At 39.8% G+C, this 72,089-nt stretch overlaps 1 protein-coding gene across 1 annotated transcript; it reads right to left on the bottom strand.

Annotated features, from left to right (window-relative positions):
• Nucleotides 1-20,486: 20,486 nt before the first annotated feature.
• On the bottom strand, nucleotides 20,487-24,991 carry LOC145619500 (indole-3-acetic acid-amido synthetase GH3.10-like). Its single transcript, XM_081674201.1, has 4 exons — nucleotides 24,274-24,991; nucleotides 23,963-24,064; nucleotides 21,961-22,790; nucleotides 20,487-21,111 (listed from the first exon to the last, which is right to left on the bottom strand). The coding sequence occupies exons 1-4, from the start codon at nucleotides 24,579-24,581 to the stop codon at nucleotides 20,564-20,566; spliced, it is 1,788 nt and encodes a 595-aa protein (XP_081530327.1). The 5' UTR covers nucleotides 24,582-24,991; the 3' UTR covers nucleotides 20,487-20,563.
• Between the last annotated feature and the right edge of the window lie 47,098 nt (nucleotides 24,992-72,089).

Genomic DNA, 72,089 nt, shown 5'->3' on the forward strand with positions numbered 1-72,089 from the left:
TTAAACTCCCCAGTGCCTGAGAATGCACAAGCCTGAAGGGGCGGGCAGTCATCACCGACATCTTCTTGTGGGTCTTGTATTATTGGGCCTTATCAGCTGTGACTCTCTTTTATTTGTCTTTTGTATGTGTTAAACACTTATTTTGACAATGCTGTTTTATCGGCATATACCCCCTTTTTTGTGGTGATGCCTGTCGATTGTCAACTTTACCTGTTGTGTAAACTTATTTTTATTTTCGTTGTTTGCTAACTGTCTGCATATTTTTGCACCCATTATCGTAACTGTGTTTTCTTTGCTTATCACTTTCTAATTTGCTTGTTTTAACAATGTTATGATAACTATATTGCCTTGCAAATTTCAACATATAAAAGATAATTTGCAAAAAATAAAGATTTACCTGATGATTTGTCTGATATCCGACAACTTTCAACAATCGTCAACTTTTGAAGATATCAGATCATTACCTGATGACTTAAAAAATTACATTTAAAAATTACCAATGTACTATGGATATCACAAATCAATGTACTATGGATATCACAAATATTAAAAATTACCAATGTACTATGGATATCACAAATCAATGTACTATGGATATCACAAATATCATATCATTCCTTACTCCCCCCAGTGTACATAGTTCGTGTTAGAGCTATGTATACTGAGCAATAATCTTTTGTTGCTGGTTCAGATTATAACATCAGTCACCTACTGCTTTGTTGTTTTAGCCAGTTAGGTACCCTCTCGGCGATCACTTTATGAGCTACGCCTCATATCGGCGTATACTCGAATTGATTTGGCCGGTATTATATTTTGAACCAGCGATAACGTATACAACTGATCAGGTTGTATATCTATTAACTTCACGGAAGCAATTTTGAGCTGTCCGTCCCATTTAACGATGTTCTGTTAAATGGAGGATGCCTATTCCAACACACGTTTTCTGAATACTTCTTCATTCATCACTGATATCCTTCTTAATATCAGCTTCACATAAAAATTGTACATTACACATAGTATTTCTTCAATACAGCTGAGTTCCATACATTTTTTAGGGGTGTTCCATCCAAAGTTTCCAGATAAAACGATCCTTGGATGACGACATCTCTAATCCGATAAGGCCCTTCCCAACTTGCAGTCAGCTTTCCATCTTCATTTCCCTTACCGGCTGCCGCTGTTCTTCGTAGTACCAAATCTCCCACACTTAACGGACGATGAGATACTCTTCTGTTGTAGGCCCTTGACATTCTTTCTTTAAAAGCAGCTGACTTAACTGCTGCTTTTTCTCTTAGCTCTGGCAAGAAATCTAACTGTTGTCGTAGGAGTAAATCGTTTTGATCTTCACAGTAGTGCTGAATCCTAAATGTCGGCAACCCAACTTCTGCTGGTATAACTGCTTCTGTTCCAAAAACTAGAGTATAATGCGACTCTCCTGTGGCTTCTCTAATTGTTGTCCTGTTTGCCCACAATATTTCTGGTATAAAATCTGCCCACAAACCCTTTGCATCTTCGATCTTCTTTTTAATTGCTGTTACTATTTGCTTATTCACTGCTTCTGCCTGGCCGTTAGACTGTGGATGGCATATTGCTGCATAAGCAAATTTCACCCTGTACATCGTTAAGAGATCTTTGACCGGCTTACAGTCAAATTGGGTTCCATGATCAAAAACCATCGCCATCGGCAGCCCAAACCTTGTGAAGATGTTTTTCCATATAAACTTCTTAACTTCCGATGCCGTTATCTTCGCTACCGATTCTGCCTCAATCCACTTTGTGAAGTAGTCAATCCCCACTATCAGAAATTTTCTTCCACCCGTGGCCGATGGGAACGGGCCTACTATATCCATTCCCCATTGGGCAAAAGGGATTGGATTTAATATCGGAGTCAGGTAATTAGGGGGCAAGTTGATAACTGGGGCAAACTTTTGACACTTCTCGTATTTTTTAACGTAAGCCATTGCATCTGCATTCATCGTTGGCCAGTAGTATCCCCTTCTCATTGCTTCTATGGACAGGGCTCTTGCTCCGAGATGGTTGCCACAGCTTCCCTCATGCAATTCTTCTATCAATCTTGCTGACTCAAAGTCCGTGATACATCTTTGCAATGGTAGTGAGAACCCCCTTTTGTATAACTGGCCTTGGTACATGACAAACCATACACTATCCTTCCGCAATCTTTTCAACTCCCCCTTATCTGTTGGCCCTACACCATGAACGATGTATGCCAGTATTTTATCATACCACTGATTCCCAACATCAACACACAATACCTCTGCCGACATCTCATCTATGCTTCTCTGATTTAAAACCTCCACCATGACTGTCCTTTCCAAGTCATTAAAACTTGAACTTGCTAATCTCGCCAGCGCATCTGCCTGAGCATTTTTCAATCTCGGAACTAATTTGATCTCAAAGTATTGCAACTGAGCTGCAAACTGCTTCATCTTCTCTAAATATTTCACCATTGCCGGCTCTCGGGTTTCATACTCCCCACTGAATTGACTTGATACCAGCTGAGAGTCAGTTGTTAAAACTAGCCGTTTTGCCTCTGCTGCTATTGACAACTGCATCCCGGCTACTGCTGCTTCGTATTCGGCTTCATTATTTGTTGCCTTGAACTTAAACTTCATGGCATATTCAAACATTTTCCCATCTAGAGCCGTTATCACAATTCCAGCCCCTGCCCCCGTTGCTGTAGCTGATCCATCAACTGATACCTGCCATGTTCCCAATTCTTCCTCTTCATCGGTGTATGTGGTTTCAACAATGAAATCCGATAATGCTTGAGCCTTAATTGATGTTCTAGGCTTGTAACTTATTTCATACTCCGACAACTCAACTGCCCATGCCAGTAATCTACCAGATGTATCCATTTTATGCAGTGATTTCTCTAAGGGGTGGTTTGTCAGCATCTCTATTGGATGAGCATCGAAGTAAGGCCTCAACTTCCTTGCTGCCACTACTACTGCTAACGCCATTTTCTCTATCACTGGATATCTGCGTTCTGCCGCATTCAATACATGACTGACAAAGTATATCGGCTGCTGTCGCTTCTTCCTCTTTACTAACAAAACGGCTGCCACCGTTTTAGGCAATGCCGAGATATATAATTGCAACACTTCTCCCTTCTCGGGCCTTGCAATTGTGGGAAGAGATCTAAGGTGATTCCGTACTACTTCCAGGGCATCACTTTGCTCCTTTCCCCACTCGAATGCATTATTCTTTCTTAGTACCATAAAAAACGGAAGTGCTTTATCAGCTGACTTGCTAATAAACCTGGTTAATCTTGCCATCCTGCTAGTCAGTCTCTGTATATCACAAATGGTTTTTGGTTGTTTCATTTGAAGTACCGCATTCACCTTATCTGGATTCACATCTATTCCCCGTTCACTGACCATGAAGCCTAAAAACTTCCCTGATCTGACCCCAAACACACACTTCTCCGGATTCAGCTTCATCTGATATCTCCTTAAAGTTTCAAATGTTTCTCTCAGATCCGCTATATGGTCCCCTTTTTCCTTACTCTTCACTATCGTATCATCCACATACACCTCAACATTCCGACCTTTCTGCTTCTCAAATATCTTGTCCACCAACTTCTGATAGGTTGCCCCTTCATTTTTCAACCCAAACGGCATTGCCTTATAACAATATACACCGACATCTGTTATAAAAGCCGTTTTATTCCTGTCAGCTTTATGCATGCTGACTTGATGATATCCTGAAAACGCATCCAGAAAACTAAGCATAGCATGACCAGAGGTTGAGTCTACCAACCTGTCTATCCGGGGTAATGGGTAGCAATCCTTAGGGCAAGCCTTATTTAGATCTTTAAAATCCACACACATTCTCCACTTCCCTGTCAGCTTTCTCACCATTACTACATTCGCCAACCACTCTGGATATGTGCAAGGCTCAATGAACCCTGCCGCTAAGAGCTTATTTACCTCAGCCTGAATTGCTTCTATTTTCTCAGTTGAGAAATTGCGTTTCTTTTGCCTTATCGGTCTGAATTTTCTGTCAACATTCAACTTATGCTCCATCACCTCTGGATGTATTCCCGGCATCTCACTTGCTGAGAACGCAAAGACGTCTGCGTTCTCACGCAACAAGCTTATTAGATTACACCTCGTATCCACATCCATATCAGCCCCAACCTTCACAGTTCTACTCGGGTCGCCTGGTTGCAATTCAATTTGGACAGTTTCTCCCCCTGGTAACGACCTTGACGTTTCCTCAGGCCTTGCATCAAAGTTTGTCATGGTTAAATCCTGAACTGTCGGCTCACCTTCCCTTATCGGATTACATGGTATCGTAGTACTACCAACTGGATTCTTCAAAGCTGTCACATAGCAGGCTTTTGACATAACCTGACCCCTATACACCTTCTCTACAGCTCCCAAATTCGACACATAGGCTATTTCCAGATGGTAAGTTGATACAACGGCCTGCATATCATGTATTATCGGTCTGCCGATAATTGCGTTGTAAGCTGACTTAACATCAACCACCAGAAACTCTGCCATCACATCTCTTGCCTGTGGCCCATCACCCAGCCTTACTGGTAACACAATACTCCCTTCCGGCCTTACAGTCGACCCATTAAACCCGATTACATGATACGATACCAGCTTCAGGTATTGCCTTCCTATATTCATCTCATTGAAAGCTTGCATAAACAACACATTTGCTGAACTACCTCCATCCACCAGCACTCTTTTGATGTCAGCCCCATTTATCTTGGTTATCAGGCTAACGGATCATCGTGCGGGAACACTACACCCCGTGCATCTTCTTCCGTGAACACTACTTGGGGTATTGACGCCGGCCGAGGACGGTTGTCTACGTCCAGAGCACAAGCTAGATGACGGTGCTCCGCCAAATGCTTCTTTGCCCCATTAATTGTCCCTCCATGAATTGGTCCTCCCGTTATCACATCTACCCTTCCAGTAGATAACGGTGGTATTCCTGCATCCCCTTGTTGGATTATTCCTCCTTGCGCCCTTTTAGGCCTTGCTTCTATCCGTTGCCTCTCAATTGCTTGTGCCGGTTGCTGATTCCTGCCTGCATTCAACCGGTACTATGTTAAGTGCCCTTTTCTGATCAATTCCTCACTGTTGTCCTTCAATTGTGTACACTCCTCTGTATAATGTCCCACATCCCTATGGAACATACAATACTTCTTCACGTCCCTTGGTCTTGCCTTCATGGGAATCGGCCTTGACCAATCTTCTCTGTTCTGATTTACTGAGTAAATTGCTGCTCTTGGTGTATTCAGGGGAGTGTAGGTGCTATATCTCATTGGCAGCCTTGTCGGTCTGGTATCTTGCCGGCTTCCTCCTCCCCTTCCCGGGGCAGGAGCTCTCGGCCTATTTCCTCCAGACGATGTCCCTTCATTCTGACCTTGCCCCTTTCCGGCAACGACATGCCTACTACTCGTCTGTTAATTGAGACGAACTCTACAAGAGGGGGGGTGAATTGTAGATGAGTTCCTATTAACTATTTTTCGAATTATAAAACATAACAAAACAGAATAAAACAGGAACTTGTAAAGCACACAGTATTTTACGAGGAAACCTTCTAGTGCCCAACTAGAAGTAAAACCTCGACCCTACCTCAGGGATTTCAAACACAAACCACTTCACTATAATAGGGCAAACACCAAGTTACAACCTACTATAATAAAGACTATACTCTCAAGTTCCTAAAGGAACTCTCAACAGAACAGCACCCTGTTCTCCCCTGTCTAAGTCCCACACTTAGACTCACTCGTACTCCCCAAGTACAAATCTTCCCCTTCTCACCAGAAGCTAACACAATAAACAAGATTAACAAAATACTCTCTACCCAATTAACCCAAACCAAATACAAATAATAAACACCTAGTATATGATAGGCAAGCTATGCATGAAACCCGAAACTAATATGACAAGTTTATAAGCTTGGCAAACTTAAACAATTTAAGCTCTGTAATTCTTCACGCATAAAACTCACAAAAACCTAAACTCAATTCGACCTCTACTATTTATACAAGTAAGACTCGTATAGAAAGTAGGTTTTCAAAAAAGATAAATAAGTTAAACTTAACTTATCTTAAACACGGTTTTAAGTAAATCTATGTGAAGAAAATCTTTTCAGAAAATAAGATAGAAATATTTAGTTAAAAAGCATAATATCTTTTTAACATCAGATTTTAGGAAATAAGCTTTTAAATTAAAAATCTTTTTCGAATTCTATCTTTTATATTTTCCGGAAATAATTAATTTGCCAAGCTATCTTGTCACGCTTCTAATAAACTCCATGCATATCCTACTTAACATATTTAACAATAAATCTAGAAGATAAAATCTTAACTAAACTATTGCTGCACTGTGCTCTTGATCTGGTAGGATTACTTGGGCTTCACGTTTTACTAAGTTCCTCCAAAGAACTTAGTCCTTCATCTTCAGGTTCCTGTTAGTAGGGCTGTGCAAAAATCGGTCCAGACCGTAATTTGGACCTGAACCGGACTGGACCTGGATAAGCCCGGACCGGACCTGCTGATTCCGGGCCGGTCTTCGGTCCAAGAAAATTGTGGATTCCGGGTTTCAGGTCCGGTCCGGTCTAGACCCGGAAAAATCTGGTCTGGACCTGAAACCCGGATTTTAATAATAATTGGGGGAATTTTTTATTAGTCACTGACTCACTGACTTACCCAGTTACACATTTCCCTACCTTAACATTTTCAAACTCAAAAAACTTCTCTTATAGTCTCCACTCTTCAGCGCAGTCACACATACTCCATTTTTTCCGACGAGTTTGAGCATCATCGATTCACCTTCTGCGTCGCTTCTTCTTCATCGGGACTCTCAAAGTCGAGTTAAAGCTATGTCTCGAAGTTTTGCTTTTCGAACCTACTTGTTCGACTTCTACTATGTTCAATTACTTACTATAAATGGATAATTTCATTATTAAGGTTTAAGATATCTTCGCTTGCTGCCAAGAATTCAGTTGGTAAAGTATCAAATAGTTATCATCTTTGTAATAAATTATAGTAGATCTGAATATAATTATATAAGTAATAAGCTTGCTTTTCTACAAAATGCATAAAGATTAGCCCCAGGATTTATTTATTTGGGTTTTTTTTTTTTTTTTTTTTTTTTCCTGACAGGTTTAATTTATATGATTAGGCACTAATAGTTGGTTTATTTTATATTGTACTGATTTTTGACTTAATAAGTGTGTAATTGGCGTTGTAGTTTTTAGCTTAATAGGCTTTTGTGTAATTATATGTTTTTATTTTTCAAGAGTAAAAACAATAAAATTGCTGAAACAGGTCTAACAGGTCTAAAACCGGACCGGACTTGAAAATTCCGGTCCGGACAGGTCCAGACCTGATTTTTTCAGGTCCGGTCCTCGGTCCCCAAAATGTCAAAATGTCGGTCTTCAGGTCCAAGGGGTCCCGGTCCGGTCCGGTCCGGTTCTAGACCTGTGCACAGCCCTACCTGTTAGGGAACGTTCCTGTTAGGGAACGTTCCTGTTAGGGAACTTAGTTCCTTTAAGGGAACTCTTCTTCTTATTGAATAACTTTCTGAATAAAGAGCTTCTTCAAGGCTTCCTAGCATCAGCTACTTCTTCCATCTCCAAGATCAATTTCACCTAAGCTAAACAAACACTTGAGAAACCTTTATTAGATGAGTTTGCTTCAGTTTAAGTTCCTCATCATCAAAACCTTTATACATCAACAATTTCCCCCTTTTTGATGATGACAAACTTAAGCAAACTCTTTGAGAAAGTTAAAACAAATAGAAGGACGTATTTTTGGATTTTTGAATAAAAGACAGAAAATAAACACAAACAGAAAATAAACACACAACTTAAAAAAAACTAAGGCAGAAAGTAAACTAAACTATAAACTAAACTATAGCATCATATCAGAAGAAAGTTTCTGATACTTTCTCAATTGGAACCCAGAACAACTTCAGCCTCCATGTTTGCTTCTTCTTTTCCCCCTTTTGGCATTATCAAAAAGTCCTGCTTTTTCAAGTTTATTAAGCATCTACCTACAGCCCCACAAGCAATTCATCGAGTGTGGGAAACTGAAGGCAGCGCTGCTAACTTCCCTTAGGCAAATTCCACTCTCCTGTTTAAGCATTCATAACACACAAATGCACATATGTATAGGCAGTTCCAAAAGCATTCATTAAAACCAAAAATAACATCCTGCTAAAATTATTACAATTCAAAATAATTAAAGTTTAAAAACAAAAGAAATTGTTCATGACTGCTAAGAAGTTAGGATAGGCTATTTTGAGAAAGCTAATAGGGAATTAAGGTAGGCTAGGTCTGTAGTAGGTCTAGGATTTGTTTGCTGTCTTCCTTCACCTGTGCCACCAGAGCTTCCAACCGTTGCTCAAGACTTCCCAGCTTCTGTTGGAACTCCTTCTCTTGTTCCTTCAGAGCCTTGTCCTGTGCCTGCACTGATTTCTTCAGTTCTTTTAGTGCCTTCCCCTGCTCCTGCACTTGTTTCTCCAGCTTTTGCAGCTGAGACTTTCCAGCAACCAATTCAGCCACTTGACCTTGAAGTACCTTGTCCTCAGCATCTAACTCTAAGGGCTCCTCCATGCTGGTCTTAGGCAGAGAACTTGCAGACGCAGATAGCCTCCTGCTCTTCCTGACAGGTTTGTCACTCAATTCTTTTTGCTTTGTCTTTCCTGTTGATTTCTCAGCCTTCTCTTCTTCCTTCTCTAACTTCTGAATCTTTCCCTGGACTACTTCCAGACTCAAACCAACCAGATTTTTTCCATCAATCACATTCTCTGGCTTCTCCTCCAACCCAACATATTTTCCCTTCAGCTTCACCCCTAAACTTTCAAAGACCGTAGACAAAATAGCACCATAACCTACTTTTGTTCCACTTGGAACACAATGTGCTAAGTGTTGAAACATAAGTGAGGGAAAATTTATTTTAATTCTCCTAGACAGAAAAAATATGACAGCCATATCCATCAAACAAGCTTCACCCTTCTTGGCAACTCTTGGTAAGATCGTTTTCTTAACCAAATTGAATAGAAGTTTATTTAAGGGACTCAGATCATTATGACTCATAATATTCTTCCCCCTTTTTCCTCCTAGGGCTTCAACAATATCACCACTTAAGTAATTTCCAACCTTGACACTTGACTTACCCTTAATGTAAGTCTCATACCCCTCCATGGATGTTCTTAGAATTTTACTTAAGGTTTCAACATCAAATTCAATTTTGATTTTTCCAACTTGACTCGTTATTATACCCAATTTAGCTTCAAAATTATCACAAAATTCAGTCATAGCACTCGGATACATCAAATTATTCGACACTTTGACTAACAGATACTCCCACCCTTGAAATTTGATTAAATCAATAAATTCAAGAAATCTAGCTTTTCTACACCAATCCAAATCAATTCGATGTCCAAAAACATACCTATCTGATTGCACTTCAAGCTCCGCTTGATCAATTTCTTCTTCAGTCTCTGACTTCTCATTCTCAGAACCCTCCTCTTCCAAGTTTCGAGCAAACTCCTCAACCTCCTCAATGTGATCCTCCTGGGACTTCTCTTGTCCTTTCTTCGCCTTCCATTCCTTTAATTTTTCGAGGACTGACTTGGTGATGTTTTCCATTTGTTTGGGGTTAGGGTTTTGCATGGTGGAGGATGGTGGGTTGATGATTTTTGTTTCGGAATTCGAGACAATCGGAAGTGATGAAACTTCTTCTTGCTCAGAGGTTTGGTTGTGGTGTGAGTTTTCAGATGAGCTTAGGGAGGTGATTATGGCCATGATTTGTTGTTCAAGAGTGTTTGGAATAGTGTGGAAGGTTTTTTTTCACAGTGGAGTAAATGATTTTGACAGCGTGATGATGTAAGGTGGTTGAGAGTGCCTTTTATATTTAATGAAGCGGTGTGAGGGAGTTAATGGGTTTACTGAGCAGTCATTAATTGAACAAATTCAATTAATTTTTTAAAATCAAAACACGCAAGATGTATTTACCAAAAATAATTTGTTTCCAAATTCATTTAACTTTCAAAGCAAAATCACTGTTCACAAATACGCAATTGGAACACGCTTTCTACACATATACACTGTACATTACTACTAGCAAAATTAATTGAGTGTTTCGATGAACTTACCTTCAATAATTAACAACGGTGACACTTCAGCTATGTTTATCACACCAAAGTTGTGATAAATGCTCTTTTTCCTTTATTTACATTATTTTTGACTCTGCCATATCTTGGAACTTCAGAGGCTAGTACTTCAGCTTGATCATCCCAAGTTCCAGTCTCAATTTCTCAAACCTTTCTCTGTTCAAGGGCTTGGTTAGAATATCTGCAATTTGATTTTCAGTTTGACAAAATTCTAACTTAATATTCCCTTGCTCCACATTATCTTTTAAAAAGTGATGCCTAATGTGGATATGTTTTACCTTAGAGTGTTGAACTGGATCTTTAGAAATACATATAGCACTTGTGTTATCACAGTAAATAGGTGCACATTTAAAAATAATACCAAAATCTCTAACCTGTTGTTTTATCCATAGAACTTGTGAACAGCAAGCAGCTGCTGCCACATACTCAGCTTCAGCTGTTGATAAAGCAACTGTGTTTTGCTTCTTGGAACCCCAAGAAACTAAACAAGGTCCTAAAAATTGTACCATACCTGAAGTGCTTTTCCTATTTACCAAATCACCTGCATAGTCAGCATCAGTAAAGCTATTTAAATTAAAAGAATCACTTCTAGGATAGAAGAGACTCAAATCATCAGTTCCTTTTAAGTATCTAAGGATTCTTTTTACTGCTGTAAGGTGAGACTCCTTTGGATTTTCTTGGAACCTGGCACATAAACCTACACTAAAAGATATGTCAGGTCTACTAGCTGTTAAGTAAAGTAGTGAGCCTATCATACCTCGATACATAGATTGGTCTATACAGGTTCCAAATGGATCTTCATCCAATCTAGTAGCAGTTCCCATTGGAGTATTGTTGATTTTGGCATTTTCCAACTTGTATTTCTTGATCAGTTCCTTAATATATTTTTGCTGATGAATCATAATTCCCTCTTCAGTTTGCTTAATTTGCAAACTAAGAAAGAAATTTAATTCTCCAGTCATGCTCATTTCAAATTCTCAACTCATAAGGTCAGCAAAGTACTTGCACAAAGATTCATCAGTTGCACCAAATAAAATATCATCAACATAAATTTGTACAACTAGGATATCAATTCCATTTAACTTTAAAAACAAAGTTTTATCAATTTTACCACGTTTAAATCCATTAGCCAAGAGGAACTTTGATAACCTTTCATACCATGCTCTAGGAGCTTGCTTAAGCCCATATAGAGCCTTGTCAAGCTTATAAACATGGTTTGGGAACTCTGGATTTTCAAATCCAGGAGGCTGTTCCACATAGACTTCTTCATTTAGATATCCATTTAAGAATGCACATTTTACATCCATCTGGTACAACCTAAATCCCATATAAGCAGCAAAAGCAATAAGTAAACAAATAGCTTCTAACCTGGCTACTGGAGCAAATGTTTCTTCATAGTCTATTCCTTCTTGCTGATTGAAACCCTGTACAACTAGTCTTGCTTTGTTCCTGACAATAATACCATGTTCATCTAGTTTGTTTCTGAACACCCATTTTAGTCCAATTGACTTTTTGTCTTTTGGTCTAGGTTCCAGATGCCAAACTTTATTTCTTTCAAATTCATTCAATTCAGCCTGCATAGCATTAATCCAGTCAGCGTCAGTTAAAGCCTCAACATAGTTTTTAGGTTCCATAGAAGAGAGGAATGCATTGAATGCACAGAAGTTTCTAAGCTGAGATCTGGTTTGAGTTCCTTTGGTTATATCACTCATGATTGCATCTACTGGATGAGATTTCTGATGTTTCCAGGGCCTTAGAGTGAAATCTTTGATTGAATACAATCTTTCTTCATTATTGTTGACTGGTTCTTCTGTAGGAACTTCATTCTGGATCTCAGGTTGAACTTCCTCAGGAGTTTCCACTTGATGTTCTTCATTATGATTTTCGTTTGGTTCTTGATGTGGAGTTCCAGGTGCATTCTCCAATTCTGGTTCTACATTTGCTTCAGGGTTCGTTACTTCAGCTGTTTCCACTTGCTGCTTCTTCAGTGATGCTGGTTCCTCATCTGGATTATGCTTGCGCACAAGTCCAATCTCAAAATCATCATCATAATCCTGTACATCAATCAATTGTTCAGTTTCATCAAATATAATGTGTACAGACTCCTCAACACACATAGTCCTTTTATTATAGACTCTGTAGGCTTTACTATTTGAAGCATATCCTAGGAATACAGCCTCATCACTTCGTTCATCAAACTTTCCCAAGTTCCTCTTACCATTATTATGGACAAAACATTTACAACAAAAAGATCTAAAGTAAGAAATATTAGGTTTTCTCCCTTTCATCAGTTCATAAGGAGTTTTGTTAGTGATGGCTCTAACAGATACTCTATTGAGTATATAGCATGCTGTGTTTACTGCTTCAGCCCAGAAGTTCCTAGGTAATCTGCTTGATATCAGGATTGTTCTTGCCATGTCTTCAAGACTCCTATTCTTGCGTTCCACCACTCCATTTTGTTGTGGAGTTCTTGGGGCAGAGAAGTTGTGGTCCATACCATACTCATTACAGAATTCATCAAATTTGGAGTTTTCAAATTCTGTTCCATGATCTGATCTTAGATGTATCAAGTTATTTCCTGTCCTTCTCTGTTCTTTCTTTACAAAAGCAACAAACTCATCAAACGTTTCATCCTTGCTTACAAGAAAGAAAACCCAAGTGAACCTAGAAAAATCATTAACAATAACCATTACATATTTCTTACCACTTCTGATTTGTATTCTCATTGGACCACAGAGATCCATATGAATGAGTTCCAAAGGCCTTTTGGTACTTACCATCTTTTTGTTCTTGAAGGAAATTCGAGTCTGTTTCCCTTTAGCACAAGCTTCACACACTTTGTCATATAAAAACTTAATACAAGGAAGTCCTTCTACTAAGTTCTTAGATCTTAATTTATCAAGTAAAGAAAAGCTTGCATGGCCAAATCTTTTGTGCCATAGAAGAGGATCGTCCTCAATAACACTAAGACATGTTAAACTGCTATGAGGAACCTCGTTGAGATCCACAACATATGTGTTCCCTTTTCGAGTTCCTTCTAAAATAATGTTCCCAGTGTCATTGTGGATGATTCTACATTTATTAGAAGTAAAGCTAACAGAGTTACCTTTGTCACAAAATTGTGAAATACTTAGCAAGTTGTGTTTGAGACCCTCGACTAAGAATACATTCTCAATAGCATGGGAACGTGACCTTCCTATTTTACCAATAGCAATTATATCTCCTTTCATGTTGTCACCAAAAGTCACGGTTCCTCCATAGTAGCCATCCAGTGAGAGAAATCTAGTTTTATCTCCAGTCATGTGCTTAGAACAACCACTGTCGAGGTACCAAGTGTTGTTCCCCCTCACTGGAATTGAACCTGCAAGAAGAATTAAACGTTAGAGTCAGGAACCCAGGTTTCCTTGGGTTCCTGTGCAACATGAGTTGATTCATTTTTTTTAACCCAGACTTGTTCTACATGTTTGACATTCTTCTGAGTGCATTTTTCTTTCTTAGGACATTTAACCTGCTTGTGTCCAGTATTACCACAGAAATAACAGACAATGCTACTGGGCAAGTTAACATACTTCTTTTCTTTCTGGAACTTCTTCTTATAGCCTAAACCTTCAGTTTTCTTGGTCTGAGCTTTAGTGATCCAGTCAGGAACTCTGTACTCTACTAGCTGTTTACCTTTCCTAACTCTCTCAAGTTCCCCCTCAAGACGTGCTTTATCCATTTTTAGATCTTCCAAATCATATTTTAATTTTTCAAAATTTGGATATTCCGTAAGTGGAGGAACTTCAGAGTTAGGAGTATCTACACTGAGCTTTAGTAAAGACAGTTCCACATTTAGAAGTATATTATCATGTTTCAGGTTTTCTACAGTCTCTTTTAAAATTTTATTATCATCAAACAGACTAAAAAACCTATATTGAATATCAAACTTCATGTTATCAACCCACTCACTGTTCTCTTTGTAAGTTTCTAAAGCTTTATCACTTTGCTGTTTGGATCTATATAATTCCTTTATGTCTTCCTGAATCTCCAAAACAGCATTTATTAGATTCTCTTTAGACAGTTGTTTCAAATTATTGTAAGAGTACTATACCTCAGATTCTAGTTCCTTCAGTTTGGCAGCTTCATCAGTTTTTGCCATCAAACACAGATGAGTCGTTTCTTCTAAAGGTTGGTCCTCCTCTTCCTCTGAATCTATATCTCCCCAGGCAGCTAACATGGCTTTCTTGACACTGTCCTTGGTGAAGTAAGGCTTGTAGACTCTTGACTGTTTGGATTGCTCCTTGCCTTTAGTCTTTCCTTTCTCTCCATCCTGAACAGGACAATCTTTGATAAAGTGATCCTTTGATCCACATTTAAAGCACGTTGTGTTTCTGGAACTTGTAAACTTTTTGTTCCTATCAAACTTCCTATTGTTCATCATTTTCTTAAATTTCCTGACTAGCATAGCCATCTCTTCCTCATCAACTTCCGATTCTTCAGAGTCTTGAGCCTTGAGTGCCAGACTCTTATTTCTTGAATTTTCAGTGTTGGAACTCAGATGAAGTTCATGAGTCATTAATGATCCAGCTAGTTGTTCCATGTTGAACTTCGTGAAATCCTTAGCTTCCTGCATGGCAGTCACCTTGGATCTCCATCGTTCATCTTGTGGAAGGCTTCTTAGAATTTTCCTAGCCTGTTCATCAATAGGAATATGTCTGCCAAGAGAGTTCAGTTCATTAATTATATCATTGAATCTAGTAAACATCTCCTCTATGGTTTCCTTAGATTTCATTTCAAACCTTTCATATCTAGACATTAATAAATCAATTTTAGAACGTTTTACCTCATTGGTACCTTCATGAGTTACCTGTAACAAATCCCATATCTGTTTAGCAGACTTGCACCCCATAATACGATTATGTTCATGAGGTCCAAGTCCACAGTGTAAATACTTTATTGCTAAAGCATTCAATTCAAGTTTTTGATAATCTTCCTTATCATAATCAGAAATGGATTTAGACACTACCTCATGTTTGTCACTGGTTTGAGTTATTTCAAAATCACCAGTTTCAATAACACGCCAAACCTGGTAATTTTCAGCCTTGATGAAGATCTCCATCCTGTTCTTCCAGTATGCATAGAACTTACCATTGAACATTGGTGGACGTTGGGTTGAGTACCCTTCTTCTAGTTTCTCCTTGTAATTCATCTCTCCAGGAACTTACTCAGCAAAGTTATCTGCAAACACTTGAGAACCTTGCTTTGATACCAATTGTTAGTTGAGACGAACTCTACAAGAGGGGGGGTGGGTGAATTGTAGATGAGTTCCTATTAACAATTTTTCGAATTATAAAACATAACAAAACAGAATAAAACAGGAACTTGTAAAGCACACATTATTTTACGAGGAAACCTTCTAGTGCCCAACTAGAAGTAAAACCTCGACCCTACCTTAGGGATTTCAAACACAAACCACTTCACTATAATAGGGAAAACACCAAGTTTCAACCTACTATAATAAAGACTATACTCTCAAGTTCCTAAAGGAACTCTCAACAGAACAGCACCCTGTTCTCCCCTGTCTAAGTCCCACACTTAGACTCACTCGTACTCCGCAAGTACAAATCTTCCCCTTCTCACCAGAAGCTAACACAATAAACAAGATTAACAAAATACTCTCTACCCAATTAACCCAAACCAAATACAAATAATAAACACCTAGTATATGATAGGCAAGCTATGCATGAAACCCGAAACTAATATGACAAGTTTATAAGCTTGGCAAACTTACACAATTTAAGCTCTGTAATTCTTCACGCATAAAACTCACAAAAACCTAAACTCAATTCGACCTCTACTATTTATACAAGTAAGACTCGTATAGAAAGTAGGTTTTCAAAAAAGATAAATAAGTTAAACTTAACTTATCTTAAAACACGGTTTTAAGTAAATCTATGTGAAGAAAATCTTTTCAGAAAATAAGATAGAAATATTTAGTTAAAAAGCATAATATCTTTTTAACATCAGATTTTAGGAAATAAGCTTTTAAGTTAAAAATCTTTTTCGAATTCTATCTTTTATATTTTCCGGAAATAATTAATTTGCCAAGCTATCTTGTCACGCTTCTAATAAACTCCATGCATATCCTACTTAAAATAATTAACAATAAATCTAGAAGATAAAATCTTAACTAAACTATTGCTGCGCTGTGCTCTTGATCTGGTAGGATTACTTTGGCTTCACGTTTTACTAAGTTCCTCCAAAGAACTTAGTCCTTCATCTTCAGGTTCCTGTTAGGGAACGTTCTTGTTAGGGAACTTAGTTCCTGTAAGGGAACTCTTCTTCTTATTGAATAACTTTCTGAATAAAGAGCTTCTTCAAGGCTTCCTAGCATCAGCTACTTCTTCCATCTCCAAGATCAATTTCACCTAAGCTAAACAAACACTTCAGAAACCTTTATTAGATGAGTTTGCTTCAGTTTAAGTTCCTCATCATCAAAACCTTTATACATCAACATCGTCTTCATTAATTCTTCACTTTTTATGTAATCATGAGCTTTGCTAAACGCTGCTGCTAATGTCGGCAAGTTTTTCCTTATAAGGTACCGTTTAAAGTCAGAATCAACCAATCCATTTATTAAAGCCATCACAGCTATTTCTTGTTGCAGTTTTGGGATGGTGTTTGCCTCATTGTTAAATCGCCTGATATAATCCCTCAAAGATTCATCCGGTTTCTGCTCCACGGCCATCAATTCTCCAGAGGTTCTCTCCTCACACTGTTACTGACATACTGACCCACAAACATCTCGGTCAATCTTTCAAAACTATCTAATGACCCAACTTCAAGGTTGTTAAACCAATCGGCTGCAGCCCCAGTCAAAGTAGTCGGAAAGACCTCACCCCAGACTGCGTCCAAGTTGGTGTACATCATCATGTGCCCCTCATAGGACGTTATGAATCTTGCCGGATCCCCTCTTCCATCATACCTACAAGTCGACATTTTCACCTTTTCCATTGGCTGATCCAAAATATGCTGGGCAAACGGGGACGCCCTTAACTGTACCACTGTTCGCACTGCCTGCCCCTCTACCTGCGAACTTCTCTGCTGCTGAGTTCTGGTACTCACGGTGCGACTTGAGGATTGTTCATCCCGCCGCGACGTTGTGTGCGATCTTATCGGCGACTCATGTCGGGGTCTCCTCGGCGAGTTCATCAACTGATTGTGTTGCTCCTCCTAGTTACGGTGCGGTGCTCCTCTATCGGCCTGAGCGGCCCCCCTTTCAGCCTGTGCCGCCTCAGCCTCCTTTCTCTTCCTACTCATTGCACTCATCACCCTTGCGGCCGTTTCCAATTCATCTGGAGTGAATGCCGCCATAGGATCCTCTGCCTCTCCTCCTCCTACGGGGGGGGGGGGGGGTTATCGGCATATGAAAATGGTTACCCTCTAAGGTATGGGTTTCATCCACTATTTCCACCTGCGGTTGTTCTACTGGTATTTCATTGTTTCCGGCCATGGTTATCGTTGTTGTATGTATGTTTTGTGTGATGTTCTTAGGCGATAGAAGTGATCAATGTACCCTCCTTCTAGCGCCAAATTGTTTCTGTCTGAACCTGACTTCCTCAAGAATTCGGACCTGAGATTCTGATTCTCCTATCGGCAAGCTGAGAACCTACACAATGAGAAGAAGTTAGCTAACCCCGGGGTGGTCCGGGGATAACTACTCCGATGACAAAGTCAGAAAGTGTTTAAGAGAAGTAGATAAGTAAGAGAGAGAAAGTAGAGAGAGAGAGAAAGAGAGAGTAATTAATGCCCTCATTATTGAGGTCTTACCTACTATTTATAATGATCCACCTTGACAGGTGGCTCTCATCCATGCAAAGCCTCCTGTGCCAAGTGTCGAGCTTCTGTTGCCACGTGCTGAATTCCGACAAGTCGATATGTCTTCTTTCTAGAACTTATCAGCGCCCTCTCACAACTGTTTAGAATTTGATCACGTGCTTTTACATGATATCGGTCATACCCAGATATCATCCCATACAATAATTATGTTCAATTGTTTACATAGCTAGTTCATAATCTGGGCGTTGCCTTGGATGTTACATTTTTTCTTACCTCATATGTATTTATTTTCTAAATCTTGTGAAGAATAAATAAATTAAATAACCTCTAATTTGAAAGGAATATATAATATCAATTATGTGAAATTTAAAACATTAATAAAAGTTGGTTGAGATATTAAGTGTATAACCTTTGTTTGTTGGTTGTGGGCTCGAATCTAGATCAAACCATAATTTATTTATTTTGTTAAATGAAGTTGCAAGCTCGCGTGTCGCATGTAGTGTAAATGTGACGTGGTACTGTGACATGGTTTCATATACGTTGAGGAGTGTTACGAGGCACCGTCCCTTTAAAAGGAACACCTTTTAATGTATAGAGTATATAGATATACTACGTATTTATTAGGCATTGAACTTTGGTCAAGTTGTAGATTGGAGATTAAACTCACAAGTGTTGCAGATTAAGGATTGTAATCTAATTTTTGATACAATTATCTCCAAAAACCGGTTACAGTAGAAAGATAAGTTACGTTATTCATGTAAATCAACACGGAATAATCAAATTTGGTTCATGTAGCCGACACTAATTATGGGATTAAGGCTTTGATTGATTAATGTAAAACGGAAAAATCACATACGATTTAATGCAAATATGAAATATATATTTGAAAAAGCTAAAAATGTATAAAAATACAAAATATAACTATTACAACTTTTTTTTAAAAAAAAAAATATATATTTAGGTTTGCTCGGCTTCGTTTACACTGTATATATAGTTCGGTATCAAATTAAATTATATATTGGAAAATTTGTCAAAAATAAGCCAACAAATGCGTGGTTAGCTTAAAATAAGTCAACTTTTTGATTAACTTAAAACAAGTCGACTTTTAAGGGATATTTTCTTTTAATAAGCCAAATGACCTACAACCTAATTTAATAAACAAGTCATTATAATAATTTAAAATAGTTTAATAAATTTAATTTAATTTTTAATAATATTAAATTTAATGGAGTAACAAATTATAAAAATTAAAAAAAAAAACCCAGCCACCCCCTTCCCCTTACCCCCTGCTAGTGCCGGTGCCGGCGACCACCTCCCTACCCCGGCGCCGGCGAGCCACCTTCCTACCTTTCCCCTAACCCACAAATTATCTCTCCTCCTCTCCCTCCTAACCACCATCACTTCCTTCACTCTTAACCCAACTCTTGCGTAACGATCCACCACCATCCACTTTCCGCCACCCTTGAATACATCGCCGCCGCTGATCGAGCCTTCTCAAACGCCCAACACCCGCCTCTACTCATTGACCCACACCCAAACCTCATTCGAGCTTTCTCAAACGCCCAACACCATCCTCCACTCTCGCCGCAAATTGCTCCGATGCCGGCGTCTGCATTTACACCCACGTCGCCCATTCCATCCTCGCGCCAACATCTCCGCCATTTTCGTCGGGCTCTGACATCCTCTCTTCCTCCGACAACCTTGCCGGCGCTCTTCTTGCCGACATTCGCAACATCCATGTTTTACTTTACAAGCTGGGTCGGTATTCCTTTAATCTCTGGGTTTAGGGTTTGGGGGTTGGGTTAAGGGAAGGGAATGGGGAAAAGGAGGGGATGGGTCGCCGGCGACAAAGGAGGGAGGTGGTCACCGGCCGTGGAAGGGGAGGGGCTGGCAGTGGTTAGTGGGCATGGTGGCTGGGATTTTCTTTTTTATTTTAGTTTTTTTATTTTATTTTTTATTTTATTTTATTTAAATTAAGTTTCATATAATTATTAAATTGTAATTTGAATTTTCTTAAATAATTAATCAAAAAATAATCTTAATTATTATTTTCAAAAAAAAAAAATAATCTTAATTATTTTTTTAAAATGCCAACAAAATAATGACACGTGTCTTACTTTACCTAAACAATAGGTCATTTTCTTTTCTAACAGGTTTTGACTCATTTTAAGAAGATATCTAATAAAAGTTGGCTTATTTTAAGTTAATTGAAAACTTGACTTATTTTGAGCTAACCAAGCAAAGGTTGGCTTATTTTTGACAAATCTTCCTTATATATTTTCCAACGATTCTATATGGCCGTCGGAAGCTATCTATTGAAAGTTGCGTGTTTTCTTGTAGTGATTGTATAAGTAGAAACTTTTTAAATCTTTATTTTTATTTTCTCAGTAACATGATTTTTTTAGTATGTTGTAAATGAAATACATTTGACATTCAAAGCTAAATTACATTAAGATACGTAAAACATTAACTCAATAAATTTTCAACAAGAATCTTAATTAATTACAGATGAAAACTACACTAAATTATAATTAAAACATACACCAAGTTATTATGTTTATTATCAAGAATAATCTACTTCAATTTTGGCTAATTGAGTCATATGCTGTACTAAAAAACCGTTTAACGGTACAATTATTCAAAATCTTAAGCAATTTCTGGTTACTAGTACACCTAGGTGTCTTAAACTGACTCAAAGCAGCCCCATTTCCTATGTAATACTCCAAAATTTTCCTGAAAGTTCCTCTTTCAACAATGCAAAGCTCTAATGGTCCTATAGAGTTGCTCTTCCTAGACACCACGTAACCGTGATCGACAAAGGACTCATCCATCTTTTTGCAACACTCATGTAGCACTCGCTCCTCTGCTTCCCCCTTGATCTCCCAAAATATTACGTAATGTCCCGGCGTGCTGGCCACATTGGCATGGCTCGTGAAGTCGACTAGCTCAGCCTGTTGACTCAGAATCTGAGACCCTGTCTCGACAACTATCTGCAGGTCTTTCTCTGTGTTCTTGTCTATGTTGACTGTCAGAATCAGCTTCCTCCTGCATATGAAGCTCAGTTTTGGGGTACCCTTGTGGAACCCAGATACCTGCACCACATCTCCTAACCTATACCTGTATAATCCTACAAAAGAAATTTGAAATCGAAAATATTAATTTCATATATCGTAATCATACTAATGTTTAATTAAATGATATTTAATATAATGATAATGGAACAATCAAATACTACGATAAGACATAAATGATGGGAAAAAAAAAAAGAAGAGAAAATACAAGTTAATCTTGAAGATAAACAAATTTTGTTTATCTGATGGCATTTTCGTAAATAAATCAATAAAAAATCCCAGTCAGCATGGCATTTTCGTAAATAAGTCAACATTTGTGGGACCCGCATATTAATAAAAGTTGTTCACTTATTTACAAACATGCCATGCTGACTGGGATGATTTGTTGATATATTTACGAAAATGCCTTTAGATAAATAAATTTTGTTTATCATCAAGATGTGGGGGCTCCCTCCAAAAAAATGACTCATCTATGAGTCAACAAAAAATCATGATTAATTAGCAGTAATCTCGACATATCCAATCCAATATGTCATAATTATTCCATCTACAATGACACCCAAATAACAAACGTGATAAATTCAAAATTGTGGTTCCTAAAAGAAGAACGTAGATAAATGGAACACCATGCACGCATCAGCTGTTAGCCGCATTATAGCTAACCACATGACTTTGTAGAACAACGTACACGGCCATGTACATCACACATTCACACGACTGTGTAGCATTCCAATATATTCACGGCCGTACATCATATTGTTGTACACCAAGTCATCAACTAATACTCAAACGGAGAGCTAACTTCTCCGATTACATTACTAATTCCAACAATAGGAATATCATATGAATACTAAATTAATGAACCGAATGAAAATAATTAGCTTAGTAACATATAGTTAATGTACCTGTAAATGTAGTTAGGACTATCTCATAGTCTTGACCAACCTTGACCTTAGAAAGTGGAACAGGTTCATCTTCAAAGAAGTCATCAAAAACAGATGACTTCCCATCTTCATACCTTCGATTTCTTTGAAGAGGTATGAACTCAAAATAGGAGAACGTAGGCACGACTGCATAAGTAACATTCTCAGGAGGGGAAGAAGGATTAATATTCACCCCAATCCAACTTTCAGTTGACCCATAATCTGCACTTATTAAGGGCAAATTTCCTGCATAATGCCTTAATTTCTTCAGGTAAGGCTGCATTGATCCTGTCATTATAGAATAAACATACTTCGCATTTGGCCATAACTTTGGTATTAAGCCAGACCAACCCTGCTTCTCTAGTTCCTCGCAAGATGCTCTAATTGTCAAGGCCAAACACGGGTTTGGATACAAAATCTGTAAGACAGATTCACGGACAGAAGGAATCGTAATTCTTGAGCTAAGTTCACCTTCTCTGATGTCTTTGCATAGCTCATTCCATAATTCTTCAAATGTTTCGAGTGCTTGAACTATACTGAAGACAAATGTTGACGTGATAAACTCAATTTTACTGCTTAAGATGAGGCCGAGGAGGAGGTGACAGTACGTCGTTTGTGCATAGTCTCCACAAGTAATCACTTCCAGAGGACTGCAAGTGAAGCACTTGGTCTTCTCCTGCTTCAGCTTGAATTCTTTGCTGTTAAAGTAGTGTGTTGTAGCAGTTCCTGCAGTAAGGCCTCCCTTCGTCTTGAATTGCTTGCTGCCGTAAATAAACTCTAGGATCCTTCCTCCAGCTTTTGTTGGATAAACCCTGAAATTGTAAGGAAAAAAATATCGTAAGAAATTATAATTCATTATGAGGGACGCCCACTTAATCTTTATGATTGCTTTAATATGTCAATCTATTTCGCCAACTCAGCAATTGGAGTTATATTGTGATGAGTCAGCTACATGGATGGAAATGTAGGCAAGCGATTTGTAAACGCCACTACTTATATCCTCCATTGAAGCTACCACCGACACCACCATCTTCATCATAACCGACACCACTAGTCCACTATCTACCTCCATTAAACTGTTTATCAACACCACCACCTCCGGCAACTTCGCTGCCGAATTAAACGAAAACCCTAGAACTCAAAGGTAAAATTAAGGGCTTGGTTAATCCCAAAGGGTAGGATTGACCAAGAACATGGTGTTGGTGAACTGTGGGTGGAGATTTGGTGGAGAGAGAAAGGTGGAGGTGGTCATTTTATGCAGCCGCCATTGATGAAGGAAGGTAAGAAGCTTTGAGGAGAGAGGATGACGAAGGAAATAAGTTAACAGAAGGAAATGGGTTCACTCCGTCTAATGACGTGTACCACAAACGTGGACATTTTAACATGTCACACAACTAAGATCCCATTTTTAATGACGAAAATACGGAAAAGTACCCCTAGATTAACGTTTTAAAACAATCATAGAGATTAACAGAAACTTTCCCATTCATTATAGAGATCAATATACTCTCTCCGTTATTGAAAGTTTAATTCACTTTAATTTGCATGGTCTTCAATGAACATCTTGATCATAAAGAGAATCTAATAAGATTAAACTTGTTAATTTATTTTGATTGTATAAAGTATAAAATGAGGTCAAAGTTATATTATTTTGATCACATGAATAGTAAGTGAGTCGAACTTTCAGGAGCTGATGTAGTATTAAAGTGAAAAAAAACAATGATTGATCGTACTAGTATTACAGTCCAAGTAATATTTCATTCGTCTTGAAATTAAAGTAATAAAGTACAATAATGTGAATTGATAGATTAGTCAAAACCAGTAATGTGACGATCAAATCCAAATGAAAGATATATCATATCAATACGCTAACAAAGAAGTTTTGGACAAGATATAATTTTTGCACAAATTATAAGGCGGCTTTTTTCCTATTTAAGTTTTCTTGGTTGGAATAGTTGATGATACTAAGAAAAAGAACTCAAACCTTGATCTATAAGCCGCTGCCAATCTAAATGTCTGAAGAGTTGTGTGAGTACTGTGTTGAGTAAAAGGTACGTACTTTTGCCTTCCTTCGGTGGTACCAGAGCTACAATTGTTCATAATATTTATCATACAACATTATATATATGAAATCACGTACAAAACAAAAATAAAATCCGAATTGTTAGAACCATTCAACGTTACAAAAGGTTGATATTGTTGTGAAAGTATATATCGAGATGAATCAATAACAGTAGTGTAAAAAGTACAAACAAGTACATACCATAGTGTAGAGAGGAAGGACGGAGGTTTTACCTTAAAGAGAGGTGAGTTATAGGGTGTTGAGTAAGAAGTGGAGAGGTATCTCCATCAGCAATCCTGTAAATATAAGGCTCAATATCTACATGACTCGAAAGCGGGACTAACTTAGTAAACATCTTTTCCAAAGTAGATGCATCCATCTCTCGAATATTCGAATTAGTGACGCCCCCTAACCACTTGCTTAGATACTCAACACCACAGTTAACCTCAAGAATCTTTCGAAGTGTTTCTTGTTGCACTGATGTTGCATTGTCGGATATCTCGTTAAACCAGTCGATTATTTCGTAATCCTCGACACTCATTATTGCTGCTGGTTTATCTTCCTACATATAAATTGTGATCAACATAAAGACATGATGACATTATATATATATATGCATAAATAATACTTGTAATAATTAATAACAAATACACATGAAAAACTAAGGTTAGCAAGTATAATACAGGAATATTCTGTTACACATGAATTTTAGTGAAAATTAAAGACCATCTATCTTATCTCAATAATTCTGACAACGTTGGAAGGACCCTGTAATGAAGGTGATAGTATGTAGGTTCAAATGCTAGGTAAGAGTACGAAGGCATGTAAACCACAAAAAAATGTAAGTGAAAGGCTTTATAAAGACAGATGTTATGTGACGGCCATCGTAGACAAGTTGTTGTTCAAGGGACCAAAATTTAAATCACCCTTTTTTAGAGGTTGGCATATATACTTGGCTATGTAATGTTGGATCCTCTTTTGACATTTATGATGAATTGTAATAAGCCAATAATTATTGGGAATCTTGGATATCGATGATCAATATAATAGTCAAGAAAAATACTATTTTATCACCTTCATAAACAAATTATGTTTATCTAATGGTAAAATAATAAATAAATAGTTTTTTTTTTTTTTTTTTTTTTTTTTTTAAATATTAAAAACAGACTCCTAGCTATTTGTTGATATAATTGGAAAATTACCAAGCTGATTGAACAGTTTTGTTAATTTATTTATTATTTTGTCACTTGATAAACAAGTTTTATAAAGTGATACAATAAGTGATAAACTGAGGCTCATCTAAATTGTTGAAATTATAATATAAATGAGTGAGCTGAGGGAAAAAAAAAAATGATAACTTTTATACCGTATGTATGTGGTTTGTCAAATCGTGTGGGTAACCTTCATGGGGATTACTTCAATAGTGGTATAAGGGTTACCCAGTCGATCAATCAGTGTTACAGGGAATATAATACTTCTCAGTGTTATGGGTAATCTGGTCACTATTATAAGTACCCAATAAGTGTTATACGGGTTACTTTGTTATTTTACAAGCAGTTATGTGGTGTGGTCAGCTGCACATAAAACACGCTAAAAATAATAAGTGGCATGTGCTTATTCCAATTTATAAAGTGATTACAAGAATTTACAAATAGCCTTAAGTAATGATGGAAAATTAGCTTAATGATGTGAGAAATCCTACAAATAAGCAAACTACTCGTATGAAATATTTCCGTAATTTTTTTTTAAGATATTATTTGTGAAACATAAAAGAATTTCTTTATAACAACTAAAATTTAACAAATGTAGTATATTTTATACTACTATTACAACGTAACACCGTCCCTACTAAACCATTATCACACTAATTAATGCATAACTAGTAACCAGAAGAACAATAAGGATTCTCCGGCAACTTTTGGGAGTAAAGAGCAATAAGGAGCTAGGTACTTATCTGGGCTGCCCTATGGATGTATATGGAAGAACAACGTCAAAGCTCAGGCCTTTGCAGGAGAAGATCTCAAAGATAATCTCTTCATGGAAGTTCTCACACCTCACGATGGCAGGGAAGATCATTCTAATCAATGGAGTGCTTATTGCCTCTTTACAACATGTCTTGTCAGTGTATTGGTGTCCCAAAACTCTATCAAATGCGACTATGTACCTTATTCTGAGATTCTTATAGACAAATGTGAATGGCTTGAAACCTATTTATTGGGCAAGGAAGGAATTAGTTTGCAATCACAAATCCAATGGGCCGGGGGACTGGGGATTAGAAGTGTTATAAGAACTACTTCTGAGACAAGGATGGAGAATGATTAAAAATCCGGGACTCCTTGTGAGTAGACTCTTTACAGGGAAATATGGGTCGGATCCTATTAGTTTGGGACATAAGGGAAGGGTCCAAGGGTCTCAAGGGTTGGCTCCTGGGCTACAAGGAGCATTGTGAAAGCTGCGACAGAGCTCAAACAGAACATAGGGTTCTTAGTAGGAGATGGCAAGGACATTGTTATTAGAGAAGATATATGGCTAGGGGAATATAGGGTGTCAGTGAAAGAGTTCGAGGGATGCGATGAAGTTAATAAAGTCTCTGACTTGATTACTCCACAACACACCTGGAATACAAACCTGGTTTGGAAAGCATTTGAAGAGGAAGACGCACGAAGGATTTAAAGTATCTACTTACCCTCGGAAAGAAAGGGTTGCAAGGTTTGGGTTCCGAATTCGAAAGGAAACTACTCTATAAAGTCAGGGTACTAGAGCCAATTTGAAGAAATCAAAACTGGAGGGGATGCTCTCTTTTGGAAGAAATACTGGAAAATCAGAATGTGGCCGAAAGTTTTGCTTCTTGGTTGGAGAGTTATTCAGAATAAACTTCCCACGAAGACCAACTTGAGGAAAAGAAGGATGATGGTGGATGGTCAGTGTGTATTTTGCAGAGAAGAAGAGGAAACAGTGGATCATTTATTTAGGGAGTGTGAAGTGACTAGGAGAGTATGGTGGGTGTTGCTGGGCCTTCAAGCTATGGCAAACCCTCACATAAAGCTAAAAAGGTGGCTAAAAGACCTTTTCATTTAATCTTTCAAGTTGGGACAAGAAGGTGATTTTTCAATTTCAATCTTGATGGTGTTGTACGCGGTTTGGCTACATAGGAATGAGGTAATCTTTAGAGGCATGAGTGCCAGTCCAAAGTCTATTTTGGAACTATCACAGGTACATGCTGGAAATTGGTTGAAGGCTTCAAAACTGAAAGAGGAAGAACAGTTGCAACATCAGCAACGACAAGGGGTTAAAGTAGTGCAGCCTCTTTATATTTTTTCTGCAGGTACACCTTCGACAAACTCTATGACTTCAGTCATAGTAGATGTAGCGTGGAAGAAACAGGGAGCTAAGGACTGACCAAGATGGACTGCAGCTGTGGCATGGCAGAGGGAAACACATGATCAAGTTGCAGCCGGGGAGGCTAGAAAAATCCAAGCACAGGATGCAATTTAAGCTGAAGGTTATGCTGTACACTGGGCACTTAAAGACAATATGCTACATTACCGAAATATAAGCATCAAAACAGATTGTGAGCTGGTGGTTAGAGCCCTTATTAACCCAACTCAAGCGCCTTTGACACTAAGGAGTATAGTTGAAGAGATAAGATACATGGCAAAGAAAATCAACTCCCTAATCTGTGTGAAGGTCCAAAGGGAGCTTGTGCAACCAGCACACATAGCAGCAGGAAGTATGAGAAGGAGCTAATTGTTTTCTTCTATTTTATAGCCACTTTCTACAAAAAAAAAGTAACCAGAAATAAGTCTGTAAAAAAAAAAAAAAATAAATAACATTGTTTTCCACTAACAACAACCCTTTAATTAATTGAAGCACTACCTCCAACACAAGTCTAATATTTTAAGAATTAATTAAGAATTCATGTAATAAATTAAGCTTAGGTCTTGTTTTAAAAATGGTTGCATAATTTCAAAACATAATTTTTTAATTTAAAACCGAAGGTCGATTATAAATACTAATCACTAGTTCGTACATGCAGATCAAAATATACTAAAGTGAAAAGAAAATACTGTTAAAATGTAAAAAAACATATAGTTATTTTGTTAAACTATGTAAAATGTCCATGTTCTTAAATTGTAATTAAGTGTAATGTACTTGTGTTATCACATAATATTCATTGTTTATTGTGAAATGTTCTTTAAATTTTATCTTTGGATTACAGTGGGTAAATATAAATGTTCATAATATAATATTATCATATTTTTTATTAATACTACAGTTTGATTTGGGTATTTTATACCCTGCCAAGTGGCCCAGCCCAATCTGAGTCTGACACGTGTCACTGAAGGGGCGCCAACATGGACCTTCCAGATGATGACACGTGTCGAGAGGATATTGCCCCCTGGGAAGGGCGGCTTTCAAGGACCAAATCCCAAGGGGCCCTTAAAAAACGGCGTGCCCTAATCCCTAGGTCACCAAACCCTAGGGAGGGCACACTTTTCGAGGACCCTATAAATAGGGAGATTTCACCATTTATTAGGGCACGTTCCAATCATTATTGATATGTCACTCTCAAGAAACATATAACACCTGAGCTCGGAATCCAAGCAGATTACTTACTTTCCGCACGTTATACTCCGATTCCGTACTAACTTAACCTTCGGAGGCGGACCTCCGACCATTCGGAGCTCCGTTTGTTTTGCAGGTACAGGTGTCCTTGCTAAATCCAGTCTTTAAGTTGTAACTCTCCTGAGGGACATAAAAACACCCGAAACACAGTTGTTCTATAAGTTTGAAAATTAATCATCAACTAGCTTAGGCCTTGTTTCATGCATGATAAGTCTTATTTTTTTTAGAAAAAAATAGTTATATCTAACAAATAGATAAACCATACACATCTAACTTATAGAAATTATACTGCACATGGCACCGCCATCGTACCGGCCGCCTGCTTTGCCCTACATCCAGCCTGCGCTCTTTGGGGGACATGCGACATATAACTAGCAGGGTATGGACTGGCAGCTTCGGCTACAAAACCTTGGGGACCAACCCTCTGCGTTCTCTAGGGAAATAGTCGAGGTCGAATAGCCGGCCAAGGTAAAAAATGTGTTGGTTGGGACCTATGATTATACCACCAACCTAGAGGACCACCTCCTGGCATACACCAACCTCATGTACTTGCAGGGGTTGGATGATGCCGCATGGTGTCGCTGTTTCCCAGCTTCCCTGAAGGGCATAGCCCAACAGTGGTTCGGCAATCTACCGGCTAGTTGTATTACTAGCTTCTAGACGCTTGCGAACTTATTTGCTTCTAACTTCTCTATGAACATCCCTGCAAAGAAAACGAGCCTTGACTTAGGCAATGTGCAGCATGGAGATAGAGAAGGGTTGCACTCTTACGTCAGGCGGTTCAATCTGGTGAGAATCTAGATCCATGGACTGTCTGACGAGGTCGCTTATACAGACTTTTTCAAAGGTCTGAAGGACGGGTCAACTTTCAAGTATGAACTCGTGCACAAGCAAATTTTCACTCTCCAAGGAACTCTGCGAGAGGCGGAAGCCTATATACAGGCGACCAAACTCTACTCTTCAAATAAGTAGTCTGACATAAAAAAGTCTGACCAATAGAAGGAGAGTTGGCCTGCCCAGCCGTCTCTAAAGCTTGAAGAGAGCAAAAAGAAAAAATAGATCTGGGCAGTTGATAACTCCGATCAGCCGGCCTAGAAGAAGAAAAAAAGAGTGGAAACCGTACGTTCCAAGGTACGAGTTCCACAAGGACAGTTGCTCCATCCTCATGGAGATAAAGGATCGGCTGAATCTCGAGAAGCCGACTCCTATAAAAGGTTCCGTTGAAAATCGGAACAAGAACAAGCACTGCCACTACCATGAGGATGTCGGCCATGACACCAACGACTGCTTCAGCCTCAAGTGGACGCTTGACCATCTGGCTGACAAAGGGGCACTGAAGTCCTATGTGAAGTTTAAAGTGGCTTCCATGGCGAAAATGGGGCAGTCTAGCAAAAAGACTCCCCGGCCTACTATTACTACCAAAACTAATGAGGAGCCGGTCTATACAATAGCAGGCGGAGTCGCTGGGGGTGGCCCGACCATCCGGGGCACCAAGAACCATCTGAGAAAGATGGTCAATTATGTTGAAGAGGGACAAGCGGCAAGCACAAGCGCCTTCCCCGAAGTCATCATCACTGATGAGGACATAGGTAAAGTCCGTCGGCCGCATGATGACCTTGTGGTCATCAAATGCAAAGTGGCCAACCAACTGGTTGGTCGGATACTTATTGACACAAGAAGATCCTGAGACCTCATCAGCCTCAAATGTCTATCGAACCTCAAATATAAGCCGGATAGCATGATGGAGGTCTCCTAAACCCTTGTTGGGTTTGGGGGAGGACTTGTGCGCCCAGTTGGGCAGATTGACCTACCCGTCCGCCTGGGAGAGAAAGGAAGTGGTCGGCACATGACCATCCGTTTTTTGGTGGTTGAAGAGCTGACCGCCTACAACCTCATTCAGCCGGTCGGGGCAAAGAGCCGATAGAGCTTGATACTATTAAGGATGTCAATCCGACCCCACCAGCCGCCAAGAAGAGAAAGACTGACTAGCTGGTGGTGGTAAAAAAAGAAAAGCAATAGGAATCACTGACCGAGGAATGGTCAAATGACCTCCGTCCCTAGCCCTCTGGTGAGCACATTCATATCCCTCCGGATGACAGCCGGCCAGAGCGGACTGTTAAGGTGGGGACGGTTTCCTTTGCCAAGATGGGTGCAAGCTTGCACCAAGTGTTGAAAGAATTCAAAGACATCTTTGCCTTTAAAGGGGAAGAGATGCTAGGCATCAGCCCGGATCTTGCTGTCCACAAACTCGCCATGGACCCTAAAAAGAAGCCCATTCGGCAAAAGAAAAGAAACCACGACAAGGAGAGAAGTTAGGCGGCAACCACTAAAGCAAAAAAGCTGTTGGACGCTAGGTTCATTCGGCTATGTAACTTCCCTGATTGTGTTGCAAATGTTGTACTGGTGAAAAAGTCGAATGGTACCTGGTGCATGTGCGTTGACAACACTGACTTAAATAGAGCATGTCCGAAGGATAGTTATCCACTTCTAAAGATCGACAGTGTGGTCGATTCTACAGCTGGACATGCCCTGTGGAAAAAAGATCAAGAAAAGACAGCATTCAACACGGATCAGGGGTTATTCTGTTATATTGTGATGTCGTTTGGCTTGAAGAATGGCCATTCTACTTTCCAAAGAATGATTAACACGGTCTTCATTAATCAGATTGGGAGTAACGTAGAGGCGTATATTGATGACATGATAGTCAAATCCAAGCAGCAGGCGGATCACCTTGCTGATCTACGAGAAACATTTGCCACACTCAGGCGGCACAAGGTCATGCTTAATCCAAAAAAGTGTGTCTCGGATTCCTGATTGACCGACAGAGGATAGAGGCGGTAATCGACATGCAGTCGCCCCGTACTGTCAAGGAAGTTCAAAAGCTAACAGGTTGCCTGGCGGCTCTCAGTCGATTTGGCGACAAGTGCGTCTACTTCTTCCTGGTGATCGGGAAGAAGGCTAACTTTGAATGGGGAGATGATGCTGAGGCGGCCTTCTAAAATTTAAAAACTCATCTGCACTCTTTGCCAAAGCTAGTTAGCCCTCTACCCAAAGAGAAGCTCTTCATGTATCTGGCTGTCTCAGATCATGCCCTCAACGCTGTTCTCTTAGCTGAAAGAGACGGGATCCAGCTCCTGGTCAATTCACCAGCCACGTTCTTAGAAACGTAGAGCTTTGGTACCCCATGGTTGAAAAATTTGGCCTCGCTCTTTACATGGCTGTCAGGAAGTTAAATCCTTACTTCTTGGCACATGCGTAGTGATCTATACAGACCAACCGATTAAGCGACCACTTATAACCTTGGAGTCTTCTAGATGAATTCTCAAATGTGCGATTGAAATTCAAGGTTTAGAAATCACATACGAACTAAGAAAGGCAATAAAGGGGCAAGCATTCACTGACATTATTGTCGAAATGACAAGGCCGGTTGCTCCGGACAATACTAATCAGGTTTGGAAAGTGTATGTGGACGGGAGCTCCACTATGAACGGTTGTGGTGCAGGGTTTATCTGTCAATCTCCTGAAGGGGATAAGTATGAGTATGCGCTACGGTTCAAGTTAAAGGTCTCAAATAACGAGGCTGAGTATGAAGCCCTGTTAGCCAGCATCCGGTATTGCAAGGTGGCAAGGGCAAAGAAAATTGACGCCTGTTCAGATTCACAATTGGTTGCACATCTAAACAATGGCAACTATGAGGCCACTCATCCGGCAATGATTAAGTACATGCAGGCGGTCAAAAATGAAGCTGGGACACTTGAAGAATTTCATCTTAGTCAAGTCCCTAGGTCATTAAATAATTAGGCGGATGCTTTGTCCAAGCTGGCGTTATTTGCCTCCTGTGAAACACCTCGGTCAGTCTTCTGGGAAGTCATGGAAAAAAGGAGCATATCTGACGAAGATCCCATTGGAGTACCAAACCAAAGCTCTACCTGGATAAACATCATCCGGGCATATCTTACACATGGCACGCTCCCTGATACACCTTAGGAGGCGGCTGTGTTGAAGAAACGAGCTGCAAGCTTCGAGATAAGTCAAGGAGAACTCTTCAAGGCAGGTTTTCTAAAGCCCCTGTTAAAATGTGTGTTACCCCATAAAAGGGGAAAGAGGATTTCGAAGAGTTTCATGCAGGATACTATTCCTCTCATATAAGCGGCAGATCCTTGGCTGCTAGGGCTAGGCGGCACTACTTCTGGCCGACCCTTGAGTCGGATGCTATAAAGATGGTAAAAAAAAGCGACAAGTGCCAGAAATTTGGCAAGCTAATCTATCGTCCGGCCACTGACTTGACGACCATCCACAACCCAATACCTTTTGCCAAATGGGGCATGGATATCTTGGGGCCTTACACAACTGCTCCAGGCGGCAAGCGCTACATCTTAGTGGTTGTGGATTACTTTACTAAATGGGTAGAGGCGGCGGCGGTCAAAAACATCAAGACAAAGGACTCCATCTCTTTCATTTGGAAGAATATCATCACCCGTTTCGGGGTGCCTATGTCTATGGTGTTTGACAGTGGTCCTCAGTTTGAGACACCTTAACTTAAGACTTGGTTGGGAGACCAGGGGGTCTCAAGCTACTTTGCATCAGTTGGCCGACCCCAAGCAAATGGCCAGGTCGAAGCCTTCAACTAGTTAATCTTAGACGGAATAAAAAGAAAGTGGAAAGAGCTGGCGGCCTATGGGCGGATAAACTACCACACGTCCTATGGGCCATTAGGACAACTGAAAAAGGGGCAACTGGAGAAACCCCATTCCTCATGGTGTATGGAGTAGAGGTTGTCTTGCCAATTGAACACTATGATTCGACTCTTCGGATCATGTTGTATGACAAAGAGGCAAACTGGGAGGCCATGCGCCTGGCATTGGATTCACTCCCAGAGCGTATGGGCAATGCCGCCTTGTGCCATAAGATCTACCTTATGAGGATGACTCGGGCCTGCAATGAAAGAGTACACAAGCGCCCTTTTAAAGTAAGGGACTTTGTGTTACGGAAAATGGAGGCAGTCGGTAGGGCAAATGAGTAGGGGAAGCTAACCCCAAATTGGGAAGGTCCCTACCAAATCTATGAAGAAGTAAGAGACGACACCTATCGCCTAAAAGAACCAGACGACAGGCAGCTGCCCAGAACTTGGAATGTTGACAACTTAAAAAAGTAATACTTTTAAATTTTTATGTAAATTTCTCGATTTGTTAATGAGAATATGCCTTCATTACCAAACTTGTCTTTTAAATATTTTGTCCAAGCTCTAATGTTATCACAACACCACCTGCACATTGTGCAGACGACTTTACTATTATAATAAAGGGAGCGTCTGCCCTAACAGCAGGCGCCCTTAACCCATTTGAAGGTGTCGACTGCACCAAAGCAGCCGACCCTACTAATTCAATTTTTACAAAGTTAAGTCACAAAGACTTAACAGCTATCTATTATTTCAAAAGAGGCCAATGGCCAGAAATCATTATTCAAAATACCGTCTGCTCCAACATGAGTACGACTGTCTGCTCCACATGAGTCAGACAACCGGCGACGTCCATTTGGGCAAATTCGTCGAAGAGAAGAATAACCCATTTGGGTGGCACATTGCTCTATGAACACAACAAGCGGCTCTCACCGCTCGTAGTCGTTTGATCTAATCTAACTTGAAATCTAAAAAGTGTTGAGTTTTTGACTATTCTAATATAGGCGGAAAACGGCTACTGTTTCATTATAGAGGCTATCCCACCGCCTGCTTTTGTTTTGGGGCAAGACAGGTGGACGACAATTTTTTCGACAAATAAGCTAAGTCAAAAAATTTAGCAGCTTAACTATATTTCACGAGGCCTTTGGCCGGATGCATTTAAGTAATTGAAATCGTCTACTCTACATGGCCGTCTGTCGCTTGGTTTGGAGCAATCACCATAGTGATTGATTGACTTACAAACCATGCATACTCTTTAAAGTATCAATAATTTCTAAGTCAATTAATCCACTTTACCGAAACCAACCGACATCCGTCATGGGCAAGGACATTCGCATAATATACAGGTTAAAATACTTAGCCAAAATCTATGCATATAAAAATTGAAAGCTTTAAAAAAATTTTTAAAGCAAAACGGCAATATAAATAGAACCGGTCAAATGACCGGATGCTTCATAAATTGAAACAGCCGCCCAAAACGGAGGACTGAATGAGTTAATTAGCCGGCGATGCCGAAAGAACTGTTGGATTAACCGACCCCTTAGTCGGTAAAGATACACAAATACTCGGCACACAGGCCGGAAAGCAAATACTTGGCCATTCGGCCGCAGAAGAAATGTATATAAAAGCTTAAGTAGTAGGGAGGAGGCTCTCTGTGTTGGCAGCCAGATCCTTCTTGTTTTCACCCGTCGGCTGTTCATCATTTTCCTCATCCTCCTCCTCCTCCTCCTGCTCATCCTCAGAGGACTCCCTCAAGGAGCCGCATGCCTCGGCAGCAGCCTTGGTCGCTTCCTCCTTAACATGCTGAAGGAGGCAGGCGTTGGACTCCTGGTTGGCTTGATCAAACTTGGTTTTCCATGTCCCAAAGTCAACACCCGGCTGGACAGCTTCCCAGGTCATCAGCATGATTGTATCATATTCCTCCATCATTTTTTTTAACAAGGGCCTCTTTCTCCTCCTCGTCGCGAGCTTTGAACTTGGCTTGGAGCCGCCTCCCTGGTTTTCCAAGCGCTTCAATTCTGCAGGCGGCCATTTCGCTCCTTGCCTTCTCAGCATCCTGCTTGGCCTCTTTCAAGGGCTCAAGTTTGTCCTTAAGGCCCTTAATCTTAGCCTTAAGCTTGTTGATCTTCGTTTGAGCCGCCTCCAAGTCCCACTTCACCTGCAGCTTGGCCTCCGCCTGGGAATACATCATATCAAGTGTCAATAACTCATTTTGAGCAATTTTAAACTAAGCTCTGTCTAGAGCGGAGGCGGCCCGGGCATTAGAAGCCGTTACCTCTTTGGACTTCTCCAGGATTGGCTTTTTAAGCCCTTGCACGCGCAGCATGGCCTGCATTCGGCCAAAGGGGCAAATGGTTAGCATCAAGCGGGTACACAATTGATTAGTAAAAATCTTTACCTCGTAGAGGTTCCCCAATATGCCATCCAAGTTGAGGGTGCCGACCCCTCAAACAGACGCCCGTCTTCAAGGTCCAAGGCCCGTAGTATCTCCTTGGCCATCTGAACAACAGTCGACCTCTGAGTAGGTGCTGCACAAATTAAGCTAACATAGGGTAAGAGCATGCCGAATGGTCAACATCTATGTAAAAAAGCATTAAGGGGAAGTAGCCCTTACCCTCCGGCTGCTCCTCATCCTCCTTGACGGGCTTCTTCCCGTTCCTTGATGAGCCGGCAGCAGAAGTGAGTGGCTTGCCACTCTTCGATGCCCTAAGGGCATTGGGTTTGCTGATATCTTTATCAGCGTCGGGACGGGAGTCGTTGCCTCCCTTCTTTGGCTTGTGGGCAATGTGCTTTCTGGACTTGCCAAAATCGCCCACATCTCCGGCCTTCTGCTTCTACAACTTAGGGTCAAATGGTTTGGAGGGAGAAGGCTTGGTGGAAAAACCTTGCACAAACAAAGACTAGTCAGAAAACATGCGGACAAAGAAAAAATTTTGTTCAAAAAAGACAAGTGTGATAAACCCTCACCTTGGGGGTTCCGCCAGATGTTTGTTCTTCGTTTGTCCGTTTGCCTAGGACGTTCGAATGATAGATTGCTGTAGAGGTTGCAGCCGGCTTCTTGAAGGCCGAGAGCTTCTTCATAGCTTTGTCTACACAAGGAAACAAGAGTTAGAAACATGCAAACAATTATTGGAGACAGCTATGGCATTAAAAATATCAAGCGACCAACTACCTCTCGGCATCTCCGTACTCAGGCCGCAGGCGGCTAAGTACACCTTGTCCGAGAGCCACTCGTAGAGGAGAATGTAACTTAGGGGGGTGACTTCCTTCTCCCCCGTCTGATCATTTGTCCGGATGGACAACTTGAACAGATCTTTGTCAAAGATCTCCTCTTGAGCCCGCCTAGGAAGAGGCTGCAGGGCTTTCTTTCCAGCCAAGAGGGGAGGGTTCTTGTTCCACCTGTTGTATTTTTTGTTCAACAGGCGGTCAAAGGAGGAGACTATATAAAACTTTGTTCTCTAGTCCTTCCATTTGGACTCCTTCCCTACTGCCATTATGTACCCCTTGCAGGTGGTCAAGGTGTACTAGTCTTCGCCACCTATTTTCGGTGCTCGGCTTATATAATGCATGTGGGTAAACGCCTTAATGTTGGGATCCACCCTCTGCATTTCACATGCGGAAATATACCTGATTATGTTAATCTAGGAATTTAGGACAAGTTGCTAGATACCTAGCTGGTATCCATCAAGAATTCTCTCCACAGCCGGATTTAGAGGAAAGCGCAGACCAGCTTGAATGGTTGCCTCATAGCAACCAAAGCTCTTGTCATGGTAACTTGCCATCCATGGCAAGACAACTTTATCTACAGCATCCGGAATGGAGAGAATGTAGCCATGTCCCATGACATGCTTCGACTTGAATTTGGCCTAGTCGACTTTCATTAAATCCCGCTTGCCTTCACGAACGTGCATATAATAAGGAGCACGCTCCAGACGGCAAGAAGTAGACGACTCGGCCAACCCTCTCCTTTTTCCAAAGACAAGGACTCCTTTGAAGGAGGCACTATCAAAAGATGACGAGGTCAAGTCATCATTAGAGCTCTTATCAGAGCTGGGGGACTGCCGGCTGGTGCCAGCAGGGTCCTCCTCCAGTCTGTCCTCCAATGCCTGTCTAGAAGGCTCGGGCATCGACTGATTTTCAGCCTCCCACAAGATTGTGTCGTTGGGAGTACCGCTGGAAGTTGGGGATTGGTAGTAGGATAGAGTTGGAGGAGGGTTAGAAGAAGGGCTTGAAGGATGATCATATAGTTCGTTAGCAGGCGCCCTAATGGAGCCGTTTGAATAAACGGTAGACCCTTCCGAATGGTAGAAAAAACCATCCGAATTATATTTTTAGGCTGTTCTCTTGGTTCTGGCCATGGTGTCTTGCATAGACACAGAAACGGTCGGATTCGGGGAAGTTCGCAAAGCAAAGTCCAAGAACGAGAATTCGGCACCGCTAGTTTTAGATTTAGCCGTCCCCGGTGACTGGCTGATCACTACCCTAGGCCTTGCCGTGTGAAAAAACAAAGCAAGAAACAAAGTAAAAAAGAAAAAGAAGTAGGCGGTTACCTTTAAAAAGTAATAGGAGACGGCTGAAAAAAGCTTGGACGTTTGTTTATAGACGAGCTTGAGGGCGGCTGTCGGATACTTGCAAAGGAAAAGACAAGAGTTCAGAAGTCAAAGGCTCTTGATTCTCTCAAAGACTCACAAACGTGCGAAAAAATGAAGGGGGGTCAACCCCTATTTATATAAAGGGTAAGAATCTAGGGTAAAAATCCTTAGATTCACCCATGGTAAATGGTTAAAAACAAACCACCCATAGCCTGACGACTGTCACAGGTGGCAAGTGGCCAGCCATGTTACACCTGTGGGGGGCAAATGATTTGGTTTGGGTATTTTATACCCCGCCAAGTGGCCTAATAAGATTGTGACACGTGTCACTGGAAGGGGCGCCAACATGGACCTTCTAGATGGTGACACGTGTCTAGCGTATATTGACTCCTAGGAAGGGCGGCTTTTAAGGCCCAAATCCCAAGGGGCCCTTAAAACGGCGTGCCCTAACCCCTAGGCAACCAAACCCTAGGGAGGGCACACTTTTTGAGGACCTTATAAATAGGGAGATTTCCCCATTTATTGGGACAGGTTCCAATCATTACTAATCTGTCACTCTCAAGAAACAGATAACACCTGAGCTCGGAATCCAAGCAGATAACTTACTTTCCGCACATTTTACTCCGATTCCGTACTAACTTAACCTTCGGAGGCAGACCTCCGACCATTAGGAGTTCCGTTTGTTTTGCAGGTATAAGCGTCCTTGCTGAATCTAGTCTTTGAGTTGTAACTCTTTCGAGGGACATAAAAACACCCGAAACATAGTTGTTCTATAAGTTTGAAAATTAATCATCAACTAGCTTAGGCCCTGTTTCATGCATGATAAGTCTTATTTTTTTAGAAAAAAATAGTTATATCTAACAAATAGATAAACCATACACATCTAACTTATAGAAATTCTATTGTCATACTGTTTATTAAAAGGCAAAGTAAAAGTTTAATAAAAAATCTCATGTTTTAGATAGGTAGTAGTGAATTCTCATAAATAAAATTGTCATTAATTTAAAAGTTTATTTAGTATTTAAATTGAAAAACTTATTAGAAGTATTAAAAAAAAAGTAATGTTTTAAAGTTATTGCTTTAATATCAATTGTATTAATCAATTTATTATTACTTTTTCTTTGGCAAAAATCTTATAATACTCCGTTTAAAAGATAATTAAAAAATAATTGAAATAATATTTTAGGTAAATATGTATGGAAGAATTAAGTACATTAATTAAAAAGAAATACAATTATTATAAAAATAATATAAAGATTTGGAACAATATTTATTAGTGGTATTATAAAGATAATTCAAAAAATTAAAGATTTTGACTAAAAAGGGATGGGGAGTTTTGGCTAGAAAAAACAACAAGATAAGACATGTATCACTCCCGGTGTCTATTTAGCATTAAGTTATTGATTATTAATAGAGGAGGTCCTAACATAATATCGTCATTAGCAAAAAAAAAATGAACCGCAAAAAAAAATGTTCATTTTTTTTCGAATTTGAAAGGAAAAAAATGTACATAGTTATAAAATGATAATAATTAGTATTTGGAAAAACGTAGGATTAATAAATAACATGTAATCATTATTATAACAATTAAAATGATGCTAAAAGCTTATTAAGAATAATTAGATATGTTAAAATCGAAATTATATATATGTCCCTCATTACCTTAAAAAACATAATAGCCACATTCAAAGACATATAAGGGATTAACAAAAAAACATACTCCCTCCGTCCCCGAATGATAGTCATTGTTGCCAGTTTTAGTGACTCAAAAATGTAAGTTACATTTGCTTTTTTCAAGTACCATTAATATCATTTTTTACTAAAATTTTCTAACATTTGCAAAAATATTTATGCAAATTTAACTTTCCCATGTAAATTTTAATTTTTCATGTACTTTAATTACTTTCTTTCTCTACTTTTACGCATACCCAATGTAAATTTACTTTTTCAATTTACTTTCTTTAATTCTCCTTAATTCTTGTGATTTTTCTTCAAAAGTGACTATCAATCGGGGACGGAGGGAGTAAGTGATACAACAAACGAACATAAGAGATTTGCAAAAAGAATCCATGATTAAATAATATCAAAATAACAACTGTTAATGTCATCATTGTATATGTGTCATTTTTTATTAAATTTTTTTCTACCTAAATGCGAAGGATAGTGATTTGGGTATTTTATACACCGCCAAGTGGCCCAATCAGAGCCTAACTCGTGTCATTGGAAGGGGCGCCAGTTTGGACCTTCCAGATGGTGACACGTGTCAAGTAGATGTTACCCCATGGGAATGGCGGCTTTCAAGGCCCAAATCCCAAGGGGCCCCCTAAAAAAATGGTGTGCCCTTCCCTAGGTCATCAAACCCTAAGAAGGGCACACTTCCCAATGTCGCTATAAATAGGGAACATTCCCCCATTTATTGGGGCACCTTTTATGACCTTACGTACACTGATTGAATAATACCAATCAATTTCTAATCTATCACTCTCAAGACACAGAACACCTGAGCTTGAGATTCGAGCAGATAACTTTACTTCCGCACGTTTTACTCCAAACCCTTACTAACTTAATCTTCGGAGGCGGACCACCGACCATTCGGTGCTCCGTGTGTTTTGCAGGTACAGGCCTCCTTGCTGAATCTAGTCTTTGAGTTGTAACTCTCCCGAGGGACACAAAAATACCCAAAACATTTGGCGTCGTTTGTGGGGAGAGCACCTCTAAGATGGCTTCACAAGAAACTATGCTGCCTCTAGAGACCTATCGGCCTCTGAAGGATGTAGTGGTCTAAACGGACCATGATTCTTGTGACGACGGAGACCTCAAAACCTACATGGGCCATGACGGGTCCTTCATTTCCAAGCGCATATGCAACAAAGAAAAGGAGGAGCGTAATATCGGCAGGAAGGTCCAAGCAGCCCCCTGGACAACCAAGTAAGCCCTCAGGGCAGCCGGTTGATCCTTCACAGGCGGCAGGTTCAGCCCCAGTCACCCGAGACAAACTTATGAAATTCATGAGCAGTCTCAAGGGTGAAAATTAAACAACTGATCACCAAGAAGCTGTCTGCTTCTAGAAAGGAGCAGTCAGGCAAGAAGCCAGCCCAACCTGGCAAACAGAAGTCGGTCAAGGACCAACAGCTGAATCCTCATCATGCCCCAAAGGAGAAGGCTCGGCCCCAATTAGACCTCTCATGACTCCATTTCCCCGTAACGGTGACAAGAAAACCCATTCGGCAAGTACAGCCGGATGGTAGCAAGAAATCATTCTCTGATGCTCGACATTACATCGAGCAGAAGAAGACCCATTTGTCAGAGTCGACCTCTAAGTCGACTGATTATGATAGCTTCCAGAATACCTCTGTGAGGTATTCTCAATCTGTACATGAGACCCCAGCAAACTGCCCTCGAGTCCAGCTGGGACCTCATATGATACAGTCGGCTCAGTGTATGGCCCCGACATTGTACCATCCGCCTGCTTTACCATACATCCAGCCTGCCTTCTTTGGAGGACAGGCGACATGTGACTATCAACCTATGGACTGGCAGCTTAGGCTACAAAACCTTGGAGATTAACCCTCTGTGTTCTCTAGGGAAATAGTCGAGGCCAAACAGCCGGCCAAGGTTAAAAATGTGTTGATAGGAACCTATGATGGGACCTCCAACCCTGAAGACCATCCTGTATTTATAGGGGTTGGATGATGCAGCATGGTGTCGCTACTTCCCAGCCACCCTGAAGGGCATAGCCCAATAGTGGTTCAGCAATCTGCCGCCTGGTTGTATAAACAGCTTCAAGACGCTTGCGTTCTTATTTGTTTCAAACTTCTCTATGAACATTCCTGCTAAAAAGACAAGCCTTGAATTAGACAATGTTTAACAGGGAGATAGAGAAGGGATGCGTTCCTATGTCAAGCGGTTTAATCTGGTGAGAATCCAGATCCATGGGCTGTCTGATGAGGTCGCCTATACAGACTTTTTCAAGGGTCTGAAGGACGGGTCTACTTTGTCCGCAAGCAAATCTTCACCCTCCAAGGAGCATTGCGAGAGGCGGAAACCTATATACAGGCGACCGAACTCTGCTCCTCCAGCAAGCATTCGGACTCAAAGAAGTCTGACGGACAGAAGGAGAGTCGGCCTGCTTAACCGACTCCACAGCCTGACGAGAGCAAAAAGAAAAACAGATCTGGGCCGTTCATAACTCCGATCAGCTAGCCCAGAAATAGAATAAAGAGTGGAAGTCGTACATTCCAAGGTACGAATTCTACAAGGAATGTTGCTCCATCCTCATGGAGATAAAGGATTGGCTTACTCCTGAGAATTCGACTCCTATGAAAGGTTCCGCTGAAAATCGGAAAAAGAACAAGCAATGCCACTACCATGAGGATGTCAGCCATGACACGAACGACTGCTTTAGTCTAAAGCGAAACCTTGATCGTTTGGCCGACGAGGGATAGCTAAAGTCCTATGTGAAGTCCAAATTGACTTCCAAAGCGAATCAGGGGCAGTCCAGCAAGAAGACTCCCCAGCCTACTGTATATATAGATCCAGTATATACAATAGCAGGTGGATTCGCTGGTGGTGGCCCGACCATTTGGGGCACCAAGAACCATCTGAAAAAGATGGTTAATTCTGTTAAAGAGGGACAAGCGGCCAGCACAACCGCCTTCCCTGAAGTCATCATCACCGAAGCAGACAAAGGCATAGTCCGTAGGCCGCATGATGACCTTGTGGTCATCGAATGCAAAGTGTCCAAGTAGCTGGTTGGCCGAATATTGATCGACACAAGAAGCTCCTCAGACCTCATCAGCCTCAAATGCTTATCCACACTCAAGTACAAGTCGGATAGCATGATGGAGGTCTCCCACACCCTTGTTGGGTTTGGGGGATGACTTGTGCAACTAGTCCGACGGATTGACTTAACCATCCTTTTCTTGGTGTTTAAAGAGCTGACCACCTATAACCTTATTCTTGGCCGACCCACTCTTAACGAGTGCGAGGCCGTCATCATTCCTGCCTTCATCCTAGCCCAGTATGAGAAGGATGATAAAACAGTCGATTCCCTAAACGAGGACCAGAAGACGGCTCGAGAGTGCTACCTCTCGGACGTCAAGCCCGCGGCCGCAGCAGTCGGCTGGGGCAAAGAGCCAATAGACCTTGATGAAGTCAAGGATGAACATTCGGCCCCACCAGCCGGCAAGAAAAGAAAGATTGACCAACTGATGGTGGTAAAAAAGAAAAGCAATAGCAATCACTGACCGAGGAACGGTCAGATGACCTCCTTCCCCAGTCTGCTGGCAAGCACATTGTATTCCTCTGGAAGATAGTCGACCAAAGCGGACTGTTAAGGTGGGAACAGTTGCTTTTGTCAAGATGGATAATAGCCGGCACCAGCTACTAAAAGAATTCAAAGACATTTTTGCCTTTGAAGTGGAAGAGATGTTAGGCATCAGCCCGGATCTTGCTATCCACAAACTCGCCGTGGACCCTAAAAAGAAACCCATTCGGAAAAAGAAAAAAATCACGACGAGGAGAGAAGTCAGGTTGCAGCCGGTGAAGTAAAAATGCTGCTGGACGCTAAGTTCATTCGGCCATGCAATTTTCGTGAGTGGGTGGCTAATGTTGTGTTAGTAAGAAAGCGGAATGTTACTTGGCGCATGTGTGTTGATTACACTGACTTGAACAGAGCATGTCTGAAGGATAGTTATCCACTCCCAAAGATCGACAGTTTGGTCGATTCAACAGCCTCACATGCCCTGATAAGTTTCACGGATGCCTATTCAGGCTCCCATCAGATCCCCCTGTGGAAGAAAGATCAAGAAAAGATGGCATTCGTCATTGATCAGGGGGTTATTCTGTTACACTTTGATGTCGTTTGGCTTAGAGAATGCGCCTGCTACTTTCCAACGAATGATTAATACAATTTTCATTAATCAAATTGGGAGAAATGTAGAGGCGTATATTGATGACATGATAGTCAAATCCAAGCAACAGGCGGATCACCTTGCTGATCTCCGAGAAACTTTCGCCACACTCAGGCAGCACAAGGTCATGCTAAATCCAAAAAAGTGTGTCTTTGGTATTGAGTCTGGGAAGTTTCTCAGATTCCTGGTTGACCAACGGGGAATAAAGGCCAACCCCGAAAAACTACAGGCAGTAATTGACATGCAATCACCCCGTACTGTGAAAGAAGTGCAAAATCTAACAGGTTTCCTGGCGGGCCTAGAAGATTCCTCAACCGATCAGGCGACAAGTGCCTCTACTTCTTCCAGGCAATCAGGAAGAAGACTAACTTTGAATGGGGGGATGATGCTTAGGCGGCCTTCCAAAAGCTAAAAACTCATCTGCACTCTTTTCTGAGGCTGGTTAGCCCTTTTCCCAAAGAGAATATCTTCATGTATCTGGCTATCTCGGATCATGCCCTCAATGTCGTTCTCTTAGCTGAAAGAGACGGCATCCAGCTCCCGGTCTATTTCATCAGCCATGTTCTAAGGAACGCAGAGCTTCGGTACCCCATGGTTGAAAATTTTGGCCTCACTCTTTATATGGGCATAAAGAAGTTAAAACCTTACTTTCTGTCGCATGCGGTAGTGGTCTTTACAGACCAACTGATCAAGCGGGTAATTACAACCTTGGAGTCTTCTGGACGAATGCTTAAATGGGCGATTGAAATGCAAAGATTGGAATCACTTACGAACCAAGAAAGGCAATAAAGGGGCACGCATTCGCCGATTTTATTGTCGAAATGACACGGCCGGTTGCTGCGGACAATACTAATCAGGTTTTGAAAGTGTACGTGGATCGGACGGGAGCTCCACTATGAACGGCTGTGGTTTAGGGGTTATTTATCAATCTCCTGAAGGAGATAAGTATGAGTATGCACTACGGTTTAAGTTCCAGGTCTCAAATAATGATGCCGAATACAAAGTCCTGCTAGCCAGCATTCGCTACTACAAGGCGGCAAGGGCAAAGAAAATTGACGCCTACTCTGATTCACACCAATACAATGGTACGTATGAGGCTACTCATCGGGCCATACTAAAGTGTTGCAGGCAGTCAAGAATGAAGCTGGGACACTTGAAGAATTGTATCTCAGTCAGGTGCCCAGGTCTTCAAACCATCAGGCGGATGCTCTGTCCAAACTGGCATCATCCGCCTCCTGTAAAACGCCTCGATCAGTCTTTTGGGAAGTCATGGAAAAAGAAGTATATCCGAGGAAGACCCCATTGGAGTACTAGATTGAAGCTCAACCTGGATGGACATCATCCGTGCATATCTTGCAGACGGCACACTACCTGATTCATCCCAGGACGCGGCTGTGCTGAAAAAACGAGCTAAAAACTTTGAGCTAAGACAAGGAGAACTCTTCAAGACTGGTTTTCTGAATCCCTTATTGAAGTGTGGTACCCTAGAAAAGGGTAAAGAGGTCCTCGAAGAATTGCATGCGGGATACTGCGCCTCGCATATAGGCGGCAGATCCTTAGCTACCAAGGCTAGGCGTCTCTGTTTTTTGCCAACTCTAGAGTGGGATGCTATGGGAATGGTTAAAATATGTTGACAAGTGCCAAAAATTTGACAAGCTAATCCATCGTCCGGCTACAGACCTAACGGCTATCCACAGCCCAATACCCTTTCCTACATGGGGCATGGATATTCTGGGGCCTTACATAACTGCTCCAGGCGGCAAGTGCTACATTTTGGTGGCTGTGGATTACTTTACCAAATGGGTAGAGGCGGAAGCGGTCAAAAACATCAAGACAAAGGATGTCATCTCCTTCATCTGGAAAAATATCATCACCCGTTTTGGGAAGCCTATGTCTATGGTTTTTGACAGTGGTCCTCAGTTTGAGATGCCTCAGCTTAAGACTTGGTTGGGAGACCAGGGGGTCTCAAGCTAATTTGCATCAGTTGGCCGGCCCCAAGCAAACGGCCAGGTCGAGGCCTTCAACAAGTTAATCTCAGACGGTATAAAAAAGAATGTAGAACAAGCTGGCGGCCTTTGGGCGGATGAATTGCAAAAAGGGCAACTGGAGAAACCCCATTCCTCATGGTGTATGGGGCAGAAGCTGTCTTGCCCGTTGAACACTATGAGCCGACTCTTTGAATCATGTAGTACGACGAAGAGGCGAATTGGGAGGCCATGCGGCTGGCATTGGACTCACTCCCAGAGCGCAGGGGAAATGTCGCCTTGCGCCATAAGATCTACTGTCTGAGAATGACTCGGGCTTACAACAAAAGAGTACTCAAGCGCCCTCTGAAAGTGGGGGACTTTGTGTTACGGAAAATGGCGGCAGTCGCTTGGGCGAATGAGTAGGGAAAGCTAATCCCAATTTGGGAAGGCCCCTATCGAATCTATGAGGAAGTAAGAGACGGCACCTACCGCCTGGAAGAACCAGACGATAGGCAGCTGCCTAGAACTTGGAATGTAGACAACTTAAAAAAGTAGTACTTCTATGAATTTTTGTAAATTTCTCAATTTTGTTAATGAGAATATGCCTTCATTTCCAAACTTGTCTTTTTAATATATATTTTAAAGGCTCTGCTTGTCCAATGAACAGGCGAGTCAAGCTCTAGTTTTTCTTAACACCACCTGCACAAGGTGCAGACGACTTTACTTTTTTACTGAGCATCTGCCCCAACAGCAGACGCCCTTAACCAATCTGAAGGAGCCGACTGCACCAAAGCAGTCGATCCTACCTATTAAATTTTTATTAAGCCAAGTCATAAACAATTAACGGCTATTTACCATTTCAAAGGAGTCCTATGGCCGGATATTGTTTTAAAAAGAGACCAATGGTCAGATATTATTGATCACTAGAGGCCAACGGCCATAGTCTGCTCCAACATGAGTACGGTCGTCTGCTCCAACATGAGTCAGATAACCGGCGACGTCCATTCGGGCGAATTCGTCGAGGAGAAGCATCTTCCATTTGGGTGGCACATTGCTCTACTAATACAACAAGCGGCCTTACCGAATGCGCTGAGGCAACGCTCGCAGTCGTTTGATTTAATCTAAATTGAAATCTAAAAGGCGTTAAGTTTTCCAACTGTTCTAGCACAGGCGGAAAACGGCTATTGTTTCATATTAGAGGCTACGTTACCGCCTGCCCATGTTCTGTGGCAGGGCAGGCAGACAATTCCTTTTTGTGAAATAAACTAAGTAAAAAAAAACTTAGCGGCTTATTTATATCAAACAAGGCCTTTGGCCCGATGCGCCTGTTTTTGCTCTAGGGCAAGACAAGCGGAATATTCTTCTTTAACAAATAAGCTAAGTTAAAAAACTTAGCAGCTTATCTATATTAAACGAGGCCTATGGTCGGATGCATTAAACCGAAACCAACCGACATCTATCCAGGGGCAAGGGCATTGACAAGGTATACAGGTTAAAATTACTTAGCCAAAAACATGAATACATGCAAAGAAAAAACCATAGCTTTAAAAATTTTTAAGGCAAAACATGTACAGAATTGGTCAAACAGCCGGGTGCTTCATTAAAATAAAAAGCAACCGTCAAATTGCCAATTAGGAATGTTAAACTGGCAAAGCCAGAAATTGTCATTTCACCTGACCCCTCAGTCGGTAAAGAGATACATCAAATACTCGGCACACAAGCCGGAAAAGCAGATACATGGCCATTTCGCCGCAGAAAAAGATACCTAAAAGCTTAAAAATCAGGGGAGGTTTTCAGCATTGGCAGTCGGCTTGTCTCTCTACGACTGCTCCTCATCTTTCTTCTCATCCTCCCCTTGATCCCCCTCCCCGTTGAAGAACGACTCATCTGACGAGTCCGACACCTCATTAGCTTCGTCAGCAGCCGCATTCTCTGCTTCCTCCAAGAGGCGGGCATTAAACTCATCGTTCGCCTCATCAAACTTTCTTTTCCAGGTTTGATAGTCGGCGGACGGCTGCAGTGCTTCCCAGGTCGCACGCATGATGGCATCATTATCCTCCACCATTTATTTGACCAAGGCCTTCTTCTCCTCCTCATCCAAGGAAGTATACTTGGCCTTGAGCTGAGTTTCTTGGTTTTGTAGACGACCCTTGAGTCTATCAACCGACTTCTACAGGCGGCCAGCCTTGTCTTACGTCTCTCGGAGGGGCTCCATCTTCGGGTCATTGACCTAATTTTGGAGTTCAGTGATTCTCTTCCGAGCCACATCCAGGTTTTGCTGGACCTGCAGATTTGCCAACGCCTGGGAATACAACATATCAAATGTTAGAATTTCATTTTTGCTAATGTTAAATTGAAACATGTTTAAAGCATATGAGGCTTGAGCTTTTGCTGCCTTTATCTCTTGGTTTTTCTTGTTGAGTAGGTTCCTGAGCCCACTCACACGCAGCATGGCCTGCATTTGGACAACACAAAGGAAAAAGTTAGAAAGCGTTCGACCAGAATATTGCTCAAAACATAAGGCACAAGTCTCACCTCGTAGAGAAGCGCCAGGATGCCATCCAAGTCAAGGGTCCCGACTCCTCTAACGGACACCTTGTCATCAAGATCAATTATCCTGAGACTCCACTTGGCCATCTGTAGTACAGTAGGCCTAGCCGGAACCTCTGCTAGGACAAATCAATCAAGTTAAGAATTCTGGAGAAGTATTGGTATTTATAACTTGTTCAATTGGCCGAATGCATTACCCTCATCTTCCGCGACATTGCTGCCGCCTGCTGCTGAGCCGATAGCAACGTTGAGTGGGTGCTTGCCACTCTTCGATGCTCTCAGATGAGCATCTGGCTTTGTCAGGGTCTTGGTGGGGGTTGAGATGTCTGATGTCTTCTTTGGCTTGTTGGCGATGTGTTTTCGGTTATTACCGACATCGCCGCCTGACTGCTTTCGCAGATTGGGATCCGACTGGTGAGAAGACGAGGGCTTGGATGAGAGACCCTGCAAACTAAAAGTCTGATTGATTAGTTGTGGATTCAACAAAATCTAAACAAGTAAAAAGGAAAGAGATGCTCCTTACCTGTGGGGTGCCGCCAGACGGCTGATCCTCGTTCAACCGCTTGAGGGACGAATGGTAGAAGGCTGCAGAGGTAGCCGGCTTTCGGTGAGGGGGAAGCTTTGACATTGCAACGTCTGCAAAAAGAGGGGCAAGAGAGTTAGAAACTTGGACAAAAACTCATCAAAAATGAGCAACTAAGCACTACAGATGCATGTGGTCTACTACCTCTCGGCTTTTCCGTACTCGGCCCGCAGGTGGCCAAATAGTTAGCGTCCGAGAGCCACTTGAACTTGGGAATATAACTTTAGGGGGTTACTCTTTTTCCCCCGTCTCTGCATTGGTCCAGACGACCACTCGAAACAGGCCCCGGACTAACATTTCCCTCTGTGCCTTCTTTGGGACAGGCGGCAGGGCGCTTTTACCAGCAAGGAGGGGCGGCTCTGCTGTCCAGTGGTTGTACCACTTGTTTCTTGCGGTCTTTGAGGAAGAGATGATATAAACTTGGACCTCCAATCCTTTCATTTGTTCTCTTTCCCCAGGCCAACATATAACCTTTCTGGCTGGACAAAGTAAACCAGTCGGCCCCGCTTACATGTGGAGTTCTGCTCAAATAATGCATACGCGCGAATGCTTCGAAGCTGGGCTCCATTGCCAGCATCTCACAGGCGGCAACGTGGCCCAAAATATTTACCCAGGAGTTGGGGGCTAGTTGCTAGATACCCATCTGGTATCCGTCCAAAATCTTCTCCACAGCCCGATGGAGAGGAAAACGAAGTCATGCCAGATTGGACGCCTCATAGCATCCAAAACACTTGTCACGATAACTGGCCACTATAGGCCACGTGACAGTGTCCCCAATCTTTGGCACCGACAAAAAATAACCATATCCCATGACATGGTCTTTTAAAAACTTGGCCAAGCTGGATGTGATTACCTTCCGCCTGCACTTAGAAACATGGCAATAATAAGGGGCACGCTCATGCCGCCTCAAAGCGGCTGGCTCTTCCCAGCCCTCTCCCTTCTCTACAGAAAAGGGACTCTCGGGCAGTATCCAATCTTGATCGTACCTCCTCCAAATCGACGGATGCACTATCAGTAGACGACGACCTAGTGTCATCATTAGAGCTCTCATCAGAGCTGGGGGACTGCAGACTGGTGCTAGCAGGGTCTTCCCAGTCTCTCCTCCGGCGCCTATCTTGAAGTCTCGGGTCCCGACTGATTTTCTCCCTCCCATAGTATTGAATCACTGGGAGTACCGCTAGAAGTAGGAGAATGGTGGTATGTGGGGGTTGGAGGAAGGTCAGAGGAAGGGCTTGGTGGATTATCAAACACCTCATTAAAAGGCGCCTTAATGGAGCCGTTAGAATAAACTATCGACCCCTCCGAATGGTAGAAGGAACCATCTGAATTATATTTTCTTGCAGTTCTCTTTGTTCTGGCCATAGTGTCCTAGACTGACATAGAAACGGTCGAATTCGGGGAAGTTTGCAAAGCACAGTCTTTGACCAAGAAATCGGCACCGCTAGTTCTAGATTCACCAGCCCCCTTTGACCGGTTGATCACTATCCTATGCCGTGCCGTGTGCATTTAGGAAACCATTTTTGAAAAAGAAAAAATGCAATAAAAAATCAAAGAAGGGATCAGGCAGTTACCTTAGAAGAAGGTACCAAGAGGCGCTTGGTCTCAGGTTCGCTGGAACAGGCGGACGGAAGGCCGAGTGATGGATGCTGGAAAGTCAATTCTTTGAAAGTCAGAATTTCTAAGATTCTCCCAAAGATTCGTGCAAAAGTGTGAATCTAGGGGGGGTCAACTTTTCTATATATAGAGGGGGTTAAAGCGGCGGTAAAACCCTAGATTCTCCTCAACAGTAAAAGTTAAGATCCGGCCAGTCACAGATCGACACCTGTCACAGGCGACACGTGGCAAGCGCGTGTCCTCTGTGAGGGGCAAATGATTTGGGTATTTTATACCCTGCCAAGTGGCCCAATCAGTGCTTACACGTGTCATTGGAAGGGGCGCCAGTTTGAACCTTCCAGATGGTGACACGTGTCAAGCAAATGCTGCCCCGTGGGAATAGCGGCTTTCAAGGCCCAAATTCTAAGGGGCCCCTGAAAAAACGGCGTGCCCTTCCCTAGGTCATCAAACCCTTGGAAGGGCACACTTTCCAAGGTCCCTATAAATAGGGAACATTCCCCCATTAATTGGGGAACCTTTTATGACCTTAAGTACACTAATTGAATGCCAACCATTGTCTGATCTGTCATTCTCAAGAAACAGAACGCCTGAGCTTGGAATCCGAGCAGATAACTTTACTTCCGTACGTTTTACTCCGAACCCTTACTAACTTAATCTTCGGAGGCGAACAACTGACCATTCGGTGCTCCGTGTGGTTTGCAGGTACAGGGCGTCCTTGCTGAATCCAGTCTTTGAGTTGTAACTCTCCCGAGGGACACAAAAATACCCAAAATAGATAGTGTTTTTTTTTTTTTTTTGAGTTACAATATTTCACATCGCTTTGATGATTATATTCCAAACTTCTATAGTACGAATACAACTTATTATCTTATCCTAGGAAATTGATCTAATTTTGACTGTCACAATAATAAATGACCTCCTACTCCCATCTTTTACACTGTTGTTCCATCTTCCCCAAAGATTTTCGTTCTCTGATCCTCTTAATTTTACTTTGTATTTCAAATCTACTCCATTTACTCAATTCTTAGCCATGATTTTGTTTTTTATGGAATTTGATTGTTGGCTGCTTGCTTAATTTTGTGGGAATCTATTTGCTTTTCCCTTTTTTTTTGACAAGTTGCATTTATTGGGGTTTCTATGCGTATTATATGGTTGTTAAGAATAGTTGTTAAAAATTGTTAATAATATATTTTGATTGATTTTTCCCTTTTAAAAAAATATTTGATAAGTTTTTTTAAAAATAAATATAAATTGTTAAAATTTGGGAATTTTATTTTCATATTTAATTATGAAGTGATTAGGAAAACAGAAAACGGGGGAAGTAGTTTTCTTCTTTCATTATGTGCTATAATTCATTTTTTTCTATTATAATCGTGCATCGCATGGGACTAACCTAGTATAAGTACATTTAAACAGGATATGTGAAAGAATATAAGAGACATACAAAATGAACATAACAAACACAAATAAATAACATAAGAGATATACAAAAAGAACATAAGTAATATTTAAACTGAAATTTCAGCCGGATGTACCAAGCATGGTACATAAGCTTGAATGTTAGAAATTTTATATAAATACTAGTATAAATGTGTAAAGAATATTACTCTTGAAATTTGATTAAATTTAATAAACCTAACCTCAAGGAGACAATATTTAGTTCGAACTCACATATTTCAGGATAAGGCCTTTGTTTTAAATAATACAAGCTAAGAGACACACTCGATGTATGCGTGTGCAATTAAAAAAAAAAAAAAACTATCAAGCTCGATAAATAATACAAGCTAAGAAACACACTCGATAATCTAGTTGTAATTTTTTTAAAATAGTTTAGAAAAGAAAAAAAAAATGTGAAGGGTATTTTAAGAAAGTGAAATTTATCGCCCAAAACCCATTCTCACTTTATATATAGACAACGCGATGCGTGCATGTGCAATTTATAAAAAATCTATCAAGCTCGATTTTTTTTCCAGAATGTTATCCACTTTATTCTAATAAAATATATAAAATTAGTGGGTTTAAAAATTGTTGTTAAAAAAAATTTTAGCTACCATAAAACTATATGTTATTACAAAAATATATGTCTACGAGTTCATGATGCTAAATAATATAGTTTAAATTATCTCAAAAAAAAAAAAAAAAAGGATGGTAGTTTTTTTTAAAAGGTGATAGTTTTTTTAAGTTAAAAAAAAAAGAAAAAGGAAAAGAAAATGAGAAGGGGTATTTTAATTTGGAAAAGTGTAATCTATCGCCCAAAAGCCGTTCTCACATTATCACTACAAGCTAAGAGACGCACAAAGTATGCGTGTGCAATATAAGTAATCTATCAAGCTCGAATTTTTTTTTTCAGAATATTATCTCTTTAATTCTAATTAAAAATAATAAAAAAAATTAAAAAAAGAAAAGAAATGGCAGTTATTTTTTTTTACCAAAAGGATGGTTTTTATTTATTTTTTATTTTTTTGGATGGTAGTTCTTTTTTTCCCTAAAAAAAGAAAAAACTAAAAGGGGTTTTTTGGGAAAGTGAAATTTATCATCCAAAACCCTCTTTCATTTTATACTACCTCCGTTACATATTATTTGCAATGATTAGACATTTTTCCTCTCTACATTATGTCAAGTCGTTGCAAATAATATGTAACGGAGGTAGTATATGTGATAGATAGATAGACATTATTATAAGGCTTAAAAAAATAGAAAAATAAAATAAAACTCTTGCACATTTTCTAGACTTCTAGCTACTTTAGACGTGGTTAATTCTCTTTCGCTGTTGTATGATTTAAAATCCATAGACATATCACATATGTCATATAAAATATCCGTACATACTATGTTAAATAGAATATGGAGTATATATATGTTGTAAGACTTGTAACTTATAATATTCGTACATACTATGTCATATAAGATTCCTTACATACTATGTTAAATAGAATATGGAGTATATACATGTTGCAAGACTTGTAACTTATCATCATTACTTTTTATTGTAAAAAACAGCCAAGCATAACTTATAATTTGAATAACTTATAACTTGGTTATGAGATTGTGGGATCAAATCTCACTGGAAGCATATGGGGTGGGAATTCCCTTATCCTTTCCCCCAAGTTTCAAAATGGCTAGCTTGCTAACCTGGGAGGAGAAGAGCTGTGAGAGGTTCCGATCCAGTAGGGTCCTTCTCTTTACCAACCAACTAAACTTTTAAAAAAACTTGAAATAACTCTTTTGTATAGTATTTTTAACAATTATACCCTCAAAAATATTTAGTTACTTATTTGCCCTCATTGATGTTTTATTGCCTCTATTTTTTTAACAGTTAAACATAATGTGTGGACATTATACTCTTACAAATATGTGTTTATATATATTTTCCGCCCCTCATTAATGTTACTAATAACTAAAATTGTGACAATCGAAAGAATTTCTTGGACATAACTAACTATGACGCTCGCAATGCTGCCCTAGTATATACAAAAGTTCAATAAGTTACATAAGCGAAGTAAATTACACGGAGTACTTAGATTTATTTTTATATATATACATCTACTCCCTCCGTGTTATAATAAGTGTTACATTTACCAAATCCCTGTCGTGTTTTAATAAGTGTTATATTTTTTTTTTTTTTTTTTTTGACAAAAGGTATCTTTAATATATTATACTCTCTGCTGCCATGGTCCCACCCAAACCCAATGCTATTTTATTTATTACTCCGTACTTCAATAAACTGTTAAATCCACCATCTTTCTTGTACAATTTTTAATACCCCAACTACCATACTAACTTCTTACTTTATTGAAGTCAATTAAATTGCCTAAACCTATGTACCGATCAAACTGTAACACTTACTCCCTCCGTCCCCAAATTATAGTCCCTTATGGGAAAAAATCACTGGAATTAAAAAACTTAAAAAAATTGTAAAAACTTCATTGAAAAGATAAATTTACATTGGGTAAGTAAAATAGTAGAGAGATAAAGTTATAAAAGTACATTGAAAAATAAAATTTACATGAGAAAGTTATATTTGCACAAATATTGTTGCAATTGAAGGGAATTTTGATAAAAAAAAAAAATTGATATTAATAGTACTTGAAAAAAGCAAATGAGACTATCAATTTGGGACTAAAAATAGACCATAAGGGACGGGACTATCATTTGGGGATGAAGGCAGTATTAAATACAGAGGGATCATGTGTTCTTGTATAGAATATTTTCTAACCGGATCTATGTCCATATATAGCCTCATATAAATAACATACAAGACAAATTATAGGCTAATTTGGGACCTTAAAAGGCTGGCTTTGTAGGCTAGGGGGTGACCATTTTAGCTCATTTCATCTCCATAATTAATGCAAATTGGACCAACCACGATTATTATTGATGAAACTTTTGGAACGTTATCATAATATTGTTTTTTTTTTTTTTTTTTTTTTTTTAAATAGTCACTCTTATCATAATATTGTTGTTAGCATTGAAAATGAGGGTATAAAATAATGACAAAATCTCAAAGTGAGAAATAATTGAATTCTTGGCAAAATAATGTCCATTTAATGCAACGAAAGATTACATTATTTTATACTCCCTACCTCTCTTTATTAATGTCCACTTTCTATCATTTATTACTCACATAATAGAGATAAAGTGGATATTAATAAAGAGACGGAGGGAGTACTAAAAGTAGCAGCAATAATCAACTGAAGATTTGAAGATAAGAGTCATAAGGCTTATTGCTTGCTGTCAACTGATAAAGAGGAAAAACAAACAATCAAACAATGAAAAAACCAATTGGATGTTGGTGTCGTGGTGATTGGGCTACACTTGGTATGGAGGACCTGTGTTCGATCCCCCACAACAACAATTGGAAAGGGACTGGAACCTAACCATCCAGAACTGATCCCCGAATCCGAATTAGCCTAAAGGGTGAACCGGGTAAAACACCAAAAAAAAAAAAAAAAAAAAAAGAAAAAGTAAAAAGACATTACTGAAATATACTCCTCTAATCTTCAAGGGTTCAGTTTAACTTTTTTTTTTTTTACTATTTAAGTATTCAAACATTTTTAACTTTGATTCTTTTATAGTTTTATTAATGTTTTTCCCGTCTTGTAATATTGCAATATATGAAATTACACATTTTAAAACATGTTTTATATGTTAAATATCTATAATTAAATAAGAATAAGTGTTATTATAAAAATTTGATATTATATGCAGGGCCGTCTCCATCGATTTAGAGGCCCTGCACTAACAATAAAAAATAGGCCACCAAATATTGTAAGGAAAACGATAAACATAGCCCTTAGGGCTACATATATCATTGCCCAATTTGTAAAGGACCTATATAAACTGGTAAAAAGTTTATTTATTAGGCCATGTTCTCTTCACCTTAAAAAAATAATATTAAGTATAAATAAGTTCAGTATAATTAATTTCAATTCAGTAAAAATAATTTCAGTTCAGTAAAATTCAATTTTTTTAAAGAAGAATTATAATAGAAAATCAGTAAAAATAATTTCATTTCAGCAAAATAATTTCAGTTCAGTAAAATTAATTTAAGTTCAGTAAAAATAATTTCAGTTCAGTAAAAATAGTTCATTTCAGCAAAATTATGGTGAATAGAATGTGGCCTTATTATATTATGTCTTCGGATTCTTATACTACCTCCGGTTCAATTTACTCGCAACAAACGAATATTTTATGTCTCACAAATAATACCCATTTGTTGCGAGTAAATTGAACCGGGGGTAGTACAATAAATTTATCAATATAGCTTCTCTTTGAGACGGGTCAATTCTTCAATTCTCTCTCTCTCTATTTTTTCCATAACCAGAATCATATATATTTCTCAAACATAATTATAATACGAAAACAAAAATGCCAATTCAATGTTATTGTGTTAAAATTATTAAAATAAAAATAAGCAATGCCCATTAAAAAAAAGGTTCCTTCAACCTTGCCTAAAAATAATTAGTAGTATTTCCTAAATAAAAAAAAAAAAAAATCAGTATTAAGTAAAACTAAGTAAAATTAAATATTCTTTATTGTTTAGAATAGAGAGTATTAACTATTAAGGGAGTTAATTTGTTTTGGAAATTTAAAATCAAAAGTCAAAATATTAATTTTGAGATAATGGATGAATATAATGAGTTTTGAGGTTTGACGGCAATCGAAGCCAGCTTTTACACGGAATGAAATGCAAATTTTAAGATGCACCATGGTGTACCTAGAAATAGGTGCACCACGCCTATACTTTTGAACATTTAGTTAAAAAATATGAACAATTTTAAATTTGGAACATATAGTAGAAACATCTGGACCTCACAAATTTTAAACATTTAGTTAAAAAATTTGAACAATCGCAATGCATCATGCTTATACTTTTGAACATTTAGTAAAAAAAATCTGTACAATCGCGAATTTTGAACATTTAGTAAAAAAATCTGAATATCGCAAATTTGGAACATCTAGTAAAAAAATCTGAACAATCGCAATGCACCATGCCTATACTTTTGAACATTTAGTAAAAAAAAAATATGAACAATAAATTTTTTGAACATTTATTAAAAAAATCTGAACAATCGCAAATTTTGAATTATTACGAGCCAGACAAAGTTTGTCTGACTCGTAATATTCAAAAATTTTGTAATATAAACTAAACATTTACTATATACAAAATGAACATGTCTTTATAAAATATGAACATAAAAATTTCATGTTTATATTCAGTTCGTTTTTGTGACGTGTTCATAATTTTTTTTACTACTTCCTCCGTTAACTATTATTTGCAACAAATGGGGTGTTTGCGGACTCCTAGACAAAATTTGTTTGTGAGAGTAAAATGGAGAGAGAAAAAGTTGGGTGCATGTGATGAGGAGAGAGATAGAGAGAAATGATTACTTAAAAAGGAAATAAAACATTTGTTGCACATAATAGTTATCATCCATTTATAGTATATGTTGCAAACAATAGTTAATGGAGGAAGTAGAGGTTTATTTTTTGTAAAATGTTCAATTTTTTTACTAAATGTACAAAAGTATAGACGTGGTGCACATAATATGGGAATGAAATGGTGAGAAAAATAAAAAATTTGGGCCCTATTTTTGGGGGCCCTATTACGTGTATTATACAAAACTGGATCCCGTCCTAGTCGGGCTTGATTATATGAAACTGTATTATGAGATGAATCCGTGTTAAAAATTAAAAAAAATAAAAACAAAACGATGAATTTAACTAGATAGATCTCACATGACAATATTTTCTTAACGTACAAATCATAATAAGTGGCCAAACATGAACTGTGATGACTGATCGTAAATTTTGAGTGGAAAATTTTCTTATTTCGAGATCTAGCGGAACCCGAAAACGATTGATGCATGAATTACTCCGTAATTATTAAAAGTGTGTGATAATAATTACAAATTGATATGCTTAATTGATTATACAATGCTTATGTTGATATTAGCTTAGGGGGATAATTAGTATTGTTATTAATCCATTATTGTAATTAACGAGAGTTAGATTTTAACGGGTTTGAATAGATCGACTAAGGGGCCATTTGGTTTGGGTTAATTATCAAAGGGAAAGGCATGTATCATTCCCTTTGTTCTTGTTTTTTTGTCCATTCTTGTCATTTCCTTTTCCCATTTCTATTTTTGAGTTTACCCATTTTTATTCCAAATTGATTCCCCACCTCCTTAGCCTGTTGCATTCCCTTTCCTTACCCACTGCTTCACCACCAGCCACCACTTTCTAACTTACCGCTGCTACTCCTTGGCCCACCGCCGCCTACCGAAGCCCCTCCCCGGCCCACCGCCCCAATTTCTCTCTCCTCTTGCCTTTATCTTCAACCTCCGGCTTGTTTATGGTAAAAATACCCTAGACATGTGGACCAATAAGAGAGGCCCACGTATCAAGCCTCGACAGGTCCCCATTGACCACTCACCAGCTTACACGTGGAGCCTCAAATGTCAGCAGAATTGCGCCCTTCAATGCCCAATTCCTGAGAAAGCCGCAAAGCAGCGCAACCCACCAAACCTAGGTCAGAATGACCTAGGGAAGGACACTTTTCCCAACAACCCTATAAATAAGGAAATATTTCCCCATTTTGGGACACATTCAATCATTTATTACATCCCATTTTCTCTCTCATCAGAGAAAACTTGATCTCGGAATCCGAGAAGATCCCACCTAAATTTCCACACATTTTTTATTCTCATTTAAGTACTAACTTGATCATCGGAGGCGGAGCTCCAAACACCCGGAGTCTTCGTTGTTTTGTAGGTACATGCTGCGTTCAACCAGTCTTCAAGGCGTAACTCTCCCGAGGGACAAAAACACCCAAAACATTTAGCGCCGTCTGCGAGGAGATTACCTCAAAGATGGTTCAAGAGTCTGCACCAATTCCTGATCCGAATACCCCTCAACCGGGTCATCGGCCGCCGAAATCTCAGCTGGAGGTCTTTACAGACCATGAGGATGATGACCAGGTCGAAACATATGTGGCCAAAGATGGGTCATTCAATTCCAGATCCAGATCAGGTGGGTCCAAGCAGGCCCTCTGGGCAGCCAGAAAGGGAAACCCAAAAAGGAAAGAGGATCATCCCCGGTCAACTAGGACGAACTCATGAAATTCATGACTAGTTTTACGGGTGAAATCAAGGATCTGATCAACAAAAACAAGTCTGGCTCTGGCAAGGGTCAATTGGCAATGAAGACTCCTTCAGCTGAGAGGAGAAAGCCAGTCAAGGACAGGTAGCCGACTCCAAATCCCAAGGAGAAAGCAGCCGCAAAACTTGATTGGACAAAGATCCTTCTGCCCCAAAAGGGTCCAGTGAGAAACCCCCGGCAAGAACAGCTGGGTGGAAGCAAAAAGTCTGTCTTCGACGCGTGGCACATCATTGAGCAAAGGAGAAATCAGCAGCTGTCTGAATCAGCCTCTACCTTGAGCTTTCCAGACAGCTTCAAAGCAACAACAGCAAGGAATTCCCAATCCTTACATGAGATCCATATAGGCGGCCAGTCCGCCCATACTGGTCCTCAAATGATCAGGTCTATTCTATATACGCCTCAGGCGCCATATGTACAGTATGGCCTTCAATATATGCAGCCGGCACTCTTTGGAGGACAGGCGGCATACAACAATGTTCAGCCACTAGACTAGCAGGTCTGCTCAGACTTGGTGAACAACCTTCAGCATTCACCAGTAATATAACTAAGGCAGCACAGCCGGCCAAGGTTAAAAATGTGTTGGTAGGTACTTATGATGGTACCTCCAACCTTGAAGACCTACTCATGGCATACACCAACCTCATGTACCTACAGGGGTTGGACGATGCTACGTGGTGTCGCTGTTTCACGGCTACATTGAAGGGCATTGCCCAACAATGGTTTGGTAACTTGCCAGCCGGGTGTATAGACATCTTCAAGAAGCTTGCATATCTGTTTGACTCCAACTTCTCAATGAACATCCCTGTGAAGAAGACAAGTTTAGACTTGAGCACCATTAAGCGAGAGGAGAAGGAAGGACTCCGCTCGTACGTCAGATGGTTCAACCTGAACAAAATCCAAATTCAGGGGTTGTCTGAACTAATCCTCCCTAAGCCAAACAAAATTCATAATCACTCAACTAACCTATATACAAGTATAGAGGTAAGTCAAGGATCGAACCACAAGGAACGGTTATGGCTAAGTGCTTTCAATTATGTGCCTAAGGTAGGTCAAAGTCTAAGGATAGAAGGTGACACTAACAACTACTTAAACGAAGAAACCAAACAAATAGGAATCAATATAATGAAAACACTAGGGTTTAGGATCCATATATAGTAGCAATGAACATAGAAAATTGGGATAGGATGTTAACTAAGTCGAGTAATGCGAGGGAAGGTTGATTATGTAATCAAGAAAGAGAGTGATAGGCTAATCTCCTATAGGTCAAACTAGCGCCAACTATAAGAGACACTAACTAGGAACCTCACAAATCACCTCAATCGACAAATGTAGGACACAAATCAATGGTCCGTATCAATGTGAACCTACAATGCAATCTAGCATGATTAACTAGGTTGATCACTCCTACTTAAGCATACACATGCACATAATCAATCAACCAATTTAATCACATCATCAACTCCATCAATTTCCCCCAATTTACATCAATCCATCACATCATATAAGCTTCACCATCACCCTAGCAAGTAAACTACTCTAACAACATCATCAAATCAACAAACAACTATTGAAATCAAGAATTTACAATGTAAAAAGAACAATTACTCTAATCAAGCATCAAAGATCAAGATCAAACCAAATCCAATCAAAGAAACATGAATTAATTAACTAATCAAAACAATAAATGAGATAGAGTTACAGATGCTCATTGATAATAGAGAAGATCTCCAACACAATTGTCACCATTTAATCTTCAATCTCTCAATTAAGCTAAGAATATGATCAAAATGTAATATCAAACTTGCCCAAAAAATCGGGTTACAATGATATTTATGGAGGCGCAAAAACACAAAACCGAGCAACAAAGACCCAGGAAGGCACGCCCGTGCTGTAGGGGAGGTGCGCCCATGCGTTAGGGGTGGCGCGCCCGCGTTTGCTAGTGGCGCGCCCGCACCCGTGCTTTGCGCGTCCGCGTCTATCTGGGTTACTTTGATCTCCTCGCGGCTTCGTGCGTTCGCTAAGGTCGCACGATTATGATGATGATGAACACTATGAGTGGCAGTAGCTAATGCTCTTGACAGTGGGTTCAACACCACTTCTTCATGGTAGCACGGCATGAGAGCGCAAGAGCTAGGATTTGGGGAATCCACTTCCTTGCACCTTGAGCTTTATAATTGCCATGAGCTTGCTCCAAAAGCTTCCTCCGCCTTAGCAAATCACCAATATCAAGACTTGAACCCCGGACAATACCTACAACCACGTAAATAAATCATATAAAGGAGAAAAGACTAGAAAACCAACGAAATGCACAAAAGCTACAAAATAAGAGAGGAAAGGTAACACTAAGCAACAAAGCATAAAACTAAGCATTTATTAAGCAAGAAAGATATAAAAAGAGGATGAAAACAACCTAAATAATTATCAAATGGCTGTCATTTATGACACCCATCAGCTGCTGATCTTAGGTTGTTCCGGCTGGTTTTGACCGGCTGGGATACCCACTGTCTTCTGCCCAGCAGGATCTTGAGCAGTTAAGGTTGGACCAGTTTGGTCCCCAGCCGGTTCCTCCTCCTTATCAGAAACTTCACAGCCTTGCTCTAAGGCCCAGGCCTTAAATGGAAGAGGAGCTTGCTCGTTTATAAAATTGGGAATCATACACCACAGTGGCGTAGTCATACCTAAGCTTGAACACGTTAAAATCCACGTTTGGGTGGGGAATACCCCAGGCAATCCTCAGACGGGCTTTAGTGTCCCGCTCATTCTCTAAGACCAGCCGGTTTTGCTCCTAAGCAATTTCCTCTTGATGCAAGCTCCTCAAATTAACTAACTCAACCCCCAGTCGGCTGACATCCGCCCTCAACTTGGTATTTTCTTGGTTTGCTCCTTCCAATGCTCAAGATTGGACACTCGGTAGTCGTCAGGCTGCAAATCAGCTCCTCCAGTTTCAAGTCTACTGCTTTAATTTCAACATTACACATATATTTAGCATATTCAACAGAGTTGAGAGCTTGAGTGGCCCTCTTTTTGGCATCATTTACCTCGTCCTGGCTTCTGCTTGAAGGGAACTCTCAGCCCGTCTACCCACAACATTACATAAAAAGGGATCAGACGGAAAGTTAAATACTTGAAAAAATAGAGGAAAGTGAAGTAGTAAGTGAATGCTAAGATTACCTCGGCCAGATGGCCCAAGATCCGGTCAAAGTCCACCACTTGTAGGCTAGGCACAGAGTTCTTCTCTGATCTAATCAGAGACCTCACCATCGTCTTGGCAAACGCTTGCACGTCAAGCGACTCTAAGGTAACATGTGCACCATAAGAAGTACTTAGTGAGAAGGCAGCATAGTCGACATTCATTCTTTGCCGGCTGCTGAGCGAACCTCTAGAGGGGCCAACCTTAGTCTTGACTCGCATAAGTCAAGCGGCTAGGGAAGTTCGATGGGATTCTTAACTTGAGTCTGGGCTTAGGAGTCTTTCCCTCCTCAGCCGTTGCAGGACCGGTTGCAACATTAAGTGAAACGCCCTTCTTCGATGCCTCAGAGGCATCCGGTGGATTCTTAGCAGCACGCTTTGAACTTCCGCTCAAAGACTTTAGCGCTAAAGGAGATATAACCCTGGTCTTAGGACGATCTGGGTTAGCTGAGGAGATGGTCTGTCAAGAGTCCTTCTTCGCAGTTTTAACTGGGGTTTTGGCGAAATCATCCCCTGGACGCTTGATTAACTTGGAGAGAGAACGAAGAATAGACTTTATAGTACCCTACAAATAAAGAAACAAGGTTACAGTCGGTAAGAAACTTAAGAAAAATAAAAAAACAATGAAAAATATCAGGCCATCTTACCCCGCCCTTCTTGGCCTCCTCAGCCTCAGCGGCTGCTTTCTTTTCTAGGAGCTATTCCATATGCAGCTGCGCAGCGGACATAGCCGATGTTTTGTTTGGGTCCACCATTATCAGCTCTTTGTCTGTAAAAAAACAAGTAAACAGTTATTCAAATAAACTCAAAAATCGAAGTGCATAAACAGAAACGATAAGTTGCCGGATGTGTAGTAAATCTAACCTTTGGGAACATCGTGCTTTTCCCGCAGGCGGAAAGGAATCTTTCATCCTTGAAAAAGTCCAGATGGGGGATCCAGTTCTTGGGAATAATTATCTGAGTCCCATCCCCTTGGGACTCAGTTGTGGTCTCAAAGAAGCTGGGCTCCATTATTTGCTCGTAGGCTTTGGAAGAGATATGAGGAAGAGCACACTTTCTGCCCAGAAGAGCCGGATCCTTATTATAACGGCACAAGAACCGGTTGTGTCTCAGCGTGGGAGAGGAGATTAAATAAAACATCTTCTTCCAGCCGGTCCATTTGGAAACTTTGTCCAAAGTAATCAAATGTTGCGGAGAGTGGTCAAGGTGTAACACGCTTCATACCCGCTGGTGCCTTGCTCATGTAATTCATATCAGCAAAGGCGGGAAAACTTGGCTCTAAATTTTAAAACTCGCATGCGGCGATGTAGCTCAGATTATTTACCCAAGAGTTCGGGGTAAGTTGCCAGACGCCCAAGTCTTACCCCTTCAAAATCTTCTTAACACCCCTGTGGAGGGAGAAGTGGATACCGGCTTTAATCACGGTCTCGTAGCAGACAAAATAGTTATTAGAGTTGTCTATCTCGTCTCCCCATGCAAGCGTTGCATCCTCAAGCGGTACTTCAACTTGCCATCCCGGCCCAAGAGGATGAGCCTCCTGGAAGGCACCAAAGCTGCTCTGTAAAAGGGCAATGTCTTTGGGAAGAATACTTGTGTGCATAGGATCCGGAGTGTATGGACCCCTAGCCGGCTGCTGGTAATCGTTTACGAATTTGTCTTGACCAGAGCTAGACGCCTCCGATCCTGATCTATTGGCGGCCTTTTCTCCGCCTGACTCTCCCTCTTCTGAGTCATGGGAGGAGACGACATCCTCACCGTCTGACTCCCTTAGAATAGTATCACTTGTGGTGGAAGGGGCGCCACCCGGAGAATCACTTTGCCCCTCCGATCTCTTATATTCCTCATCTGGAATGACCTCATTTGCGGGCCGCCTTTTCAGCTTAACAGCCGTTTGTTGAACTCTAGCCATTGTGTCCTGCACTGACACAGAGACGGAGGAATTCGGAGATGAGCAAAGTAGGTTCGACTGTCTAGAAAAGGCATCCCTGGTTCTAGATTCAGCCGTACCAGGAGACCGGCTGAATGTCCTAGGCAGTGTCATGTGTGTGGATGGGGAGTCCATTTTTATTTTTGAATTATATGTATACAGACGGAAAAAGAATGTATACAAGCGGAAAAGTGAAAAAAAGCTAAAAGAGGGTAGAGGCGGTTACCTTTATCTTAACTCTAAAAATCTGAAAACAGCCTCTAACGGTGACCGGATGTGTTGTCTAGAACGCACTCGGAAGCTTCAAAAATTTGATGCAAACGGGAGCAGAGTCTCTCTCTCTAGAATATCTCTTTCTCTCTAAAAAAAGTTTCAAGGTAATAAAATAATGAGAGGAGAGAGGGAGGGGGTAAAACCCTATTTATAGATGGTTAAACGGGGGCATCCCCGTAGGGAATATATTTCAAGAATTACCCCAGGCTTGAACCCCACTGTGATCATACACTTAAGTATGGTGGCGTCCAAAGAGAAGGAAACGAGAGCAAAAGAGTCGCAAACAAGTTTTAAGAAATTATAAATCGTTCACAGGGTGAAAGTTACACCCCTTAACGATCCATGAGATCGTCAACTCCAATAGGTCTGGAACCATGACTGGTGTTCGGGAATGAGGGTACGACTCCAATCTAAAAGAGAAAGAATCCGCCCTATGAAATAAGCCTCTCCTTTATTCTATTCGTATTCACGTGCGCTTTCTGACTAACATGCAATCAATAGGTTAACCCTAAACCTGCTTAATCTATGTTGGTTGAATATTAATGCGCAAATAAAATTTTTATTGGCGATCACTTGAATTAAAATCGTTTTAGCTTAAACCAAATTATTTATTAAGCGTGATTTCAAATACAAATTCCCTTTAAACATGCATAAAAGGCGTGATCCAGCAATAACAATAATATATATCAAGCAACATAATAATAATAATAATCATAATCATAATAAGGCATAATAAAGCTTAATAACAATAGCAAGATCCTAGGCATGATATTAACAAGATTAATAACAAATCCTAGCATGTCACTAAACAATAATGATCAAAGCTTTCAACCTAACATGCTATTAGAAAGAATAAAAGGCACTCTAAACATGATACTAGAAAGCATTTAAAACATCCTAACATGATAATAGGAGTTAAACAAATCTGAAAATGCTTTCTACATTGAAATAAAAAGGGAGTAAGCTAATTATTTACTTTGAAGCTTCGTACCTCTTTCTAATAACAAAATACACGAGTTAGTAAACATCAATGAAATATAATAAATCAAAGAATTAAATCAAATAAATGAAAGAAAGAGTTAAAAAGTTTAGACTGGATTTGGGAACAAACCCTCAGATTTTATAAACCTTTCACGTCTAGGGCGAAGGCATCTTCGAACTTGGCTAGGTGTTTCTAGATCTACTGTATGCGGAATGGTGTTTGCAAAAGGGTTGGTTTAGAAAGAGAGAGAAAAAGAAAGCTATATTGCTTGAGAGAGAAGAGAGAGAATTGTTAATGAGAATTGGTGATTGAAAACGGGGGTCCAAGGACCCTATTTAGAGGAAAATAGTCCGGAATCTGATAGAAAAGAGTTAGAGTTTGAATCGGAGTAAAATAGCATCTTGTCGCCAGCGACAAGGTTCGTCTCCAAGCGACAGGCTTGTTTCCTGGCGATAAATCCAGCGCCAGGCGACAAAATTGTGTTAAGCGCTGCTTCTCGTAGAATCCACTTCTCGATAAAATTGAGTCATAAAATCCGTACGAAGCCTAAAATCGTATTTTTATATAAAACACTTATCTTATTCCAAGTAAAACTCGTAAACGCAATATCAATCCTAATCCTACTAGGATAAAAAAGAACATCTTGAGAATAATAATAGGCCCTCCTCTAGATCATTAGGTCTTATGTAAGAATCAAACCGAGCCCAGTTTAGTATTTTGGCCATAACTTGCTCATTACTCATCGGAATTGGGCTTATAATATATTGTTGGAAAGCTCTTTTCGAGTCCCATCCAACTACACTATAATTGGACCCTTATAATGGACCAAACTAAATTGGACTGGCTATTTTCATAAAATATAGTAGGTTTTTAAAAACAGATTGAAAGACTTTTAATAAAAACTACCGCAACACTAGACTTTTCACACTTTCACTTCATTCGATTATGATTCGACGTGAAATGTATTCATCACTGGGTTTGATTTTAGGGAGACACAAATGGGTGTCTACAATCCCCGTCACACCATAGAAGGTGAATGATCATTTTTACTGTTTACCACTCTCAGGAAGCCACGTGTCACAAGCGCCACGTGGCTTGCCACGTGACCCCTGTAAGGGGCAAATGTTTGGGTAAAAATTGTAACACCCCCAAATTACTCTCCAATAATAATGATACTTATTATAAAATAAGGGGATAAAGGAGAAGATTAGAGAGAGATATGTAGATGGTAATTGTATTGTCTATATTCATCCATTTCATGACCATCTATATATATACAAGATGGAACATTGTAACCTATATGGACAATGAAGAGTCCATTCATGAGAGGGTTAATGTGACCTAATGACAAAGGAGGATTACAAGGGTGCTATTACAACCATACTTAAGATAGTCATAAAAGTGATATTTACAAGCTATAATGATCATCCATTATTAACATATTTTATAACACTCCCCCTTGGATGGTCATTATCTTAAAATAGAATAATGCGCATATATGCTGCCTCATTAAAAACCTTTCCAGGAAAAACCCTGTGGGAAAAAACCATGGATAAGGGAAAAAGAGTACAGTGCGCAATTACTCCCCCTCATTATTATATCACTGAAGATCTCTGAGACGACACAATCCAATACGATAAACTAACTTTTTAAATGTTGCTGTCGGAAGAGCCTTAGTGAATAAGTCTGCTAAATTCTCACTTGAACGAATCTGCAATACTTTTATATCTCCATTCTTCTGAAGATCATGAGTGAAGAAAAATTTGGGTAAGATGTGCTTTGTTCTGTCGCCTTTGATGTATCCTTCCTTAAGTTGAGCAATACAAGCTGCATTATCCTCATATAAAGTTGTCGGTGCCTCCTTCCCAGATGATAAACCACAAACTTCTTTTATGTGTTGAATTACTGACCTTAACCATACACATTCACGACTAGCCTCGTGAATTGCTAAAATCTCAGAATGATTGGAAGAAGTAGCTGCAATGGTTTGTTTCATGGAACGCCAAGAAATGGCAGTACCACCATATGTGAACACATATCCGGTTTTGTGATCGACCATTATGTGGATCAGATAAATAACCTGCATCTGCAAAACCAATCAAATTTTCTTTGGACAACTTTGGGAAAAATAAACCCATATCCTTCGTACCTTGAAGATAACGAAGTAAATGTTTGATCCCATTCCAATGCCTCCGAGTTGGACATGAACTAAACCTTGCTAATAAATTAACTGAAAATGATATGTCGGGTCGTGTATGACTTGCAAGGTACATTAGCGCTCCAATTGCACTAAGATATGGTACTTCAGGACCAAGAATCTCTTCATCATTTTCCCGAGGTCGGAATGGATCTTTATCTACTTCAAGTGATCTTACAACCATAGGGCTACTCAATGGATGTGCTGTATCCATAGATAATCTTTTAAGAACCTTTTCTATGTATGTTGATTGATGCACAAGGATTCCATTCTCTAGGTGCTCTATTTGTAACCCCAAGCAGAATTTTGTCTTTCCAAGATCTTTCATTTCGAACTCTTTCTTTAAATAATTGACAGTCACTGAAATCTCTTCAGGAGTTCCAACGATATTCAAGTCATGAACATACACCGCAATTATAACAAATCCCGATCCAAATTTCTTTATAAAAATACATGGGCTGATAGGATCATTCTTATAACCTTCTTTTAACAAATACTCACTTAGACGGTTATACCACATACGCCCATATTGTTTCAATCCATAAAGAGATTTGTTCAATTTAATACAGAAATGTTCTCGAGAACTAAATTTTGCTGCTTTTGGCAGTTTAAATCCTTCTGGGAGCTTCATGTAAATGTCATTATCCAGTGGGCCATATAAATAAGCTATGACTACATCCATCAAACGTAAGTCAAGTCCTTCTCTTATTGCCAGACTAATCAAAAATCTAAAATTAGTTGCATCCACCACAGGAGAATATGTCTCCTCATAATCAATACCAGGTCTTTGTGAGAATCCTTGTGCAACTAAGCGTGCCTTATATCTTACAACTTCACCCTTTTCATTTCTCTTTCGCACAAAGACCCATTTATATCCCACTGGTCTTACACCTTCAGGTGTACGGACTACAGGTCCGAATACTTCTCTTTTTTCAAGAGATTTTAATTCTGCTTTAATTGCTTCTTTCCATTTTGGCCAATCATTCCTTTGTCTACATTCTTCAATGGATTTTGGTTCATGATCCTCATTGTTATCCATGATATCTAATGCTACATTGCATGCAAAAACATCATCGACGTCGATTTGATTTCGGTTCCATGTAATTCCAGACATGATATAGTTTGTTGAAATTTCTTCATTATCAGGTACCTGAATTTCTTCCTGTATCATATCTAAATTCTCTTCTGGAGATCCTTCGGAAATTGTTTCTTCAATTTGACCATCATAAATCAATGCTCCTTTTCTTTTCCGAGGATTCTTATCTTTGGAACCTATTGGTCTTCCACGTTTCTGACGTGGTTTAGACTCATTAGCAAATTTATTTTGTCCTTCCGAAACATCTATTTTAAATGGAGTATTTACAGCTGGAATATTTGACTTGGTCACTCTTTTTGGGTCAGCAAACGAGTCTGGCAATTGATTCGCTAAACTTTGCGAATGAATTATCTTTAGAACTTCCAGTTCACATTATTTAGTTCGAGGATCAAGATGGGATAATGATAATTCATTCCATTTAATTTCCTTTTCCAGCTCTCTTTTTTCTCCCCCTAATGTTGGGAAAAGTGACTCGTTAAAATGACAATCTGCAAAACGAGCCGTAAATAAATCCCCTGTTGTAGGCTCAAGATATTTAATTATTGACTGGGATTCAAACCCAACATATATTCCCAACCTCCTTTGAGGACCCATCTTAGAGCGTTGTGGTGGAGCTATTGGAACATAAACCGCACATCCAAAAATTCTTAGATGGGAAATATTTGGTTCCTGACCATAAACCAATTGTAATGGGGAGAACTTATGATAACTTGTTGGCCTAATGCGAATTAGTGCTGCTGCATGTAATATTGCATGTCCCCAAGCAGAAATTGGGAGATTGGATTTCATAAGTAATGGTCTAGCAATTAACTGAAGACGTTTAATTAATGACTCAGCCATACCATTTTTTGTATGAACATGTGCTACAGGATGTTCAACATTTATCCCAATAGACATGCAATAATCATTGAAAGCTTGAGATGTAAATTCACCAGCATTATCAAGCCGAATAGTCTTAATAGGAGTATATGGAAAATGTGCCCGTAACTTAATCAATTGGGCAAATAATCTCGCAAACGCCAGGTTACGAGTTGATAACAAGGACACATGTGACCATCTAGTTGATGCATCAATTAAAACCATAAAATATCTAAATGGTCCACATGGGGGATGTATGGGCCCACAAATATCTCCTTGTATACGTTCCAGAAAACTAATTGATTCAAAATTAATTTTAGCTGATGATGGGCGAATTATTAACTTGCCTATTGATGAGCAAGCAGCACATGAAAAATTATTTTGAAGAATCTGCTGGCTCTTCAAAGAATGTCCACATGAATTCGTAATTATTTTTCGCATCATTATTGAACCGAGATGGCCTAACCGGTCATGCCAAACAACAAAATTATCAGTAAACTTCTGGTTTACTATAGCATGAGTTTCAATAGTATTGATTTTTGTGTAGTACAAACCACTGGAGAATGTAGGGAGTTTCTCCAAAACATGTTTTGTGCCTTGAGTTATTTTTGTGATTTAAAGGAATTCGCTATTTTCTTCATTGATTGTCTCAATATGATAGTCATTGTTGCGAATATCCTTAAAACTCAATAAATTTCTTTGAGACAATGGGGAGTATAAAGCATCAATTATTTTAATTTCAGTTCCCCAAGGCAATTTTATAGTGGCTCTTTCGGAGCCCTCAATAGTATTTGTACTACCCGATATGGTACTCACATTAATCCTTTTCATCATCAAATGAGAGAAATATTTTTTATTTCTAAGTATTGTATGAGTAGTTGCACTGTCAGCAAGACATAATTCTTCACCTTTCATAGCAAACTGAACTTGAGTAATATCCATGTTCTTCATGAAATAAAATATATGTCAAAATATTAAGCATAAAAATAAAGATGATAAAATAAATAATTCAATAAAAACACCCGAATATTTCATAAATTCATAAAACATATAAAGTCCTTATTACAACCGTAGAAAATAACATAAGAAAATAACTAGATAAAGTCTAATACTTAAAGTTGACATAAAATAATATAAATTTAATTATTCCCTTCCAGGGCATTGAAGAAATCACCAACTTCTAAATGAGTTGTACTACCGAAATCAAAATTATTCCCTTCCGGGGAAGTAAGGAAATTAGCAACATCGAAATGATTTGCATTGCCAAAATCAAAATCACCTTCACCATCTTCAAGAACAAGGTTTGCCTCAACTTTCTTTCCTTTCTTCAATGATTCTTGATAAAGTTCAATAAGATGCTTTGGAGTTCTACAAACCCAAGACCAATGGCCTTTTCCTCCACAACGGTAACATATATTGGTCTCATTTTTCTCTTTATCATCCCTACGTTCCCACTTCTGGTGGGAATGATAATTTGTGTAATGACCTCCACGACCTCAACCATATCCACTAAAACCACGCCCACGACCGCGACCACGCCATTGGCCACGACCGCGACCATGACCTCTACCTCGACCACTACTACTGGAATGGTCTCTGTTTTTAGTTTCTTTCCCGTTATGGGTTGTCACATTCGCTTCAGGGAATGGAGTAGAGCCAGTAGGACGTGATTCATGATTTTTCATTAACAGCTCGTTATTTTGCTCGGCCACAAGAAGACAAGATATTAATTCAGAATATTTTTTAAAACCTTTTTCTCTATATTGTGTCTGCAAGACAATATTATTAGCATGGAAAGTGGAGTATGTCTTTTCAAGCATTTCTGCATCAGTAATATTTTCTCCACATAATTTCAATTGAGAAGTTATTTTAAACATAGCTGAGTTATATTCACTAATAGATTTAAAATCTTGTAATCTCAAATGCAACCATTCATAACGAGCTCTAGGGAGTGTCACTGTTTTTTGGTGGTCATACCTTTCTTTTAGATTACTCCAAAGGATTTGTGGATCTTTCACAGTTAAATATTCATTTTTGAGCCCTTCATGGAGGTGATGACGAAGGAAAATCATGGCTTTAGCCTTATCTTGAGTTGTTGCCTTATTAGCCTCTTTGATTGTTTCACCAAGCCCTTTAGCATCTAGGTGTATTTCAGCATCTAACACCCATGATAAATAATTCTTTCCGGTAATATCAAGGGCCACAAATTCGAGCTTGGCAAGGTTCGACATTTTTCACTATATAAAATAATATTAAAAATTAGAGATAATAAAATACATCAAAGTCAATGTATCTAAATATAAAATCATAGTTATAATTGGTGCCAAAATAATCAATATGCATT

The sequence above is a fragment of the Chenopodium album genome, chromosome 27 (genome assembly GCF_948465745.1).
Source record: "Chenopodium album chromosome 27, dcCheAlbu1.1, whole genome shotgun sequence".
In the NCBI taxonomy this organism is placed as follows: Eukaryota; Viridiplantae; Streptophyta; class Magnoliopsida; order Caryophyllales; family Amaranthaceae; genus Chenopodium; species Chenopodium album.

Bases quoted from the DNA above. Each gene is read 5' to 3' on its own strand.
- LOC145619500 (XM_081674201.1), bottom strand. From the start codon at position 24,581: ATGAGTGTCGAGGATTACGAAATAATCGACTGGTTTAACGAGATATCC. The intron at 22,791-23,962 runs GTTTGAGTTCTT...TTACAATTTCAG, and splicing joins GCAGCGGCTTATAGATCAAG to GGTTTATCCAACAAAAGCTG. The intron at 21,112-21,960 runs GTACATTAACTA...TTTCTTTTGTAG, and splicing joins AGTCCTAACTACATTTACAG to GATTATACAGGTATAGGTTA.